At 39.8% G+C, this 61952-nt stretch overlaps 1 protein-coding gene across 5 annotated transcripts; it reads right to left on the minus strand.

Annotated features, from left to right (window-relative positions):
* Window positions 1-16637: 16637 nt before the first annotated feature.
* ZNF438 (zinc finger protein 438) lies at window positions 16638-55430 on the minus strand. 5 transcript variants are annotated; one of them, XM_042888735.1, is made up of 7 exons: window positions 55371-55430; window positions 53311-53392; window positions 52779-52832; window positions 33602-33658; window positions 26411-26515; window positions 19822-21664; window positions 16638-18278 (listed from the first exon to the last, which is right to left on the minus strand). In XM_042888735.1, the coding sequence occupies exons 4-7, from the start codon at window positions 33627-33629 to the stop codon at window positions 17666-17668; spliced, it is 2589 nt and encodes an 862-aa protein (XP_042744669.1). In that variant the 5' UTR covers window positions 33630-33658; window positions 52779-52832; window positions 53311-53392; window positions 55371-55430; the 3' UTR covers window positions 16638-17665. The 5 variants fall into 5 exon arrangements, with proteins under 5 accessions (XP_042744669.1, XP_042744667.1, XP_042744668.1 ...); XM_042888733.1 differs by lacking the exon at window positions 55371-55430 and adding an exon at window positions 55106-55175; XM_042888734.1 differs by lacking the exon at window positions 55371-55430 and adding an exon at window positions 54630-54774.
* Window positions 55431-61952: the final 6522 nt, after the last annotated feature.

Genomic DNA, 61952 nt, shown 5'->3' on the forward strand with positions numbered 1-61952 from the left:
TTCATATGCAAAGAAGATGGTTCTCAATAATTCAGCACGCCTGTTCTCATTCTATAGGATACATCTTCCAAGGGAGTGGGGAGAGAAGTGTGAATTCCTCTCATCTGTCACCCAGCCACAGAAATGAACCTGCAGCTGCCACTGTCGTGAAGCAGGGTGTTTTGTGTCCACCTTCCCTCACTTTGCGGTGCTGGAGCTCCCAGATCTTTATAGTTTTCCTATTAAAAAACACACTGTCAGAAATGTGTATGCGAAGGAACCCTTTTAAAGCCCTGCCAGCTCCTGTGGGATGTGGCTGCCCATCCTGTTGCAGGGTGGGCCAAGCCCTGCTGCCCCAATGCCTGCTGCTGGCCCAGGCTCTGCCCTGCCATGGCAGCATGGCAGCACCCCAGGGATGAGCCTTGTTCACCCCAGCCCATCTGGCTCAGGGACTGTGCCCTTTGCTTCCACAGCAAAACTGTTTAAACACGCCTGATGTCACAGAAATTTGTTTAATTAATTTCTAGTCCTTAATTTTAAGTCCCCAGACCCACCTGAAACATCCCCTCGCTGAGGCCGTCAGCAAGGCCTTTAATTTGCTTTCATTCAGCCCCGCATTCAGCTGGGAGCTGTGTGTGGTACAGACCGCTGCACGATCATTGTTTGGTAGATACAAACACTTCAGTGAAGCACCATCCCACTGGAGGAAGGTCTTTGTGCAGTCGTTGCGCTGTGCTGGGAGCATTTCCATCACACTGTGTCTACATTCATTGCTCCCCCCTGTCATTGGCTCACCGAGGGCCAGCAGTGCCCAGCATGAGGTGTTGTCACACAAATAGGGTGCAGCAGGCACGGGATGTGTCCTCTCAACATGTGTCTTCCTGATACGTTTCCTCCCAGGTGGCAGCAGCTTTGCTAGAGAGCACGCAGGTCAGAGCATCCCAGCCAGACACGCAGCACCAGCCCATCTCATGGACCTGTGCTGTACGTAGCTGCAGGTGTGTTTGTGAAGTCCCACCTCAGCAGGACAGGACTCACTGTCGGGGTGCACCCAGGCCGCAGCATTTCTCCCCTGTTGGTCTCTGACATCTGCCATACACTTGGTGCATGGCTGGAACATGAACAGAGCTTTTAATTCTGCTCTTTAAGTCTCACATTCCTGTTTTTAAGTGCTGTTTGTGTAATTTATGCCTTGCAAGACCACAGAAGTATGGTGGAAGTGAACTTCTTTATTTCAACTCCCTGACGTGCAATATTTCTTTTGACTTATTTTTTCTCCTTCTTCTGTGCTTATACATTATCATCTGACAAACTGGATGTATTCTTTTCCAGCAAGTTATTTGGACATGTACTCATAGCTGCTTTTAAGAGCAACGCAGCTTTCAGATAATTTCATTGTTATTTTATGTACCAGATGTAGTTTGTTTTCCACAGCTGGAGTATTAGGTAAATGTTGAGTAACATCCATCCATTCTTCCACAAACAGAAATTATATTCCACAGATAGAAGATAAGCAGGTCCCTGAGTTGCCTAGAGAACCCCGTGCTGCCTTATTCCATTTCTCTCTCCATGCTGAACTGAGTTCAGCCTTGTCACCTCCCTGCCAAAATGTGAGCTCACTGCTCATCTTCACCATCCCTGGGCATCCACAGCCACGCATGTTCTCTGCACTTAACTGTCTGCATTTGACTTAACACACCTACTGATCAGAATATGAAACACCAAAAGTCATCTTTGCTCCCACCAAAGCAAGCCGAATAAGCCTCTTGATCAAAGCTGCCATGTTGTACACGGGGTGCAGCCATCTCTGCTCCATCCCATGCATGCCCCACAGTGCCATAGCAGCAGCACTGTGATGATGCAAGCTGCCACCACAAAAGCCCAACCTGAGGGCCACCCTCTGTGCTGATCTCCTGGGAAGGCACACAAAGAAATATTCCTTAAGGAAAGCACTTCACAACAGAGATCCCCATGCAAAGCAATGGCTAACAGCTCCACAGAGCTGCCCAGGAGCCTGGAAATGCCCATCCCCTCCACACCTGGGTCTGTATTCCAGCGGAAGGACTCTCCTGGGAGAGCACATCTGGGGTGCACAGAGAGAGGTTGAGCTGCCGGCCTCTCGCTCCCATCAAAGGATGCAAAATGCAAACAAACACATTTAGTTCAATGGGAACCAAATGGGGAGCCAAAACATGCATCCAGCTGAGAGCTGCACGAGGTCTGGGTGACACCAACTTCCTTCAAAGAGAAGGACAGAAAAACAAATGAGTTTGATGAAACCCACAAGAGCTGCCACTGGAAATAAAAGCTAGAGAAAATGGAGATGTCAGCTGAGCAGAAAACTGGAGTCAGTCCTGAGCTCTAAAAGAACAGTCCTTTGTTTTCCTTCAGGAACCGCTTCTGTGCGTGTCTGTGTGTGTGCACCACTTCAAACATCTGTGACGTTGTATTTGTCACCGTTTGTCCTTCAGAAAGGAGTCAGCCTCACCAGGGTGTGCATGGACCAGAAGGGCCTCTGTGGCGCATGCTGAGGGGCTGAAACAGAACGATGCAATGTGTGAAACCAGGCAGTGTGTAAATCACTGACGTGCCCAATCTGCAGAAATCTACAAAGCAGCATCTCTGGAGCATTCCACTTTTTTTCACACTTTAATTAAATCCATCTTTTACGCGTTCATCCCATAAATGCTGTATGGTCATTGACTGTGCAGTTTTCTGAACTTCTGTGATAGGGAACACGTGGAAGGAGAGTTCTTCAGACACCAGGATTCAATATCCTCCTGTTTTATTTTCAATTTTATAGATAAAGCAGGTCAGGAACTCACAGACCAAGTATGAGGGCTTCAAAAGGTTTAAATGCAAGCTGTTTTGGCACGAAAAAAGGGCATGCACACACAGCATTTTCCCTTTTTGAAGTGTCATGCACACATTAATTAACAGATAGATCTTGCTGTAGCTAGGAAAGTTCTGGCAGTCATGGTTGTTCCCCTAATGCCAACAGAAAAGACCTTTATCGGAACTGCTGGAGTTGCACTGGGCACAGATTTTATCTTGACTAACGGGATGTGATGCAATAAAAAGCTTTAGAGATAATGAAACCATCTTTTAAAGTAGGCTGTAATCCGTGGCAGGACAGGGCGGCTCACCGTGCCTCTGCTCCCAGCAGGCAGGACCCAGGAGCTGCTCCCTCCTGACCCCACCGCACACCCACCAGCACACAGCAGTTTCTCTGCTGCCTGCTTAAGTGCTGCCAGAAGACATTTCATTCTTTGGGCACTCAGCCCTTGAAGGAACAGCTGCCATAGGTGTGTAGGGTGCGATCAGAAAGCCTGGCATGCTGCTTACTTCATTATTCCCAAGCCAACGTGTCATATAGGTAAATCTTAAATTCATTGGGGCTGAGAGCTTGTTTTTCCTAATTACCTCTGTTGGCTCAGCATCACTATAATTAAAAAGGTTCTGCTCTTTTCACAGCGTGAACTCGACACCACGTACAAATTGTTCAAGATGAGCCCATGTTCAGCACACGCCGGGAGGAGGACCTGACAGCTCTGCTGGCATGGAACCAACGCGGCTGGGCAATGCGAGCCACTCTGCTGATCACACCGTTCCTTAATAGAGATATCTCCAGGAGAAACATGCTAATGTCACTTGGACAGGATGCCTCTTCCCCTCATCACTCTAAAAGTCATGGTACGAAATCACGCTTTGAAACAGACTCCAAGAAACTCAACATCTGTGTGCCTAGATTTGGGTCCCTTCAGACTCTCAGGAGTGCTAAGTGGGGAGGGGACCGAAACACCGCCGCCCTCAGCATCCGCTAACGAACACTGCTTGGCTTTACAGCCCCTCGTGCAGATACCACGCTAACACAGCTCATGGCACTGTGCAAAGCACTTCTGAGGTCCAATTTGTTGCATTATTCAGAATCGTTTCATTAAGCTGCAGTCATGCTGGTCAACCTGTTTTCTGGCTTGATGTAACTTTGCAGTATCCCATGAAGTGACTCTTGCAAGAACTGCAGCTCACACCCACTGGTGGAGCACAAACAAACTGCCACTACTGCAATCTTCACAGATCAAAATCACTTGGAAAAAAATATTTTTAAGGAGCAGAGACAAAGTACAGGATTAAAAGAACAGATTAGTGTTATTGTTATTTCTAATAGCACCTTTGTCTGGTTAATTCTGCCCGATATTTTGTGATCAAGCACACAAACCTTGCATGTCCTATGTGACAAGCATTTATGTTAGAGAGAAGTTCCACTTGGGCAGGTAAGTACTACACTGACTTACAAAGTACCTCCCTGTTTCCTAGATAACATGAAATGAATAACGTAGGGAAAATAATCCCCTGGCTGCTGAGAAATGATGCATACAGCACAGGGACAAATGGGAGATATGTTCTGTGTACATATTTATACGTTCCCTAGCTGCCCCTGCTAACAGCTTGCCACATCAACTACATATCTGGTCAGGTATTCTTCTGACATGGAAAGCTCTTGGTCGAGCAGGAATTTTTATCTCAAAAGCAGCTGAAACCTTTGTTTACCATCTCGTAGGACATACTGTCAGACTCTCCTGCTGAAGATCGCTTTTAATGACATGCTCGATGGGTCTGAACAGTGTATGTACACCAGCTTTCACCTTCACTATTAATAACAGCACAGTTCCTATCTGAAATGTCTTCTATAATTGTGTAATTACACACCTCATTTATCCAATTGTTAAGCCAAGAGTCTGATTAAATATTAACAACTGCTTGGTTCTCCTGGTGTCATTAGTTGGAAAGCAACCCTGTAATCTCAGGTAACACATGATGGTAATTATCCTTCACAGTTGCACTTAGCTGAAAATCCAGCACCATCAGCGCAGATAAGGGTGCCCAGCAGAAAGCACACTGCCTCTCTATCCCCTGTTATCTTCACGGTGCCTGTACTTCTGCATGGGCTTTCCGCTACATAAAAGCAAACAGCCAGGAAGCTGTGCAGAGTAGGGCACCGGCTGGCTTTGCTCCTCTAATCCCATGCTGCATAACCAGAAATTGCAACCCGCATTCAAAAGCAAAGATGTGATTTTCATTTCATATCAAAGGGCCAGGCTGGTTTTGCATCAGCGAGCAACCTGCTCTGTGACCCTCACAACTTCACTGAAATACATAAACCAGGAGCGAGCTACATTTCCAAAATGCTTTGCTTGGAAGGATCTCCAGAATCTTAAAAATCAAATGGCGCACCAAGACGTTATAAACAACCTAAAGCAATGGCACACAGATGTTTGCTTTGCAGCAGTCTCTAGGCAGGAGCTGGGCACGGGGCTGCGTGTGCGGTGGGCATTGCTGACTCCCAGCCAGCACCCCCTAGCTGCTGCCGTGGCGTTAATAGGGACCGCTGAGAGCAGCGGGACTTTTCCCCCGTTAACATCTGATTACGATGAAAGGCAGCGTTTATACCTCCTGGAGTTATTGCTTCCAGCCCGTCTGTAAACACAGGTGAAACCAGATGTGGGCATCTGGATCAGGTTTCCAGGCTTCTCAGCGAGGACCCAATTCATGTGCAAGGAGCGTGGAGATGCTGGGGGTGGTGGGCATGGGGCTGCCATCCCCTATCCGCAGTGCGCCGCCATGGAGATGGCAGGCAGCACATCTGAAATAAGGCTTGTAAGATCAGGGTCAGAAATCAATGAACTCCATCAGCCGGGCCCTAGCAGCTGTCTGAAACAACGGGCTGCAGTGGCTGATGGATACATGAAGGTAGGAAAATGAATTAAAAATAAGGGCAAAATACAATCAGAAAGCATGCTCTCCAGCTGCCAGCCCTTCTGGAGAGAAAGACCCAGGAGGAATAACTACATTCAGGTATGTCCCTTAAAAAGCAGCCAGAGAAAGCTCTCTGTGAGAGGATAACACATTTAACTGGTGAGCAGGTTATGCTTGCAATTACCACTCTTTGAGTTCCAATTGCTCAGTTTTGCAGCTCATAAAACTGAATTATCAGTCATCGTGTTCTTCCTGAGATCCGCTTTGTATGACCCCCATCCACCCCTTCGCAGTAATATTCCCATGATATTTGCACCATTTGTATAAATAAAGGCTCTGGTGAGACACGACCATCACTTACAACTCAAATCCCCAACAGGGAATTTGGAGTTTCTGCCTCTCCATCGGTTTCCCCTCTCTGGCCAAAGCCAGAAAAGGGCCCCACGCCCGGAGTGGTGCACGTGGGCAGGAGGCAGGCGTGTCCTGTGAGACGGCGCTGCTCAGGAAGTGGGCACATGGACACCCCGTGTCATTTTCTGAGGGGAAAACCCATCCCAGGAGGAGTGTCAGATTGGATGTGCAAATGAAGACTTTGTGGTTGATGAGCATGACAGAGCACGTTGAACCTGACTGGTTATTGTTTCTGATGCCAGGAAGAGAAGAAATGCAGCCTGCCATTCTTCTTGGCGATGCAAACATTAGCATGGCTGTGCAAAATTCTGCATGTTTCCCCAGAAGATGTGGCCAGCAGTTCAGAAAGTCAAAGCAAAGCCAAGGAGGAGCACACACAGCCCAGTGGGATGGCTGCAGCTCCTGATCCTTTTTGGCGCTGGCTCCAGCAATTACAGTGAGAGGAGATGTGTGATCTCAGGGAGCCACCTGCAAAATCCCACACAAAACTGTTCCCCAGAAACCTTCCGGCCTCATAAACCTCTCACAGGCCCCCAGAGGCCATAAATTCTGCGGGGGCTCCATGGCTGTTTCACAATGCTTAATGTTTTCCTTCTGTGGTGTGGTTTCCCTGCCTGCCATGGGATCTCTGCACCCACCTGGTGCTGGGCCCAGCTGTGTGCAGAAACACCAGGGGATTCAGCTACACTGTCTTGGCTGACATCTGTAACAGGTAACGTTGATGCCACCTCCTTATGATTTGATTTTAAATTCAAAGCAAAGAAGTGATCAAGAAAGTGAGTATTCAAGTCAGGATTTCAATTTCTAATGGCAGACTTCAAGGAAGAAATTGAAGAGGTTAATGAAATCAACTGGACTGAGGAACTCAGTATGGGGCAGGCATGACACTTCTTTCAGGAAACAAAAATGCTATTCAAATGTCAGCATCCAAAAAGGATTTTCCTTCTAACGAAAATATCCTATCCTGCCATCGCAGGAAGGATGGAGAGAAGAAACACCAAATGACTTTTTGGGAACAAAACTGGCAAAGCAAAATTAACTGTTACAGGTAAGAAGGTACAGGGTGCAAACACTGCAAAATGAGAAACCCAGTAAAATCTTTCAAAGGAAATTGAACAGGAATGCAGGTGTAAAACTGAGAGTGCCCACATCCCACACAGACCAGATTTTGTGGCACAGAAACTGGGAATGATTGGCATATCTCCACTGCAAACATCTATCGAATGAAGAGCTCATCCATGCATGAGCCAGAACACATGACAGAGGGGAAAAGCAACGTCAGCACTTGCATCTTCAGTACTGAACTAACACTTGGAAACATTTCTGAAGTCAAAAGGTAATTAAAGACATGAAGTCCTGCACATAGTCCCAAGAGTTATCTACCCTCAATTTGATTTACTGTAATTATTTATCAGGAAAAACGACTTTTTGCACAGTGCAATGCATTAAGTATGAGCAACCTGTGCCTCTGTCAAGAAATGCTATGCAAAAAATGGTTATTTAATGAAGTGCATTCATTATCAGTGGGCAGAGGCTGGCTGAGAGAACGTCAGTGCATGGTTGGGAGGCACCAAGGAGAGATGGGCAACAGGCCTGTGGAGGGCCTGGCATTTGAAGACACTTCAGTGAATGTTTTTAATAACAACCGGTTAAAACATTAGGAGAATCCTAATGAAATCTGTGAAGAGTTAGCAGGTATTGTAAGCCTGAGGGGAACACTGGAAGAGTTTGTCAGTGACGCCTGCAGCCCTGGCCAGGCCAGGAAAGCCATGGGCTGCTCCTTCCCTTCTGCCTCCAGCTCTGGAGCTCCTCCCCTTTGTTCTGGGGTGGCCCAAGGGCTTTTGGCTCCCCCCTTTCTCAGCAGCTGAAGCAAAGCCTTTCAAGATTTAGGTATCAAAGTGCAGCAGAGAAGTACATTGATTATTTTAACATAAAAGTTGTATCAGATTTCCCCAGCAAAGCATTTTACATGGGATAAAAAGTACCCAATGACAAGTCACTTCTTTCTTGCTGGGACGCTGCTGGAGACTGCAAACAGCTGCCTTGGTTTGAACATTGTGCCCATGAACACAGCAGGGATAGGAAATGGGGAAATGGCTGGGCACGATCACACACCCTCCCCTGGCCCATGTCAATCAGCCTTGCTGCTCAGCCTCAGCTGGTTCGTCATTTTTCACTTCTGATTTGTTTTAATTGCTGTAGAGGATTGTTGCACCCAGACAGGAAGGGGATGTGAATGGAAAGGCAACAAAGAATGCTATTTGCACATAAGAAAATCAAGCTGCTGTTTAGTTTTTGAGGACATTTTTCCAAAGTATTTCAGTTTTTCTCTTTGAAATCCCTGAAAATACTTCCAGACCTGCTTAATTACTTTTCCCAGACCATCTATAAAATATCAACCAACCACCAACACTACAGAAGGAAACTGTATGAGGGAGAAAAATCTATAGCAAAGTGCCTTTACAGTTTGTGAGGAAGAAATGCTTTGGGGACCCGTGACCACTCCTTCCTAAATCAGTAACTCCTACTTGGACTGATGCACTGCTGCCCTTGGCAAAGACTAGCCAAGATTTGGTGCTGTAGAGGCTACAATAAAGAATGTTACAATACAGGAATGTTCTGCTTTCTGCCCACCCAAGCAGACACTGGGCTCGGACCCTGTGCTTTCTGCCTGTGCAGAGCTGCTGCTCCCATGGGATGCTCTCATGTGTGAAAGAGCGAACAGGAGGGCAGGGAAAGCTGCCCTGAGGATTTAACAGAGCAAGGAACCAAACAGTCTTTACATTTAATCCCTTGCAGTGACTTACTTTGCTGGATATAAAAACATTTGCATCCCTTTTCAGTTACCTTCATGTGCCTTCATCCTTCTAAAATAACCAGCTCTAAAGATAATTCTGAACTTTTTTCAACTCCTCTCCAGCATTTATTGACCTAATTTGGTGCTTTCTGCAAGCTGCAATTTGTTCAGTGAGTCCAGACCAATTTATTTCAGTTCGAATTGTTATTGTACACAGCAGCTGCCCTCTTTCTCAGTAAATAAATCTACTCCTTGATTCCCTTTTCTCAGCTTAGGCTTCTTGGTGGAACTTCACTCTTCTACCTGTGGCTGCAGGGTAACCCAACAGGAAGAACATTCACTGACTGAACTCCAAAGGCGGCTCTGGGATTTCTTGACCCGTTGTTGGGATCCCTGCAATCAGCACGAGGAATGGGACTTTTCCTGCTACACATGCAATTTTCTCATAGTTAATGAGATAAGACACACTTGCTCTGCAATTCAAACGAACTCTCGTTTCGCACCGCCTGCTGGCGTACGCTCACTAGAGGAGGAAGGTGGCTGCATTTACCACACTGCTTTAGCCCGGCATTTAGAAATAAAGTAATCGCTTCAATTTGACAGCGAGCTAAGCACTATTTGCTGTGTTGTCTGAAAGCCTTTAGAAGGATTTGGATGCGTTTAGAGGTTTATTAGAACACTGACATGGTTTGCCTGCAGACTGTGAGACTTCAGGATGGCTGTGCCGAACTGATACTGACGTGAATTACATCTAACACCAATATAATGAGGGGCAGGAAACCTGAAAGGTGAAAAGGTGAACAGCAAGAGGCTTTGTTATAATGGCTTGGTTTTTTTAAGGCTTCTGATAGTGTAAACTCACTGTCTCAAAAACTCACTTGCTTCATAGGCTTAAAGGAGATGGAAGTTGTAGCATCTCTGCTCCACGTGAAAGATCACACTCGTATGATGTCAGAGAGGAACACTGAAAACAAATACTGCATATAGAATTGAGCAGCAATTCTAAGTGATAAACTTTGCACTATGCCTCTACATCAGCAGGAATGTCTCTTCCAAGTCCTCCAAAGCTAAAAGATTGTTCTCCTTCAGTTCTAAAGGACTTAATTATATTTCAGTGTCATCAGAGCTGTTGAGCAGGAACTCCAATCTATCAGGAATTTTATCTGGAAATGTTCACACTTGGACTGCCAGTGTTTGTCAGAGATTTCCTCCCCGTATTTTTCTAGATGCTTTGTCACGCTGAATTTGCAACTCTATTTTCCCTTTTTTTTAATTTTCAAAACCCCTGCCTCATTGTAGGCACACCCAGAAGAGGAACTAAGGGCAAAACCTATTTTTCCTTTTAAGTAAGGATGAATCCTCATAATTACATGAGGTAGGAAGCCATAGACATCCAAACAATTCCCCATATTACAGCAGATGTGTCTACTAGAACAAAACCTTACTCAGCACTGAGTAATCACTACTGCACTTTCTCCTTTTAACTCCAACTTGCGGATTCATCATCGTGCTTTCCTAAGACACGGCTGCACAAGGGGCACTATGTCTCATGGCTGACAGTGGGAACGTGGTGCCCAGGAGCAGACAGCCCAGACACCTGACAGGCTGCTCAAGCTGTGCCTGAAAAATGGGATTCATCTAAGTGCTGAGCCTAATTGGTCCTGGCTGTAAAAGTCCGATCTCAGTTTTCTCCAGAGATGTGCATTGCAGGAAACACTGCTAGTGAGCCTGGATCCTTTTTAGAGCTGATTATACCTGCCTCTTTAAAACACTTTATAAATATGACGCTGTGAGGAATTTATATATAGAATTTGACAGTAAAAGCCATCAAATGTTTGTTGTTAAATGACACCAAAATAATTATTTGGGAGAAACATCTTGTATATTAGCAATAAAGAAAAGGAGAGGTCTCACGTACAATAAAGACTCAGAATAATTTGTTGAGAACTAATTCAAAACCAGATCCTACCCATTACGCACACAACAAAAACACGAGACTGAAGCTCAAAGCTTACAGGAAGTTGACAACAACAAAGCCATGGGGACGATTTGTTCTCAAGTGACAAAATGAGTTTGGTTTTGAAACATCCTCCTGTGCTGCAACTACACTGGGAGCTCCAGGTGAACACTTCAACAGTGGGTGGAACTAGGTGATCTGAAAAGCCCCTTCCAACCCAAACCATTCTATGATTCTATGATGCCATCAGCAGCTCTCCTCAAGCCACATCCCCATGTTGCTGGCTGAGACGGAGCAGCCCCTGACGGCCCCAGCAGGCCCCAGGTGGGCCCCGCAGCTGCCAGCACAGCCCAGCACAGCCCAGCAAGGCCAGCAGCCTCAGCCCCGTGCCCGCAGGGCTCCCCAGGGGCTCTGCACCGCTTACTTTTCCAATCTTTCACCTTATATAAGCACTTCATTTATCAGAGAGAAAAGGGAAATATCCATTCGGTGCTGAAACAGACTGCCACCTGCACTGCTTCCTAATGTAAGCAAATCCCAGTGGATGGATTCAGCACCAGGCTTTTCCGCTCTACCAATAAATCACTCTCAGAAATATTGTTTAAACTCTATGTGGACTGCTAACCAGCAAGAGCAGCACGTTTTTTTATATGAAATTCAAACAATTCAATAATTAATCCAATTTCCTGGAAGAACCCAGATGGCCATGCTGTATTTCAGGAATCAGATCCGCCATAAATATATCGGTGGTATAATAATCATACTGCTAGTGCACTCAATAAAAAATAACTGGAGTACAGAGTGTACAGCAAGGCTCTACCAAGCCCCCCAGAAATGTTCCACAGACCCAATCCTTTATAAGTTTGTGTTTGGTGGCGCATGCGTGCGTGTAAAGAGATTGGAAAATCTGCTCCTGGAAAACCGCAGACCATGAACCATGCAGACATCATCGTTGTCTCCTGCAGTGCTGGCATCCCATCCATTTATCAGGCCAGCTGTCTCACCAGGTAAAAATAAAACAGTGCTTTGCGTTCACAGGGATGGAATCAGCTCAGAGCCGGGGCTCACTGCATTCAGGAGTCTGAAAGTGGGCAGGGAGAGCATCACAAACAGCAGCAGAGCAAAAATCAGTTCTGGTCTGGAAAACTCCTCCAGCAACAGAGAATAAAAATAAGTGAGCGTTGAAACAAACTGTACCACTTCTCTCTTTCATAGTTCACTGCTATTAATTTTAATTAACTTACTTAATTGAAATGGCCAGAATTCTGTCCCCTTCAAAAAATGTCTTCTCACAGACTTTGATTAGCTTCACAGAAATACGGCAGATGACTTTAAACGGCATGAAGGTGGATTTATTGGCAGCAGTGTCAGATTTGCACTTAGCAAGGAATTGGCAGATAGCAGAATATGGCTGGAGAGGATTCAAGCTCCAAGGACTCCAAGCTGTAAAAGGATTGATTTGAAAAGCAAAGCATAACGTATTTACTTCAGATAAAATTAATAAAAGCTTTTAAGTAAAAACATGAAGAAATTAAACTTCCACTGAAAAGCAATTGCATTGCTTCAAAGGTATGGTCAAAGGGATATTTACTGCTTTCCTCCCTTGTTGTGTCATTTATTGCTTCTAGCTGTAGAAAGGTATATTGATCTCCTTGATCGGGTATATGTTCAGAAGTCAGATTAAACCCGAAGCTGCACAAAATTACTTAGCATACAGGAAATAAAATGCTTTATTTTCATCCTGAATCAACTGTAGAAAAAAGCAGTGTATTCACTGTGAATGAAAGGCAGAGAGTCCGAAGCCCCAGAAAGCGCAGAGCGCTCCGAGTAGGAGCCCTTTGTGCAGGTATACAAAGGCCTTGGCCAGGCTCTACAACAACAGAAAGGATGCGGTTTCGTGCCAAAACATGTTCTCACTACTGAAACATCACCAGCTGAAACCATCACTTTATTTGGTCTTGGGGGGATTTTTATCCCAAGTTCGGTTCTTTCTTTACAAATGTCACAAAATTGCTTGTAGCGGTGCTTAAAATACCAGCTCCCACACTGACACCTCATTAACGCTGGCAGCCCTACCGTTGGGGACAGGCCAGCGGTGCCGCTGACAGAACTCTTTGCCAAGACACCAAGCAGGCCAGGGTTGCTGCAATGGGGCTGCCGGGCCTTGCTGCAGCTGCCTCAGCCCCACACATCCCCAGCCTGCCAAGCCATGCGCAGCTGCTGCGGCCACAGCACAGACATCAGATATGGCACCATTTGACTTTGTTGAGTCATTTCAAAACTGCGTTCAGCCAGAATGGTTCACAGAGGATGCAGAAAAGGCAAGACTGCTTTAAAAAGAGAAAAGGAAAAGAAGGAAGAGAGAGAGAGGAAAGGAAAAAGGGGCAAAAAGATCAGCATCTCAGCTTTGCTGCTTTACGCTACCACACCTGTATGAGACACTTCTATGTTACCGATGGGACATTCTGTCTTTTTCCAATGGCACTTAAAACCCTCAAATGACATTCAACTATTTCTGTTTCTTACAGCTACAGTTAGCTTTTTTTTCCTACTGCTACTCGTCAGTGATGTATCTGCAGGAAACTGAGCAAGTCATGTTCCTGCTTTGCAGGACATAGCTTTAGATTTCACTTTCTTGGAAAAAAGCTGAGAGATGCTTTCCATGGTAAACTGGCAGGTGATGGGACTGGTCTAGCAGCCTGGATGGAGCTCACCTAACTCCAAGTCTGTAACTGAGGCCCCCAAAGGAGGGGCAAATACAGTCAGCACTGCTGTTTGGATGAGCTTGTGTCCCAGGAAGCCAGGGATGCTACAGGCTCATATACCTCAAGCGACATGATTACAGGCATCAAAGGGAGAAGTTCAGAGGAAGGCTACAGCAGAAACTTCTATGCACGCAGGTCACCAAGGGCCAGTAACACATCCTGCATTCAATGGGTTGTGTTGCTCTCCATCATCACTCTCTGCTCTGCACATTGCTTCTCCTTTCTTCCACTGAACTACACTAAATGCTTCAAGTGCCTTACAAAATGCCTCAACATCATGCCTTGGTCCATGATGTGTACTGGCACAGCAGCAATACTGAATAAAATTCAAGTCAGAACAGCAAGGGATTTTTTAATTCTCACTTCCCTTGGCCACTCTTAGTAATTCTGGATAAGAGGAAATGATTGACATTCACTAGTAGGTCTGTCATCCACAGATTTCATCCATTACAGTGTGCAGAGAAACCCACACATGGACAGTTCGCTTACGTATCTTTTTTGAAAGAATTTTCTTTTCACTGACTTAATCTGTTATTCTAGATGAAATTGCAAATTTCTGCCAAATAACTTAAGAATAATGTATATGTTTTTGTCAGCAGCAGAAGTCGTAGTTCAACCCATCGTTTCTAATGCTTACATGAAAGTCAATAAAATGTAAAGAAAGCAGAGAAAGCTCCCTTTGTACTTGACAGCCCCAGACCTATCAAGTTTTAAAATGCTGCTGGTACCGCCGCATAAATAAAATTGCCAAATAAACCACAAATATAGAGGTATGTTACTGTCACTCTTAGAATTTAAGGGTTTGACAGTAAGGAATTAGAAATTCATTCATGTCTGAAAAGTAAGCTATTTTTTCCACTTAAATTCACAATTTTTACTTTGGAACTGCAGAAAGGTCAGCCACAAAGTCACACGCTGAAGCCAAATCTTCACGTTGCCCTGCACCGTGCCTGCACAGCAAGGTCACCCAGACAATTCGATCCACAGATGTGTCTGCCTGCAAGGGGAGAGGAAATCAAAACATCTTCACGAAACTCACTTGCCTGCCTGGGTCCTCCTTAGTCTCAATAACAAAGAAAAATTAGGGCACTTTAAGGAAAAGTGGAGATCAGCTATAAAACCACCCAGTGAAATGAGGACAAACTTTGCCATTCTTTTTAAGCTATGAGTATTTTCTCCACGAGAACAGATCTTTTCTGTGTCAGACTCAGCATGAAGAGATTTTCATTTTTAGAGCCATAAGGAACTTGACAAGTCAACCTACTATAGTCAATAGTGTGTTAATCTTTATGCATAATAATCGCAAACCTACATTGTACAGGTTTGGTAATCATAACTGACATGAGCTGAATCTGAAGTATACATTTCTTTCAAAAATAGATGCGTATGTAGGTAGATGTGTTGTAGAAATATAATATACTACATGGCTGAGCCTAGATAAGCTGGCGATTCTCAAACGTCAGCATCAGCTGCACAAAGTTAGGGTTGAAATCTAGTCTCCTAAATACCTGTTCATCCTTCTTATGACACTGACTCTAAGGAGCTCAGTGAATAGTAGATAAAATAAGTATCTAATGAGGTATGACAGAAACTCTGATGGAGCAAAACAGCAGACATCTAAATTCTAATAAATAAATGAAGTAAAAATTTACTGCCAGCAACCATGCTGGCAGCGTAGTTGTTAGCCATAGGTTAGCCATATGTTAGCCATAGGAAACTGCAGCTCTGCAGCTGGAGAAGGGCAATACTCAGCAAGCCAGAGAAGCAGAGGAACTCATCCAGCTTTGATTATTTATGGTGTGATGATGAAGGAACAATTTTCCATACGAGACACTGCTTTCAAGTTTAAGAGCGAAGCTGAAACAGAGATTTAATAAAAAATCAGAGGGGAAAAAAACTACAAAAACAATAACATTCATTTTAACAACTTAAAACTATAATTCCTGTGCAAAGCCAGATGTTACCTTGTCCGACTTGAAGGTAAACAGCAAACGGCACTCATGACGACCATTCTGTTGAACAGCACTATCTAATGGTACTGTAAATACGGCTCATTTCGTTCTTCCAAATGCTATCAAACTGAACTCAAATTCAAAACAAACGTGTTTTTAAAACACAGAACAGATCTGCATTAAATACAGATGTATTTTCAAAAACCCCAAGCTTTCATGATCTACCATAATCCTAATAGCCTGAAATGTAAGAATGCTTTCAGGCTCAGAAAAAAAAGGTTTCTAATTTTAAACATTTATGAGAACACCGAGAAGCAGCTTAGAACTATGCTTTAAAACATATTTTCAGGCTTTAAATTGCTGAAATCTGGGCTGTGTTTACCCGCTTGGCCTGGACTACAGAAGGAAAAAGAAGTTCAGGAACATAATGAAAGTGAAGATTGTACATGAGAGTTTCCACTTAAATAAAAATAAAAAAAAAAACAACTGGCTCCTGAGTTCCAAACCTCCTCCAGCAGCACAGCAAGCCCCTCTTCTAAGGAAATGAGAGAGTGACTCTTCTTGGTAAAAAAAAAATAAGTAAAATAGCACCAAATCACTCATCTACATCACTGGCTCTGATGCATCATCTTAAAACACACTTTTGGGAAGTATTTTAGAAGGACTACCCAGCCATCATTTGTGCTGTTCCTGCAGAGGGGGAACTCGGTGTCAGCGCTGCTCTCATTTCAGTGCATTTTCAACTATACTCAGTATATTGTATGCATTAAAACATGTTTTTCACACAAGCATAAGAACTTGTTCCTACAGCAGTTCAGCGCACAAAGTATTATCCTAAAACAGTGAACAAACCAGTTGTGTATTCAATGGAACTGATAGTAAAAACCCACAGGGACTCTTCCACCTCACCGAGCAGCCCTGCACTTCTATGAGACCTTTCCTTTTTCATTTTTTCTCAGCTTCAGTCTCGTAGTCCAACACAGGCACAGCACCATACAAGAAACAACATTCAAAACCACTGGCTCAGAAAGCTGCCTTTACTGTTTAAAAACAAAAAACACACAAAATATTCCAACAGCTTCTGGAATTCCCCTTGAAATCCCCAACATTTTTTAGATCTCTTCATAAAATTTTTTTGCAAAACAGTGAGAGGCCATGCAAGGCATTTTAGGAATGATTCTTTCATCACTCCAATCCCTCAATTACAGTTTGACCACAAGAAGAAATGAATGGAGCAGTAGTTTAGAAATAGTACTGGTGTATTTTTCATCAGTCTGCCTTCTGATATGCTGATTTCTGTTGAACAGTGATACAGTGACTTCTCAGCTCACAAAGAACGGCTGGAAAAGGCCTCTGGATCCATCTGTACAGTAGATGTGGAAATACAAGCAAAAAAACCTTATTACCTGCATCATAGACTCAGAGGAACAATTTCTCATTGCAGCTATGTCTGGGCCAACTACACAAAAATAAAAGAGATATATCAAGAGTGTTAAAGGCAGAGTGCTGCTAAAGGTGTTCTTAGCATGTTCTTTTCATTTTCATACAGCAGTCAAGCTTTGAGAGTTCCATCTCCTGAGTAACTCCTGTTTTCAAAGGGCTTGGGCAAAAAAAAAAAAAAAAAAAAAGAACTGTAGATTTTTCACATTGAAGTCCAAAAATCCCTGCTATTACAAGGACTGAACGTAACACCTAAGAAACTTAGTGTCCAAAAAGACTGAAATTCAGAAAACAAAATGTAAAGGGGTTTTAAAGATAACTATGCTCTGGAATGCAGGTTGTGTGTATGTACCTTCAAAATTTTCTACTGAACTGCAGTAACAGAGTTTTAGCATAAAATCTAGAAGCACAGTCGGGATTGAAATCACACTTTCAATCTGGTTTGCCATTTTGTTCAAGATTGGGATTACTTCATATAAACTGATTTATTTCTGTGTATAAAGTGTAATGGAACTTAAGCATCTTATTCATTTTAACCATTATCATTGAGTATTTGCTGCTGCAAATTCCTCACACGTTCATCAACGCAGCACTGTAGAACTGAGCCTCAATATTCACCAATGCTAGAAAGTTCAAAAATTCCCTGTTTTGAGAACAAACTAAAAATTGTCCATAAAATAGAAGAGTCTTCACAGTTATGACGACTTTGCCAATGATTACAAAGATCCTCCTTTCTTCCAAATAACTGCTTGCATAAAATGCAGTTATATCCAGCTTTAGACCAAAATTCAATCTTTTTGCTTGGCGCCCCACAACCTACATTTTGCATCCCCTTGTCTGCTTCACTGCTTCCTGACTGAGTCATTTCACTTCTAGTTAATGCATCAACATTACTTTGATGGTGAAGGTATATCTGTCTTTTCAGTTTTGGAAAAGTATACAACTCCTCCTCGTTGTCACTGCATTTTGCCAAGAGTCTTCTTTCACTGCGCTGTTTCCAGAAGTGAGCTGCATGTTTGATAAGTTCTCCCCTAGTTCCTCTATTTCCTTGCAGAGCTCCTTCCTTTACTCTTCCCTGGATCTCTTCTCCATGCGAGCATAACAAGTGAAACTTCATCTCACCAAAAGACTGTGCAATGAACTGACACTGACCGCATCTGATCTGTAATTTAACTTCTCCTGGATTATGGAATAGATCTTCAAAATCGCATCTACTTCCCCTGTTAAAAAAAGGAAATAGAAACTATTTCAGAACCAGCCATGCACTAAAGAGATGATCCACGCAAGTTTCAAGATGACATCTATGAAACAATCTTTTAATTAAAAACAGGCACTGTTACAGCATCCAATTTATTAGGCGCAGCTAAAGAACCCAATAAAATAACAGTAAGGCTAATTCCTTCATAATAGCAAAGTAATCTCAGTAAAAATAATCTTTTAATGCCATTAACCTTTTAATAAAAGGCGAATAACATTTTTTTAAGTTCTTAATTTGGTGGTGTCATTTCAAACTGTTCTAGCTCTGTGCTAGAAAAGTGCAAACAAGCATTTCCAGTAGCTGACTACTAACAGAAACTATCATGTTTGCACCTGACTGACATGAAGCCAAAAGCACAGGTCCCACCTCTCACTCTGAACTGGAACCAGGAAAACTTCAAATCTCAGTCTTTTTCTAAAAGCTTGTAAGAGCATTAAAAAAGTTTTAAAAGGTAATTTACGACTGGACAGCCCCTTTCACTAATTTAGAACTGCTCTGTAGTAGAAAGGAAACAGATGTATGTATGAGTTAATATGCTCCTGGCTTAAGTTAAGCCAATCAAAAGAAACTCAACAGAACCCCCCTCTTGCAACATCTCGGAAAAGGACCACACTGTCATTTATTTGTATGCATTTATCAATACACTTTGGACAGATTACCTAACAAAATGGATATACTAAATGATTCACTGTATGACAACTAGTGACAGCTGAAAGAAAAGTACCGGTACTTCTTAAGCCTCAGTACCTTAAAAATTCTCTATGTGATGCCCCAGAAGTAGAATTATGCAAAGCAGACACACACAGTGCAGTGTGGAGGCATCAGGTGAAAGCAGTGGGCTTAATGAAGCACACTTAAAGGTAAATACACAATGGAGTTAACAAAAACGCTAACCATTTTACTGTGCCAAGAACATTCTCCTCAAACTCATAGAGTAGAATTAAAATAATGTTCTATCCATCTTAATATGGTGCATACTAACTTTTTGACCTGGCAAAGCAAAAGCAAAAGCAAAAGCAGAAGTAATCAGCACACAAGACAGATTAGCTCACAGCACTCCAGAGAAGGAAATGGAATAATGATATTTAATAGTGTAAACAAACTACAAACTAATGCCGAAATATGAATTGCCTTTCACTTATTGCAGTTGGTTCACTTATCTTCTGGGAAAAAACACAAAGTGGATACGATACAGTCAGAAGCTATCAACTGATCAAAATTGTTCCACTGCCAGTTGGGTATTCCTAGAATACACGCAGAACTACTTTGGAAATTCCAGTGTCAGTAATAATTTATATTCCACAGATCATCTACAATACACTAGATAGTTTAATACATTGACTAGATTCCACTAGAAAAAATATTTAACTTATAATCAATCTTACTTGAGATAAAATATATACCTATAAAAATCAACAATTGTCATAATGGTGATGTTTATGAATTTCTTTGAAATTAATATGAAATTCTATTTTCCTTAGCTTTTGATCACTGAAAACACTCACCTTTCTGTTGCTTCTTCTGCCTCTTTTATATTCGTGTCCCTGTTCCTCAACGCATCTTGCATCTGTTGCTCACTACCAGAGGGCTCTGTGCTAATAACAACCCTGTGCACTTCCCTTAGGTGACCAAAGTATACTTTTGCATGGCCAAAAATCTTAGCACAGAATTCACAACACACAAACTTTTTGGGCTTGCCTTCGTTGTGATGAAGTTTCATATGCGTGCTCAGGCTTCCAGAATGAATGTAAGCCTTCCGGCAAATTCGACACGTGTAGGGTCGTTTGTTTGTGTGTGCATTCATATGGTCCTGAAGATGGTGTTTGAACTGGAACTTATGGTTACATACATGACACCTATGCCATGGCTTGGGTACAGCTGAGCACGCATTTCTACCCAAATCAATTGACATAGCTGATGTGGTATCGTTATATTTATAACTTGAATATTTACTGGCAAGTGAACTGTTTAAAAAAACACCTTTGTCTGAATGGTCAGGAGACCTTTCCTCCACCAGTGCCGTAGAAGGCAGCGGTGCAATTGCCTGCACAACTACCATTGGTTTGGGTCTAATATTACGGTATTTTTTCACTGCCTCTGCTTTTTTGTCTTCAGGTGGCTGAAGATCAGCTTTCACCCTCTCTCTTACTTCTCTGAATTTATTAACGATGCATTTCCTTCGCTTGGCCTGAAAAGCCAATAAATCATCTTGGACTCTTCTCTTCCTGCCTATCCTTTTAGAGGGTGCACCATTCAACTTTTTAAGGCTGTCAACATCCACTTCATTGGATGGAGAGAAAGTATTTTCTGGAACGGTTTGTTTGGGGGCTTGAGTCAAAGATGCAGCCAATTGTTTATCAGATGCTTCAGCGGGGGCGTGAAAGGTTTTCACCAAAGCTGGCGTCTTTTCACATTCAGGTCTCGGTGAAATACCGGATATATCCTTTACGTTAGTACTTTGTGATTTACAAAACGCTGAATTTTTCATTCTTGAGTAAGGCAAAATAGGAAGTTTTCCTGTTGGTGCTGGTGGAGTCATCTGTACTGTACTGCCAAAAACTGCTGGTGACAGGTCAGAAACAGAATTTGCAGAATTTGTGGGTGCTTCCTTTAGTTTCTCTGACTCTTTCGTGGTTGCAGATGCTGTCTTCACAGAGTCAAGGCTAAATTTCACACCTGAATTTTCTGGCTTGCTTAAAGACTCCTTAACTATACATGGTCCAGAAACATTACTGATAGCAGTTTTTGTTTTGCTCGCTGAAGGAGATCCAGATTCCACACAAGTGTTCTTTCTTTGTAACGTAGAAGCCATCATTTCAGATGAATTATGGTCTGTTAGATTCACTGGCTCAGTTGAATCCGAGCTAGAATGAGTTTTTGGACAGTCTTCAGCTAAGGTAGTCACGGGGGAAGTCTGCAATGAGATCTGTCTTTTGGTAGATACCTTGCTCTGTGCATTCAAAACAGAGGCTTGGCTTGTTTTATTGTCACAAAGCAATTTGTTTCTCACAGACTGGTAGCGAGGGATAGGCAACTTTTGGTTTTCAGAACGGGCCACGTTTGTTGGCTGGCTTGGCTGTATCACGGCAGGGGTAATGTATGGCAAGGCCAAAAGAGAAAAACTACCCTCATGCCCAGCAACCTGCATGATGGCATAGTTTTGAGCTGGTACCACCAGTGGTTTAGAACCTGCTGCTGAAATCGCTGTACGTTGTTCAGGCAAAGATGACTGAAGACAAGAAACCATTCCAGATGTTAAAACTTTTGGCACCATTTTTGGAGCAATGGTCCTAAACTGACTTTTCTTCTGAACAGTTTGTATTATGTCCACAGGGGATTTGTGTTTATCTGTAATAATAAAATAACACAGACAATAGTAAACTGTATAGTATTTCTTTTTTTTATATTGCTGCAGCAGAAATAAAACTGCTTACAAAGGATACTATTAAACACAAGCCTATTAAAAATATTAGTTATTTAAATGAGCACTAAGTGAAGTTTAGAACTGCAAAAGTCTCAGACAAAGCTACTCTCTGAAACAATGCAAATATTCACATGCAAAACAAAAACAAACAAAAAAGAAAATAATCATTTTTTATTCTAATTTTAAATGTATGTTTCATTCTAGATTACAAGCTACATGACACTTCAGGACGTATGTGTGCATAAGGCTATTCTACTTGCAAGCTATGCTAGCATGGCTTCAGTATTGATTTGGAAGAACAGGACATGGGTTGTATTAAAACTTTTCACAGTATAGAAGCTTACTGAGCACATGCTTGATCATGCTTTTTATTTGGCATCATGCTATCTTTCAAAATTCTCGCACCACTTAGAATTTGTGGGTTTTGTTAGATACAGGCTACAGCTTACCCAATGAAGCTGTCAAAAAACCAACTGCAATAAAACATGCAAATGTGTAAAAATAAATAAATCGATGAGGACTTAGGAGAAGATGAACCATTGCTAAAAACCCAATCACACACATCGTTCATCCATTTTTACAGCACAACAGAACTGTATGTTGATGTAAGTTATTCAATTATTTTCTTAAATAAGCAATTTGCCTTAGTTATACTCCAGTTCTTTGCTGTTCCTGCTTGTGTTGGTAAATGTCATAAATGTTTTTAAGGGAGAATAGGATAATTAAGGAAAATGAAAAAAAGGAGAAAAAAAAAAAAGGAAAACCTACGGTGTATAAAATAAAAGCTACATTCAGCTGCAGAGATGTATATTGACCTTTCACATGCTCTATAAAAAACAGGCTTAATATAAAGCTAAATTGCACTGCTACCATTTCATACAACAGCCTCATTACCCACTCTCAAGTAAATTCAATTAACGATGCTTCCAGTTCACAGAAACTGGAATAGGTTTTTTTAAACAACAAAGGAAACAATAATCCAGCAATCTCAATCACTGACAATTCAATCACAAAGATACTAGGATACCAGATATGAAAACCATTTTGGAAAAACAACGATGGATGTAAGAAAAAATAAATTTAAGAAAAGATAACATATTAATAATATATGTAAAAATAAATGCTGGAATTCCAAAATATTGCAATGGCAATGAGGTAATTCCATAGAGAAGTATCTATTCCTTTTTAAACCCTGTATTATGAATGTGTTTATACATTGTTACAGACTGTTACAGACTTAAAGAGGTAACTGTGAGTGACTACCAACACTGGAAACTCCAGCAAGTTTGTTTTAATACTGGATGTTCTTTCCAGACTTTACACACTTTGCAACAGGCACTGGAAGTTACAGAGCTATCACATTTCATGACCAAGACTCCTGGACAGATGCACGTGCACACACATGGTAAGCACATGTGCAATAAATCCACTGCCTTCAGGACACATTAGACTCACTGCTCAATTGCACAGAAACCGTACAGATGACACACGGTAGGGCTGATGCTTCTTCAAAGCCTTCGACCTACAGCATGTTTATAGAGCAGCTATACAGAGCATAGTCCTTTGATCCTTTATTGCCATCTAAAGCATCAAAATCCAAGTCTATCATACATCTCCTTGTACATCCTCCCCCCAGTTCAGTGAATCTACTGGACACCAACTGTACTTTTCTTTTTTGCTTGATGCTTGTAGAATTATTCACAACTCCTAGATATTCTGTGAAGACTGCACTACAGCATATATGCAAATCCTGCACAAATACCAAGAGATTCCTACACACAGCAATAAAGCCAGGCCTAAGAAGTTTGTGCAACATGGATGAAGCAGAAATGTAAAAATTATTTCCTTATGCTCCAAAAGCTAGAAGCATGCACTGTTTTTCACTAAGCACCTCTATTTTGCCCACCTCCAATCACTATACATAGATAAATCCTGATCTTTTCAACTGCTGGATTGCTAAGAGCACTGAGAACTGTTTGTGCCCTCCATGGTATCTTCCTGTTGCTGATTTTAAGGCAATATTTTTAAGAGCTTCTGAGAAGTATTTTAAATATTAACCAAACTAGACTCTGAACTTCAAAGCCAGTTACAGGTCAAACTGTACAATCTGAATGCATCAGATTATTGAACAAGGGTATTTTTCTTTTAGGGGATGGAGTGTGAGCTTACTCCCCAGATTATGCCTGCCATTTAAGGATAATAAATTTCCAAACCAGTAGCTATTCAGTGTGCCACAGTAAGCAAGATGAAGCAGTTTCCATTTGCTCTTCATGTCTGCCTTGTGTCTCTCCCTTCTTCATTTTTCAAAATTTCACTCACTGATCTACACAAAATTTCTAGGAACACCAAATTTCTAGAGGACTGAGCTGCTTCATGCTGCAAGTTAGGAGGTTACCTTCTCTCCAACTAAAAGAAGCAAATGCTCAGGAAACAGATTTTGCAGTGGACATGCCACTATAAGGATGCTGAGATGGCAGCTGAAGCATCAAGAGTGTTTAATTCACGGTTAGAAGCAAATGCTTGCAGTAATAACACATTGTACTGGGTATAAAAATAAGCACAGTCTTCTCAAATATGTTGATTTGCCTATTGCAATTCAAGATGTAAAATCACTTTTACTTACAGAAGGACCATCTACATTATTTTCACAGTATTGTAGAAGAAAGTACCATTCAAGAGGCCAAGACTCTCACAAAAATTAACCACAAAATGGTGTTTGAAACAAGGTCCATTTAGATCAACATTCTTCTTTCTCCTCCAGCTACCCTAATGCTAAAGTACTGATACGACTGTCTCAGAAGGGATCTTTATACAAATGCTCCTTTTCCATTTAATGTAATTTTATCATGAATACTTTTTCCAGGCTAACCATGTTTGGTAGCAGCCTGGAGTACAAGTTGTATTTGTTTTGTTTTGCCAAGTTTACATTAGACCTTTTAGTGCAGAAATATTCATTGCCATGCCTCTAGAATGCAAAAGATACTCAGCTCTATATTTCCTCCTCATCCCACACAGCTGCTGCAGTTAAGCAGCTTAGCCAGTGCCTAAATATAGAGATGGGCTAGATGCAGAGCAGCTCTCTGATGATCTTTCAGACTCAGTTAAGATTATGATGTGGACTAGGAACACTAATTTGAAGACAATTTAGCATCTTGGATCAGCAAAAAGGACCCAGTCAGTCCACAATTTGGAGGTTCTACTGAGCCCTCCCAGAGCACCCAAGTATTATCAATGATCAAAACTCTCTCTTTAATTTATACTTTGCTAGAAGTTTCAACAATAACCTTTAGACATACACATACTTTCAACATCCTTTGGACACTGGTGATGTTATTCACGTCTTTGCCACCATGACACTGAAAAAGTCAAATGACTTAAATATGCTCTGGCTGCCACCATTCCAGAAGGCTACCTGGATAATTAATACGCATCTTTCAGGGCCATTCCACTTCTATTCCACTCTATCTTCCAAAGTACTTCCATTAGTCAGAAGGACTCTTTTCTGACAAGGACTAGCCAGCTGTGAGCTGAGCAAATGAAGTCTGGGATCTGAGAAGGGGAACTGGCAGTTATGAGAGGCACTGTGACGGCACTTTTAAGGATGGCCCTTGTTTTAGAACACATTCCTTTTACAAGTCACAGTCTACAGGTCTGTCATTGCAGAGCAGCAGCTTTTATACTTTCTTAGAAATAAAGGAAACAAACGAACACATTGAATGCAGTATCTGAATGCTGTGCATCTCATTTTTAACTGATATGTATTCAGTCTTCCACTTTTGCATCCAGTTGGAGCAATAGGTAGACACTTTTAAATAATTAAGTACAAGGTTAAGTCAAATGCAATTCAATCCATTTGCTTTAAAAGTCTCTGTTGAAAGATTAATGGTTACCACACTCATACACATGAGTATCAAATTACTCTGATACTTGCAGGATGTCATAAGCTTTCCATACTTCCACATTACCTTAAAATTGTATAGGACTGGCCAATGATATACCAATAAAAATCAATGATGCATCAAACTTCTGACAAAGTCATGCTGAGGAGAGTCCTCTGGAAGAATGGACACCTTCCACTGGGCTGCCACTCATTCATGGCTCTCTTTTCTTCACAAGTCATTCAAATTTAGTTTATTCCAATCTTTTTTGCCTTCTTTTTGTATGTCTTTCTGTTTGTTCTCACTATACATATAGCATGCAACATTGGAGAACTCAGGCATCACTGAAAACACCAGAAAAAATTACATTTCCAACCTCACCTGCTTAAAAATTACAAAAAAAAAATTAAAAAACAAAAACAAAAAAACAACTCAGAATTCCTTCAGTCTCTGGGTATTAATGCCTTTTTTCTTTTTTAAACAACTCTTGTAAGCCTTCCTTACTTGGTCAGGCATATACTTAATTTGTGTATGACTGGACTTTGGCAGAACGTAACACAGAAGGACCACTCAGTTGTGAAAGAAAAGGCAAAATACAGATAAAAAAAACATTAACAATATTTTAATGCACATTTTACTCTGCAGTCCTTTGCAAACTTCAAAAAGGTGACTATTGAGTTCTTTGGGAAACAAAATGCGTAACTACTTTCTAACACACAACACTACACTTATTTCAGTCAATGCTATATGAAATATCACTGATTATACCAGATCTCCATACACACTAAATACCTGTGGATACTGTCTTTCCAGCACAACTTTCTTGTTTTTGCTGACCCAGCATACTGTGTTGAACACTTTGTTTCTCTGCAGGATTAGCATGCAAAAAAACACCACCTGCAAAAGTGCTTCAGTCAGTTTCAATTAATCAATCCCAGCACCAGAAAGTATATAAAACATTATCTTTCAGTTAATGCATTAAGAAAGATATTGCTTCTTGGTCTTTGCCATTTTCCCATCTTCACAAATGTTTTAAAATCCAATATATTACATACCAAACACAAGGCAACAGTTTAAAAAAGAAATAAAGCTGTTTGAAGTGGTAAACAGATGTGATACTTTAACTTGAGCATCATGGTAGAGAGATGACAGTACCAAAACCAGCTCAGAAAAATGAAGTTTCCATAACTTTCTGGAGTTTTTTTACATACCGAAGGTTAAGTTCTATGCCAATTGACACTTCCCATAATCTTACATAAATTAACAGAATGGCAGCATTCTAGAAAACAGAATCTGGCCTTTATGTTCAAAGCTACTTTTGCTGCACACCTGTAAGATGTGAAGCTGGTAATAAAGTGCACAAGACAGGAGTGTCCAACACCACATACACCATATAAGAAACAATGTTCGGTCATTTCTCTTTGCCAAATATAAATGGTTTGAGAGGAACACTCCATTCTAGCTACTTGCCTCGGATAATTTAAAAAAACTCACAGAAAATGAATGTCAGCCATCCCCAGGTGTGTGCATTTCTATTTTTTAATAAAAATCTAATACATTACTAGAGGAAGACCTTGACATGTGACACAATAATTTCCTGTCTTCCTGAAAAGCTGCCCCAACTTGGCCCAAGCTGTAGGCTCTTGGCATATGTTTAAGAGATACTTTAAGAAACTAGCTTTTCCCAATGATTGCGTTCTGCTAAACGTGCTCGTGCTTCAGGCTGAGGCAGATTTTTCCAAAAAGTACAGTTTTAGTTTCAAATATCAGTGTTGGAAACAAGAAAACTCTCCTTAGCTCTTAACTGTTGGGCTCACACAGCATGAAAGAGAAGCTAGGATATACAGAGGGCAAGCAGAAAAATGACAAGATAGTTAGAAATGAGATTTGGAAAGTGTCTAGGACAAAATCAGAAGGGGGATAAAGAATTATGAGTATACTTCAGATGAGAAAGGAACATTACTATGACGTGTAATTTGGAATGGAGAGGCATTTAAACTGCAAGGATAATCTCATGTCTTGCACTCCTTACCTTTTAATGCTTGATAACATAATTACGTTTACATAGGAATTCTTTTGTGCAATTTAAAATAGATTGGAAAATCAAACATTACAACAAAGTACTCTACTGCAAGATTGGAAAACCACAGAACATTTGCACAAAGTCTAAGATACATAACGTACAAACACTAGAAAACGTGTTCTGACATACCACTGGAGGAACAAGATCAAAACAGCTTGTTAAATTACTAAGAAGGGAAATTACATCTCTTTAGAGCTATATTTAATTAATAGTGATTTTAGCATCAATATAATTTGACAGTTGTTCACAAGGCATTCTACCGTTTAGAGACCTCCTCTGCTTTAAACTCCGTGCATGTTTACTATTTTATGGGATCAAGATTAAAGCCCATTTCTAGAAAAACACTGAACAGCAGGACACTTCCTGTATTCCTTAAATAGTTTCCAAAAGACTCTTCTTAGCTTCTTACAGCTGTGTTTGAGAAGTTTAAAAAAGCTTTTTTTTTTTTTCCTTTTGAAGGCACTATCTTTCAAATTATGAACTACTCATTTCCTATTAAGGTTAATATGATAGGCTTTAAACAGATCAAAATGTTTTCATATCAAGAAACAAGAACTGCCACAGAAAAGCATCTATAATTATTAGTAATATTATTAAGAGCTGAAGAAATCACACACATTTTTCTCTCTAACACAGTAAGAGAACTTAGGAATAATGTTCATGCAAACAGATCTAAGGTTGCCTGGCCTCTGAAACCACTTTTTATCTTAATGAAGATGAGAACGCTGGTTCTTCTCTGTTTAAGAACAGAACACTTCTGAGAGATGCAGTTACATGCATATGTGATAAAAGAGCGCATTCCAGCTTCTATACATCTCCGTGCTAGATTCCACCATCAACCACATCAAAACTAAAGTGTGCACTTTCTAGAAACCATGCTGCTCAGGTCAGTTGATGAAAAAAGAAACGATTTAGATAGCACTGCAGTTCCACTATTTTATCTCTGTTCTTTTTGCCCAGTCATTCCACTCAAGAGAGGATTCCATCCCTAGAGATTTGCAAAGCAAGGCTTCAGTGCTGCAACCACCAGGAGGAAATAATTGTTCATAACAGATAAAAGGAGGTGATGTAAGCACTGTTTTATAAATTCATAAAACTTGTGAATATGAATTAGGTACTCTAGGAGGTGGGAACAAACATCAGTTTCAAAAGAAAAAAAAAAGTGGATTTTCAAAAGTTCTTTTTTGGAAGACCTGCCAGTTTAAATTTCTTTAAGTGAATTTCAAGAATCTTTAAGTGAATTTCAAGAATCAAACAGACCAAACACTAATTCATTCATTGTAAAGTTGATGTCAGTGTAAAATCCTTTTTAATAGGACAATCAAGATCACATCAACCTGGACAAAATCCTGAGACACCTAACGTAAGTGGTAATTAATAGACTCTTCTTTTGTTAAGTGCAGGAGACAATAATGATGGAATCTGCTACAAAAATGAAGGCAGAATTCTTCAGAAACTGAGCAGCACAAAAGGTCAAGTAGAACTATTTTATGAATAAGTCATGAAATATTTTCCAACTACATTCTTGCTCACCTTTCAAATAAGCTGAGAACAGAATCAATCTTCATCTCACTGGGAATTTAACTTTCCTTCCATCCCTCTCTGGGATGGAAAACTACTACTGTTGCACTAAGGGAAATAAGACTGTAACACCTCAATTTTTATTTTTTTTTTCCCACAAATGCAAACAAAGCACTAAAAAAGAGTCAGACTGTTAATCATTTTATAGGGTACCCATTTTATGCTAAAGTCAGAGCACTTCTGTCTGAACTGAGACCTGTGTAAGAGAGGACAAATGATTAGTTCTCTGCTCTGTCTTACGGATTCTCCGTAGAGCAAATCTGTATTTGGAATGCTTTTTATACTATTCCCCCACCCTTTTTTATCACAAGAAAGTTTGCTTCAGAAGACATATTACATGGCTTTATCTAAGATATGCAAAACATTGCTACCTGTAATCAGTTCCAGTAAGAATTAAAACAAAAATGAAGATCATAGGATCTCCACAACACTCCAAATAGATTGAATATTTTTGAAAGGAAACACAGCCCCCATAGAGCAAATGAAAGTGAACATCTTCAGAAAGAGCCTGGCTAAAATATTTGTTTTCAGAACAGAAAGTTATCACTTGCTGCTACGCCTGAACATAGCTAGGCCATTCCAGCAGCAGGATGTAGCAGAAGATTTAAATTAGAGTATCTGAATGCTGTCCCCCACCCCAAGCATAATTCCCATTATCTTCAGTGCTTTATGACATTATTACACTTGCTCATGTTAGATGCTGTGTTACCTAAGGCAGCACTGATTTTCAGAAGATTGTACTGGATGTACTGTAAAGAAATTGATCGAATATGCTGATGATAAGTGATAATGCATTAGCCAATGCTTGTAAAGGAGTACCAACATACAATGGAATTAAAATAGATACACAATTAGCAAAAATGTAGGCCAGGGATGACACACAATTAGCAAGAATGTAGGCCAGAGACGACATCCTTCATTTGCCACGCACAAAAGTATCATTAAATTTAACATTAAATTTCTGTTTATCTGGAGCACTCGCTGAGTCGAGTGGCAACTTGCAACAAAGCAAGTCCTGGTCATTCAAGTCCAGCAGAGGGAGTCAGGTGTAGCACAAAGCCCCATCCATCCACCCCAGTAGGGCTCCTCAGGCCTAAGCACTGAGGTCTAAGCCATTGTTTTGCTTTTTACTTATTCAGTGCCAACTCAGCTTAGATATGCGAACTTGTGCCAATTAATCGACAGTAATTTTCAAAAAATGTAAAGGCTAGCCTACAAATCTGATTTTTCTTGTAACAGTAAATACAGCTTCTGCTGAAAAATCTTAAATGACACAAAAACTTAACACACAGTCTTTACATGCTTCCCAAGTTTACTTTAGTATTGCAAAATATTCTACCTAGTGCAAACATTTCACTCAACTCAGTATTTTAAATAAACTTGAAAACATGAAAAACTTGAAGCAAAGCTGTTGAGCCTTCCTGTTAAAGCAATTAAATGAGTCTTTATCTGTTGAGCTTCCCCATTAAACTATTATCTTCTCTAACTGCAGTACAATTTTTCACAAAATTGATTTAAAAAGTAGTTTAGAGAATTCTTAACTGTCAATATTTCAAATACGTCTGCGTTACTAAAAACCATACTAAATCAGATACTAAAATCAGTAACTATAACAGATTTTTTTTTAATAGACATCTGAAAATTAAGTTCTGTTGCCAAGATATTTTCCCATCCTAAGCAATGCCCTGAAATCTTTGTCAAACTTTCCTGCTTTCATCATTTCTCAGCTCATCACACAAACTATCTGCATAAATAAAGATGTAAGCATCTGCCGTATGGCAAATGGTCTCAGGGGCAGATGTTTTTATCCTTGCATTCATGTCACTGGCTTGGATACATTATTTGAACAGATGTACACAATCTGAAAGTGTCGTGTCCCACAGTGAAATGTCTCCAACTGCTTTCTATCAAAGTGCATAAATGCTATTTGCACCTGCATTTATGTTAATGATATAAAGGCAGCAGGGGTTCCAGCAAAGTGAGGGCTGATGCTAAGGAACACATTTACATGGTTAATTGAAGTCTGAGATCTCCTAGCACCAAACAACTACACTAACATTGACATTAAACTGTTATATTAAACTATACAATTTTTTTTTTAAGTTATATGATTTTTATTAAAACAAACATACAAGGAGCAAAATTCTACCAGCCTACGAGCATATTTTTCTAATTAATATCTCAAAAAGACAAGAGAGTATTAAACAAGTTCCTAGAAAAAAAAGCAATTTATGAATCTGAAAGTACCACTCATCCAAGGGGATTTCAACTCTCTAAGGTTCAAAGTTATTTTGTGTCATTATAGAGCGCTATAAAAAAAACACAGCATTTGTTCAAACACAGAAATGTCTATCCATGTAGATATTTATTATGATTTTATAATTTTCATTGGAACTTTGAAATCTCAGAAGTTAACTATCTCTCATTACTCAGAGAAGCCACCGCTTTTAAATGTATGCCGCTGTTCACTGTATATGTAAAAAAATCACCTTTCTTATATAATATTTTAATATGAAGAAAATACGTGCAGAAGAAGCATGTTTCACATTACAGAACTCATGCTTCTATATGACAAATGGTAACATTCTGGTTACGTTGTCACTCGAAGCACTTGCAATCACAGTTACTTCCATACTCAGCTGAAAAATAACGAGCCTGTTGACAGTACAGAGAGGCTGACAAAAGTACCATACCGAGTGTAGCTGATGGATATGTTCTACTTCCAACGCCATTCATTTTCAAACCTTTTATCTGTAGGAGACGTAACTGATGTGACAGTTGCACATAAATCATAGTAAATTGCTAATAACTTTGATATTTTCAAAGGGCCATAACATTTGAAGAATCAAAGGTTGCTCATGGTATTAAGGACAAAGAAGAGTGATAGCCACAGAACACCAAACATATACCGAGCCAAGTGCATTTGTAGAGCACCACGATTTCACACTGATACAGCTCTTGGGCAGGATGTGGTTATGAGCTCCATCGTGAGCAACAATTCCAGAAGTTAGACCATGGCCCTTATAATTCACTCTGCATGAAAGCTCTTAATGGGATACACACTGAAAAGAATTTTCCTTAAGGAAACAAAAAAAAAAGCCCACCAACTTATTTTTGAGTTTGCAAATAGCTTCACAGTCTGCATTCTTCAGTTGCCCAGAAATAACTTTGTTAAAGAGAACAGAGTTTAACTACATGATGGTCAAATACCCTTAATTCACCTTCTTTAAATTATGGGAATTTCAGGTATGTCACTCCCAAGCATACGGATGTGGAGCACACTGCACAGTGGATGTCTTTATACAATGCTACGTACTACCTGCATTGAAAGAACAGTCCTGTTAGACAGAACTACATCAACAAAGATCAATTCACGTGATGCCCTCTTGGAATAGCTTCCTCAGAATTATCATAGACTTGACAGAAGAGGTAAAGTATAAACTTATATGACAGCAAAAGCTGAGTGCTTCCAGGCAAGTAATATAGAGTGCTGTTCTTAATTAATATAAGTACTAACAATGGAAACTTAACAGACAGCCTAAAATGACTCAGCAGGGTCCATTAGGCTTTATGTCATATCCATCAACATTCACGTTTAAGAGCTACCACTAAAAATAGTGTATGCTAAAAATTATACTTAAATACCAGTGTCACAACACAGAACAACAAGGAAAGGAAATAAAAGTTATGGCTGAACACTTAGAGACTTCGGAATACACAGCTGTGGTGTAAATACACTCACTAATAATGAAGACAAAAATTCAAGACACTCCACTGAAAAACTACATCAAAACATGACTTTTGAAGAGACAAAACAGCAGAAATGCAGTTGAACACAGTAAACATTAATAAGGATAGAAATGCTGGAGAAAAGGCGAAGTTTGCATTTAGAAAATACGCACTTTCTTTTTTGTGTTAGACTTACAGAGTAACTTGCACATAGATCAGAGCCCCAACTACACAGGAATCAAACATAGCAGTGATTTTCAAATATATAAGGATAAAAACTGTAACAAACCCTGAATATTTAGCTGCTAATTCAAACAAGCAGAGTTATATATACGTTAAAGTCTTAGTAACATTAATTACCCATGTCCTAAAAAGAAAACAATCTTAGCTTCTACAATCACTTAAATGTGATAGGTGTTATTATTTATAAAAATAACAAATAGTAATTACAGATAAACAGTGATGAAAAATTAGGGCATGAGTTACACCTACCATTTAAGCTTTTCTTAACAAGGATACTCTTTAGTCCACATTCTGAATCACAAATGTCTAATTTCTCAAAGAAAAAACGTATAGAAATCATACTGTACCTGCAGAAAAAGTTAAAGGATTCTGCATTATGCCCACTAATAGATAGGACAACGTTCCTGGAAAGAAGAAATACAGATGCTTAGAAGTTCTGATACTTTTTTTTAAAAAAACTAAAGGAAGTTACTAGTAGTGTATAGTTAAATGAACAGACTCGCGATAATATTCCCACATCTTGCTGGGAAGATTTTTTAGTTCAAGTGTGAATTTAGAGGGAGCCATAACATGTAAAGAGGTTTCTTATCTTTCTATACATTCATTTCTTAAGATTTTATTTAACATGCTTTGCCATATATTTTTAAAAGTAAAATTAAAGAAAACCGTGTGTTCACTCTGAGTTCTCAAACTATTTTAAAGCAATGTACAAAAAAGTAAACAAGCCAGCACTAAGCAAAACTTTTTATGAAAAGTAACAACTATTTTTGTATGCTATCATACTTTTTCTTTACTTTTCTTTTCTTTAGTCCTCACAGAACGAGTAACTCTGAGATGCAGTGTACAATCTGGGATCAGTACAAAACCAAAAGTCTCCTTGTATATCCTAGCAAAGATGTTTTGAACTCGAAGGCCAATCTTTGCAGTGATAATTTAGTTCACTGAATCACTGACTCATCCATTGAAATGCTTGACATCACACCAGTGTTGTACTACATGCAAGCCTTACATAGCACAATGAAAGAAAACAGTGAGCAAAAACACAAATCAACTGCATAACTGAAAAGTAATTTGATGATGTTAACTCAGCATACATGTTTTCTGTGACTGTTCTTTTTTCCACTTGAAGATCCCTTGACAAATTTTTATTTACTGTTAGTATCCTGTAAAATGCAAATGTTTTCACATGTTATTTCAAACACTACTGTGCTACATGTTCACCTTGCAGACTCAACACTGAAACTTTAGTCAAATCGTAGTAATTTCTGGGTATTGGCAGCTTTTGCTGAAGTACAGAGGTCACAAACAATGCCCATCTTTTCCACACTAATCTTTTAATTTATCTAAGTGAACAAAAGTAAACTTAGAACCAGCGTATTCAGCAGTTCTGTATCTATTCAGCCTTCAATTTTATTTTCAAAGCACATTTCAGTCAATACATGAACTGAGACTCCATTCACATGCCCATTAATACTCTTTTTCCCAACAGTTCTTCACTCTCAAAAACTAAATAGGTCACTACTGCTACACACCAACACTGACAACACATTTTCAAATTTTAACCTGCTGGTTCATTCAAAAAACACCATATTAAAAGCAAAACTAAAAAGGTCCCTGAAAAAGTAAGTATTTTTTTTCACCTGTTGAAAAAAGACCAGGTTTAGTAACAAAACAAAAATGGCAACATTTTTCCAAAATTATTTCTGTATAGAACCCAGTATGCTTGTACCTCGTGCAAACCATACCTGAGTTTTAAACCAAGTGTTTCACTGAATTGCTTATATGCATTCATATTTCAGTTCTGTCTACAACTTTGGTTTCTTGTAATTCAAAGTCCCTGTTAAACTCAAAGAAAGAAAATATATCATGATTTCCAATGGGACAGTGTATTCTGAAGACACAGACAATGTAGGCTTAAGCATCTGTTTCCTTTCAAATAGCTGACTGCATGGATCCTCTATAGCTGACTGATAAGCAGAATCTTCCATGGATGTTACAATGAGGAATGCTAGCACACACTTGTGAAGCCAACATTACACTGCCATCTCTCCTGAGCTTGACATTGGTTCTTACCACTCTACTGCACAGCGTTTGACATAAATCACTAAGTGGCTACTTGGCCACCGGCTGTTTCTTTCCAGTGTGATTTAACAGTAAAGTATGAAAGACATTATACAATTACAACATCAAATTATGCTGTTATCTACTTTGGTTTCCTTTGACCTGGTCCAGCAACTGGATTGGCTGCATCATAGTTTGGTTTGGCTGAGCGGCACGTTAAAGAGCAAGGCAGGAGTCACACAGGGTATCAAAATTCTTGTCCTCCCGATACTCATTTTGGAGGCTTTGGAAAGGAACCATCTGCCGACTGACACGGCTCCAACAGCAGCAGACGGCCGGCCGCCCGGGCCCTGTCCGTGGTGCTTAAGCAACGGCCCGGCCGGCAGCGCTCACACTGCTCCGCGCTCCCGGGGCACTGCTCAGCACAGCGGCAACGGGCCCCAAAGCGTCCCTGGGCCGCCGCGACGGAAGGGCCGGGCCGCAGCCTGGCAACACGAAACTTGCAGGGACCGGAGGGGATTTTGCACTTTTACTATATCCACGTTTTCCATCAACAGTAATGCTGCCTTTTGATCGCTGCCTGCTGCTGCTCTGGGAACTGGCCCTGCTGGCATTTTTGTATGAACACAATGATTAATGGCCCTTGCTCACTGAAAATTCGTGACATTTTTCAGCCACTCTGATACGTGCTTAACAGCTACTCAATAGCTACTCATATTTGATGGGTGTCCTAACACATATGCTGCTGTCAGTTCAAAAAGTTCTGAAATTCTGAATGAATGCACAGGATTCAAGGATAGAACATCTACACGGCTACCTGTAACTCACCCTCACCACATTTTTTTCTTTCTTTCTTTTTTTCATTTGCTGGCAAGTCTAAATCTTTGTGTTACTTCCTCCTCAAAACACCATCACATTCAAAAAGATCCAATCTTAGAAACAAAATTACTAGCTGCAGTTTGTACATATTTCACACTCCTACGTCCAGAACAGATGTTATGTTGGCCACCACTTCAAGATGTCCTACTGATTTTAACTTTTAATGACTGCTGAAGTGGAAATCATTCTAGGAGACTTTCTTATTATTAATGGACTTCATAGCACTCCTACTCTTCCAATACCACTTCTTTCCAAATACAAAAGATGACATTGAGTATGGACCAATATAAACAATTTTACATCTTTCAACCAAATGACAAAACTTATACATTTCCATAGAACCTTAAAATCTATTTCGTTCAGTTTGTAACACTAAGATAAGATAGTTAAAAAAGACATTCAAAATGCAGTAGTCCAGAACATAGAATTGTCCCTTGAAATCTGCTGTTAATGGATCTAAGAATTTCAAATAAGTGGAGTTCAAGTTGGATAGAATTAAGAAGTCAAATTCATCTTAATGCCACAAAAAATCTCTATCATGTTTACAGTCCTCCTTACGTTACCAAAGAATGAAAGGATAAATACAGAAGAAAAAAAAAAAAAATCAAATAAAATGAAAAAAAGTCTCAAAACTACATTGTAAATTGTCTTCAACAGTCAAAGGCAGCAGAGCATACACTTGTATTTATTCAAAACTAATCTTCATGGAAAGACACTCGTAGGTCTTTACAGGAAATTGGTGTCCTGACAGACATATGGGCTCTGAATATCAGGTGAACTCAATTAACCTAATTTGATGCTTGTCCATACTAGGATGTTTATTTTAGATGTTAGACAAAATCCTTCACGATACTACACAGAAAATGATAAATAGGCTGTAAAGGTTATGACATTAATTTTACTGTTATTCTCATGCTTTAAGCAGACATCAAAACTAAAAACCTCACGCTCTGGGAAGGGAGAACTATGTGAAAGTAATTACACTACTTAATATCTTAATAGTATTAAACTAAACCACTGTGACCTTAACTGAATTTAGTTTTGGTACATTTGTTAGAAGAACAAAGCTTCTCAGTGATGACTATACCATCTAATGCAGTGAACACTGGTTCAGATACTGGAAGAAAGCATTAAATCAAATTTTATAATTTCATATTAAGCTTAATTACAAATTCTAATTTAAAACAAGGCATGTAACAAAGCATCAGTTAAATAGTATTATGTAATTTCATTTCAGAAGGAAAATATTTCACCAAAAAGAAAAAAATGAAGTACTTAGCACACTTAAGAAAATACATCCTCCTAACAGAAGCCCATGAAATGTCAATTAATGTTTAAAAAGCCATTTCATTTACTTCATTTTTCACATCTGTTCTTTTACATACTGTGTCATCTTTTAAATGATGGTTCCACGCCATCACTATTTCCCAACATTCAGAAACTTTTTAGAAACCAAGCTCCCCAAAAAGTACAGATTAGCAATAGCTTCCAGGAAAGTTAGCAAAATCTAACTATTTACAGGCTGAGTTAGACTTGAAACAAAGGATTAGAACATTGAAGCGATGCAGTATGACAAAGCTCCTGAGGAAATGACAATGACATACATAAAGACTGGCTAGTGGAATACACGAAAGCATTTGTTCAAGTAACAGCATTTGCCAAAATTCTGCAATGCTTTCACTATCCAAATCTTCAGTCAGAAGCTTTATTTATTATTACTGAAAATTTTCTATTTCAACCCTATTTTCACACCAGTATTTCACCCTACACCAGTAGCTCCTTATCCTACAACTACGTATCCAAAGAGATACACAGTCTAAAACACCAGCTTTCTTACAAAACAGATTACATACTGTTACTGTTAATATTCCCATACCTAGGTAATTAATCAGGGAGAAATGCGTGCCTGTAGCAGAATTCTTTTGGCTGAGACCACTAGGTGACTTCAGCAGACAGCCAAAAAGAAGCAGAAGCCTCACTACAATTGGTCTTCCCCCTCCACACCCCCAGTAAAAACCCACCAGAATTTATAACCTAGACTATTTTTACATGTTTGGTCATCCTGTGTGATGGACCAGCCAGAGTACATTTCCTGAACTTCAAGCTCACTTGAACGTCTCAGTGGCAATCCTGGACAAAAATTCCTTGCTTCACACCCTGCTAGGTGATCTATATAATGGTTCTCTGGCATGGCTACATTATGCCCATCTGTCAGAGTGGAACTGTGCCTACATAACAGGTTCTATGCTACTTCCAGTAATATCTTGTTGATAATGAAAGCTTACTTAGGAAACGGCACAGTGCAAGTTCAGCTTCTGACTGCATCTTTTGGCTTAAAAGAAAAAGCAATTGAAGGCGATTGCTTTTCTTCAGGAGATTTCTCTCTTGAAACCAATTTCTTCAATTGCACAAATAAAGACTTCACATACACAACCAGAAATGAGAATATCCCAAAAATTTTCTACTGATGAAGACGGCTTAAGAAGTCACAGTAATTCTATATTTCAGAATTGTAACCAACACCAAGAGAGTAAGCTCAAGATCTTGTGAAGAATTGTATACAAGTTTCTCAAAAGTATGCACGGGAGCAATATTAACTGAATGAAGGAGAAATACCAGCTCATCATTTTATGAAATGTATGCACACAAAATAAATTGTAGCTGAGCAGTTTCTTTTGTGTCTGTAAATTTATCTATTTCCCATTTGTAAAAACAACACCATTTTAAAAACTAAAAAGAGCAAAGAACACAAAAACTGTTATTATGACTATCATTAGACAATTAGAAAACCAAAAATATTTTTCCCACGTTTCTACAGATTCACAGAATTATGGAATTGTAGGCATCGGAAGGAACTTCCAGAGATCATCGAGTCCAATCCCATGCAAAGCAGGCTCCCTACAGCAGGCCGCACAGGTAGGCATCCAGGCAGGTCTTGAACATCTCCATAGAAGGAGAATCAACAACCTCCCTGGGCAGCCTGTTCCAGTGCTCCAACACTGACTGTGGAGAAGTTCCTTTGCATATTGGTGTGGATCTTCCTGTGCTCCAGCTGATGGCCATTTCCCTTTGTCCTGTTCTCGCAGAGCTCTGATTTTTAAAAATCATGAAACAGAGACATCTAGTACTTTTACTTGGCAGTGAGTACTTCTGAACTCATTTTTAAATTCAAACTGTGCAATTCCTTCTTGTTCTGCTTTCTTCTGTGCTATCCCAGCCCCAGACTAAGGACTAATTTACTGTTTTGGTCCAAGTCACTAATATGTTCTGCTGCAGTTCTCAGTCCATGACTGAGGACTGCAGGTCCATGAGACGGAACCTACAGATCTTAATGTTCTGTTAGCAATATGAAACATCATTCATGGTGGAACTGCAGCACATCATTAAGCTTTTCAGCTATAATGTAGTTTGTAATGACTGACTAAACTGAGACTTTTTTTTTTTTTAAACTTTATTGATGTTCATAATTAATAACTGCTTTGACCAAACAAGCACGGAATATATAATGTAGTTTTGCTATATATTAGCTTTCCTTTCAGATAAAGAATATCACAAATACTAGACAGTGGCTGCACTGCACTTACAGCACACCTTACTCAACATTAGAGAAATGGCCATAATTTCTTACGCCAGTACCCACACTGCCAATAAGGCCTGCAGGGATCCCCGCAGGTCCCAATTTCCCTGCTCAAGGCAGAGTCAACCTGCCTTGCATTTAAAGCTTTATCCAGATGAGTTTTGAAAACTTCCAATTCAACAAATGCTTTTCAAAAATGAAACTACGTTTACTACTTGGCAAACGGAAAATCTGAAGATTACTGTAACACTGAGCCTGTGTTTGTAGGACCGATTTCTCCAGTAATTCCTTTTCCAGTGTTTTCACCACACTTCAGAAATAGCTGTACAGGTATTCCCGTTTTCATGCTACACCAGTAGCCAGTCAAGAAATCAAATTCTTTGTGACTGGCAATGAGAAAAGATACTTTCTAACAGAGTGCCACACACTCTATTTTTTTTCCAATTTATTCTTACGCTAAAGATAAACAGGTTATTTCGAAGAGTAGAAGAAGACTTACATGCTCGACAAAGTTACTAACAGAAATAATTAAAGATTACTAAAGGAAAGATCAAGAAAACAGTACTTGCATTTTAGTTCCTTTTCTCCATTTTCAACTTGAACAGCTGAGGAATGAGCTATTACTGGTAGTATAGTGACATTTTTCTGGCAAAAATTCACTTTTAGGATCTTATTATCAGCTTAGACCGCAGAAATAATCAACCAGGACTGCAATGCTGTCGGAAGATCAGGTGTTCTGTTTTCTTAATATGGAGGCCTTAATGTATTTTAGATATACTCAATATTTGAGAACTTAAACATAGTCAAAATGTATTTGAATATCTCAGATAACAGAGCCATTTCCATTAAAAGTTTAATGTTAAGTCAAGAATATAACAAATTCACCTATAAAGCTAACCAACTGAAGCCTGAGATGTGGCACAGAAGTCTTACAGAATCATAGCTGGCCTTGAAATTACATGAAAACTAAATGAGAAACAATCAATCCCTAATCGCTACTTCTATTTGTATTACAATATTTCAGGTTACTTGGACACTGATTCCCTCAGGGAAGACTAAAAAAAGACACAACTTCTTGTGCCATTCAGGAAGGATTTTGTACAGGCTTTTTCTTATTTTAATGAAGTCTGGAGATGTTGTTAACACTCACATTAGAAGACAGATAACCAACAGCTGATAAAAATTCAGCAATCAAAAAACCACTCCAAATTTGTAAGGTGAATTATCTTTGTAAATCTGACTCAAATAACGGTACTGTTTTGCCTTCACAGCTCCAAAGTTGAATAGTACTAAATTTTGCCACATGACAAAGTGAGCATCATTTACAGTTGTTTCTGTAAGAATTTCTGCTAAAAAGTTTCTTAGAATGTCAACTAGATAACTACAGAAAGATACAACCTCTACCCAATAAAAACATCTATGTTTGTGCAGCTATATCCATCACACAGAAAATATTGTACATTTTAAAAAAGTAACTTCAAAGAGTCTTATTTGCAGACTTAAACAAAATAAGCACTCAAGAGCTGGAAAGAAAAAAAATAAAAGGAGCATACCAGCACACAGCAAAAACGAGAAAGTGAGATGGCCAACTTGGAACTGGCTGATCAAGAAGGCCAATGCGATACACAGTCCCAGTATGTTAAAATTGTGACTGCATACCAACTGATCACTTTTAAGATGTTTGGTTGTGCAAGATTCCGAAAAAGGACTGACCTCTACCACACACTTTTATGCCTATGATCAAAGCACAACAGATCCTAAGGCCCAGCTTTCCTTCGGCAAAAACTAAACCGTATCACACGCTGTATTAAGGACTGCTCTGACTGCTTTTGTGCTACGCTGATCTTGTCCCCAAACCCAGTCTGTCAGTGTTTCATTACTAAGGACCTTTTTTTCAGGATAGCCGAGAGCCTACTTCACTCCAAGAACACATACTTACCCTAAATGCTAATGAACAATCATTTTTTTCTCATTTAGGCAAAAAGAATTCTAAACATACAACCAATGTATTCAAAATTCTCTTGCAAAATGAAATACAGTTCAGCTTGCAGAGCTGAATAATTGGACTTCAGCCACAGAGCCCTTACGAAGGCTGCACCAAGAGAAGCAATTGCCCAGCTGTGTGCTGAGAACATGCAGAGGCAGCAGCATCCTCCCTCCCTGCTGCTGTATAACCAAATTGTTATATTCACTCCTAAGAGTCCTCTGAACAGAGATGTTCAGCTGCTCAGTCTGCATTCTTTGCTCTTACAGTCATATTCATCTCTTCTTTCAGGAAAGGACACATCACTTTGAGTTCTCCTGCATGGAATGCCCTGATTCCCGGATTGGGAGCTCCCAGCAGTCTGATGCAAAAACAGACTGACACATTATTTCTTTTAAGAACAAGATCATCATGAAACAGTATTATTTTTCTTTAGTCAACCTGGCATAAATACATTTCCTAATACCAATCATAAAATTTAGACAGACACAAATATTCCACAGGTTTGTCTACATCTGGAGATATTGCTTGATTGATCAGCAGCCAGAAGCAACACAAAATAACGTCTACTGCTCAGAATGGAGAGCCGTTTGCCATGCAGCATACAGGACAAGATCTGCAGACAAAATGAATATCCAAATTCTGTGATTTACTTAGATTATATTTTTTGTACGATTTGTTACTGTATACCCGCACAATGTTACCAATAAAACATACCTTATTACAGAAAATCTTTATGCAGATAAACATGTAAAGAATTAACTGAATTCTAACCTGTCCTACTTCAGTGCCTTCATTCACTTCTACTGTGTTCTTTTTATTGTGCAGATAATCCTTGCTAATATTATTTTTCCATTTTCGTATCCACTACCCTGTTAGCTCTTTGAAAAAAGAAAAGTTTAAAAACACAGAGCTTCAAAGACTATTAGACGTGCTTAATGAAGTGTCCCCTAAATATGTTCATGGAGAAAAATATGTGAAATAAACAAGTCAAAATTATTCCTGGCTAATGTCCAACAAGCAGCTGTGGTGCTCTGAATATGCTAACCCTGGGAACATTCTTCCTTCACTCCGGGCCTCCAGCTTTGCCTTCTGCTCCTAAGGATATCTGTATTCCTAATTTATTAGTTTTATCTCAATCTAAGCAAAACCAAACTGAATTAGTACTTCAAGAGAAAAAAACAATTAAGAATGACCAAGATTTTAAAGCAACCAGGCTTTTGTGCTGGAGCATTCTCCTACAAAGAAAAGCATAGGGAGCTGGACTTGTTCAACCTGAAGAAGGCTCCAGGGAGACCTTACAGCAGCCTTTCATTATTTAAAAGCTGTTTATAAACAAGGCAGAGACTGACTTTTTATATGGTCTGGTAGCAACAGGACAATGGTGAATGGCTTAAAGCTAAGAGAGGGGAGGCTGTGACTAGGTGTGAGAAGGAAATCTTTCACTCAGAGCATAGTGAGGTACTGAAATAAGTTGCCCAGAGCAGTTGTGATGTTCCATCCCTGGACAGGTTCAAGGCCAGGCTGATCTGCTGGGTGACAACTCTGCCCACAGCAGGGTGGTAGAACTGATAACCTTTAAAGGTCCCTTCCAACCCAGGCCACTCTATGAAATACCTTGTTTTGTTTTTTGAAGAGCTCTAGAAGGGGTAGGAATATAAAAAATTATGGTACTAACTGTGAAAGTGAATGGTTGAACTGTGAAAGACATTTTCTACTTTTCTTCTACAAGCCTTTTGATACATCAATTTACTTACTGCATCCTTTATTGCATGCAGGCCTCATGATCCATAGCGTGTAAATGTCAGCGATTTGCCATGAGTCTGGACTTACATAACTTCAAAAAAAAGAAACATGCAATAGCACTGAAAGAGTTCCACTAAAAACCACATTCCTTTGATTAATCTAAAAAATACACATTAACATTGGCTACAGATGAATAGGTAACTCATTTATTCAGTATTTCAGGCTTCATAAATATATAATTTGTAAGTATTTGCACAACTGTTCCCTGCAGTAGCTGAAACATTTGCTTGATGTAAAAATGATGAAAATCCACAGAATGGGAACCAAATTCATTTTATACAGATGGAAGAATGAGCTTTACGTTCCCGAAATGCAAAACTTAAGACAGGATTTTTTGAAAGCCACCAATAAGTAACAAATCTAGAGAATAGATATACTTCTGATAGGTAACACAGAAAGCATAAAACTACTTAAAGCATAGACCACATGACAAAAACAGAAGTCCTTCTACACAGAAGATATCATGGATTTCTGTTTCCTAATCCCTTTCAAATTGTAAGACATTTTTATTTTCAAAGCTGTACATCTAAAAGCATACAATTAGAAAGTCTTAAAAATACAGATAGCACTTCTGTGGTTATTTCATCCCAAATGTTAAAAACGTTATGACTCTTCATTCTCCCTTGGCACAAAACAAAATACCTGCAGGTCTATCCCTACGCTTAAACCACTTTTCTTCTTCAGCTAAGAAAGCAGTGTCTAAATATGGTCAGCTGTGCAGTAATACTTAGCACTGACTGAGCCTATCAGGCATTCTTATTCCTATATTTATCTAACAGGAAGAGAAAATATTTTCACTAGTCAATAATAGCTGCAAATAAACTATCAATGAATGTGTGTGCTTCCTTTACGTGATCAGAAATAACAGCTACCTGGAATCTTGTTAGTTACAGTACTGCAAACATGAATAAATTGCAGACAGGTTTATTTTGCCTCCAAAAGTCACTGCCTCCACTTCTGTTTAGCAAAAGTCCATGAGAACACAAGCTGAGTGCATGTTTTGTGAACTTTGAAGAGAGAGACTTCCAAAAATAACTGTCCAGAAATAAGAAATGGAGCAGTTAAATATTAGAGGTGGGAAGTGTATCACCAATACCCATGTCTGTTCATGTCCGTCTCAAAAGAAAACGACACTCAGGATTTACTCCACTTACAACAGTAGGAAAGATTCTCATCTGACTGAAAAAAATCACTATTTTCAGTGCCAGCTCTTTAAAGCACAGTTGGTTCTGTCAGTATATCATCTCATTTTAAAGAGTCAATAGAGAAAAAGTACCCATTCCACTTTTTAAGTGAAAGATGGCAGCTGGTGGTTGGGGCTTTTTTTGCTTGTTTTGTTGTCGTTTATTTCTGTTGTTTTTCCTCTCCTTGAAATCAGCACTCACACCATGATGTTCCAGCTGGGTAGTGTAACTGCAGAGTTTTTTGTCTCAAGAACTAACGGCAGTCTGACAAGCTGGTCTGTTCCTCTCTTCTTCCTTGCATATATTCTGACAAACTCAAATTTGTTTCAAGCTTTTCAGGTCAAATATTTTCACTTTGAGGTAACACAGAAGAGTACTTACTTTCCCTTAACTTCGATTCATAAAGCTTTTTTTTTTTTTTTTTTACCAGTAAGAGATGCAGGGCAAGACATACCACAATGAACTTTACCCGCACTGCCCAATTTTACAACATTCCAACCTACATTACATTGCCAATATTTAATAATAAATATTACATAACAAGGCCTGAGTGTTTAGAGACAAAATATAGGGATTATTTCAGTATGCATACATTAAAATAAAGAATAGCAAGACTACCTGCAGCATGTCAGGAGGCATTACTAAGCAAAAGTAGCAAGCAGCTAGGTGGAATTAAAATGTGGGATGTAAATAATCCATTACGGGAGAGCTCTGCAAAAAGACTTTGTGCATGCTTGTATTCAAGAACAACTACAGTCAAGTCACATAAGAATACTTGTGTTAATATATTTACACATAAATATGTACATGTGTGCAAATACAAAGAACCAAGAAAGCACAGAATGCAACTTGAAAAGCACATCATCTATTCTGCAGTCCATGATGTCAAACTCAAGTAGGTAGCCCAGCAAAAATATTATCTATAAAAGAGACCTTGAAAGACAATTTTGTTCTGATTTTATTCCATCACAAGCAGCATGCATCCTGAGATTTTTGCATTGGTGGATAGACAGCTGCTTCTGAACTAGGGCAAATACAAGAAAATTGGAAAAGACTATCATTTGTTTTATGCAGCAGTGGTAACTCTATCAGAATGCTAATTAATATTTTAGCAGTACTTGAAGTATACACGATGAAGTATTAAGTCACTCAAGCAACAAAAAAAAACTGCCCTCAAAGATCTGGTCAAGCAGCACTGCAACTGAACCTCAGTTTGTGAGCTTGGAAAGTGAGAAACCACTGCACCTAAAAACAAAATGTCTGCAGTTCTATAAAAACGGCTGCCACTGCACCTGATGTGTGTTACATTTGTTTACACATTACTTTTTATAGCCTGCTTCAAACTGAGCCACTTAATTGTGCCTTAGATAAGTTAAATGAATTAATTACTATCAAATCCTAGGAATATTTATGCACTTTGTCATAACAGTAATTTACATGTCTTCTCAAGGAGAGAACTTGTAGAACTAAATATAAAAATACAGTTGAGTTCATTGTCTGAAAGCTTAAGAAACTCATCTCATTCTGATTATTCCCTAATTTCACGTTAGCTTGCTAAAACCAATCACCCTTTTTTCTCTGTACTGAATACAATAATTTTAGGCCCAGTTCTTCCCTGCATCACAGCTACAAACATCACCTAGCCTCTAGCACATTAAAGGCAACTAAATCAAAGAGCTCTATTTAAGTTAAACCACAAGAACACGAGCACACACACATACAGAAGATGGCACAAGATCAGCAGCACTAGCTTATGTCCTTTAACCTGCCTTTGACACAGAAAGCAGAACACACTGCACAGGACTCTGAAGCCATACTTTTTAAAGAACAAAACTCACCACCTCTGAGGGAATTTGTTAGCACAAAGGTGAAGTTCATAGTGGAAAGTTGTGTTTGTTTTATTCTAAGCTCCTCATAAAGCAAATTTAAGACAGATTACCTTTAATTATAATATAACACACAATTTCTCACTGTATTCATCCGAACGGGAGTGGAACAAGACAGGAAGAGAAAGAAGGTCTTTATCTGCTACTGGATGGCAAGCAGACTTCGGTACAGTTGTACGTATTTTCAACTAACTCTGAATTCAGTGTTTTCCTAATCCAAAGTCAAAAGCAAGCTGTTTTGAAAGGGCTTTAACCAAAAGCACTGCCCAGCCGTGCTTGCTGCACAGGAAGCCCAGAATGCAACACCAACCAGACACATTAGGTGAGCCCTGTGTGAAGATGGAGTTCCTACGAAATCTCAGCACCTGGAAATCACGTAAAGGTAATGATAAACAACTAAATGCTTTATTTCAAGATACCAGCAGCACCTCCTGCCTGTTCAGCCATATTCATCTAGTGCTTCTTGGTTAGTTTTCTTGTTCTTGTGGGCTTTCCCTCCCACCTTCACTTCCTTTGCTAGTGTGTTCACACTTTATTCCAGGCTCTGTTTCCTGCGCGTTTGAGTAACATGCTGGTAAGAACCTCCAAATTCAACAACAAATACACACACGTGACGTGTGTGACAGCCACGTTACCAACTACAGGACAAAGGATCCAGTTAAGAACAGGGCAGAACACCTACTGCATCACAGTTATAACTAAGCCATCAACTTCAACATCTCCTGATAAAAAGACGTTTTCATTAAAATACACTCATCCTATCCTTCATTAGCAAATCAGCACAGTTAACAGGATCACCACCTGGTCTAACTTCTATTTATACAGTCACAGCATAGGCTTTGCAATGTACGAGAACTAAGCAAAGAAAAGTCCCTATTTATTACCTTTATTTATTTGTGCCCCACTGAGCTGACACACTGTTATGCGTTCACAAGAGTTCAGACAGTCACTGTTACCATCACCACCCCACATCTTTCTGGACTCTGTGAGAAAGTGGCACAAAGGTTGCAGAAAGCAGATCTCACTGGCATTCACAGGTGGTTCCCCCTGAAGAACAGCTTATATGAAGCACACAGAAGCTTGCAATGCCTTTGCAGAACAGAACACTGCAGTTCCCACACCTCTGAAGCCAATGTTTTTCAGCTCTATGCAGCTACTTACATTAAAAAGGAAAACAATACTTTGTTTAATGCTTATATGTCACAAATTAAAAATGAGAAGAAATACAAGATAACAACTATATGTCGAGGAGAGAATCCATCTCATTTTTTTGCAAGATAAACAGCTTCAGCAAAGAATTTAAAAGAAAAGAAAGATCCTGGAAGCTCAACTAAGTAGTTCTCCATTTAAACAACCTTAAAACCATTGGGCAATTATACGGCCAGACGTGAGACACTGCAGTCAAGATCTTTTTTATATCACAACCTATTTTCCAAATGAATTAAGAGAAGAATCTTTAATGTGAACTAGAAATCATTCAACCAAGATTCAGCAAGTTCTAAACCCACCCACTTTGTCTGTCACAAATTTAGCTGCTAAATCTGACTCTGAAAGGCTGATGTGTTACCCTATTATTAAAAAAAAAAAAAAAAAAAAAAAAAAAAAAAAAAAAAGATTTATCCTGGGTTTGCACAGCAAAGGAATGAGTTTGTGGCCTACCCTACACAGGAAGCAGAGATTTTTATCCTTAAAAACAGGAGGTTCGCCCACACGATCACCTGGGACAAACTTGGCCAGTGCAAGCAGGCTAGAAGGTTATAGGAGCCTGGGAATGTTTAACATCAAGAAAGTAATTACAGCCCAGCAAGATCAGAAGGAATTACACAGGAAACGTGAACAGTAACCCTTTCATGCCAAAAAAAAAAATCATGAAAAACTGAACTCTCTGCTGCCAAACTACGAGGCTCTACAAACCAATTGTAAAACACAGGAATGGAAAAAACACTACATATTACTAGGCTATAAATTCCCAACGATGTGATAAAGCTATACTTCCAAGAACAGAAGAAAACCTCTGGCCTTTCTTGTTGCCATTCACATACCGTATAATTAAAGCTCAGAAGAAAAATGAAAACATTTCAAACACTATGTAAAAATGGGCAATTGCCTCCTCTAAATTTTTCCTTTTAATTTGATGCTGACCAAACAGCCTCCTCCCTGGAAGGTGGTCACACATCTTGTTCTTATTTAGTCATAGGAAACTTCCTTCCAAAACAAACAGTGCATTATCCAAGCAAGAATACTCACTCCCTCAGTTATCTACTTTCCCAAAACCTGAAATAAATCCCACAGCTCAACGGGATGGCTTCAAGCTATCCTATGCATTTAATGATAAAGAGGTTTTTATTCTCTAGAGATACACATAGAATTTGAGCAGTCTGGCTGTAGCTCAACCCAGTTACAAAGCCTCCAAGTGCCATGCTGGAAAGTGAATATGATCACACACAAATGCTCTTCAAAGACTCCACATTAAGAGATTTTATTTTTTTTAAGTTCACACTACAGAAAACTGTACTACCTTACATCTATTGATAGATAATACTGTAAAGTACTAGCAAATAACCCTAACAAGAGATGCAATAAAGCAATCAATTATCAGTGCTTTTATGAATTTGTTGATTAAAAACTACAATAGATGTATCCTCATTACATTATACAAAAATAAGATCCCGTATAGGGGGAACACTTGTACACTCATAGGAGTAAACTCTTCAAGTAATCTCCCCAAAAAATGGAATTTAAAAAGTACTTTTCTGATTAAAAATAGACAGTAAACCACTTAAATGCCATGCTTCCTTAGTTATCGTTGAAGTTGCAAATCAGAACAGCGCTACCACTGTCACCACACCTTGTGTATGACAACTCATCTGTCATTCAGTCTTTCTTTCCTCAATTATTCTGTATGATTCTTATTTTGTTTCCTTTTCCTTGCTTTCACTTCTAATGAAAAGTGACAGTGGATATGTCATCACTAGCTGTGCATGCAGAGTGAACTCCTGCAAGACCAATGCTTGTCTGCAGTCACTCATTCACTAGAACCACGAAGGAAATAAAGTTATGGAATATACAACATACAAAAGCAAAATACAAAAGCAACACATGAAAATGTCTCAGGATGGGTGTGCGAATGGGGCAGATGCAGTGCAGTAAAGAACTAAATGAAGGCCAAAAACTCACTGGTGAAGTCAAAGTTTCTTCTTCAGTTCATAACTGCCATTTTGTTGGAAACAAAAGAAAATGGTTGTTTTGTATTTCAGTTTTTATTATCCACGTTTTCCCTTGTCTATTTACCTGCAGTGCAAAGGTGCTGAATTGTTTTCCAACACACAAGTCATCTGCACTGGACAGAAACCAGACTGCTCTAAACTCAGTGGGAATTCCACAACACACTCTGGGAGACACCCAAGAGATGAAACACTTTGCAGGTGGAGAATTAGGGCAACTTTCTCTGCAGAGCTCTGACATCGAACTGCAGCTCTGGTCTTGGCACAGCACCATAACAAATCAGAGTACCTAGCCTCCATTCAAATGCTGCAGCTAAAAAGGAAGCTGGTTTGCCCCGTTTTCTTACAGCAGTATGTCTACGTTGCTCGTCAGCAGAAAACATGGCAGGACTTGTTCCTAAATCTGAACAGCCCACTCCAGTCATGATCTTGTAAGACCTGAGAGAACAGAGCAAGTATCCCACATATCTTGCAGATACGACGCTTCTGGCATCTCATTCTGCTATAATAACTGCTTTTAAAAAAAGTCCAGCCCTCTTCTGTATTTTGTGATTAAGTGTGCGATAACTAGGATACACTTCTCTACTTCAAATCCCACCTCCCCTGCAAATGATAAGGGCTGCTACAGTCACTATTAGACCACAATCACCCGGAGCAGGAGGCAGCACGGTTTTATAAAACACAAGATAAAGGAGCACCATCTCAAGAAAAATCAGGAGATTTACTGCTATCCTCCTCTGCAGATTACGGTGCAAATAAATAGCACTTTTTCACTACAGGAGAACAAATCCCTCAGGCTCCACTAAGCATTAAGTACATCATTATACACGTACATCAAGAGAGAGTTGGCACAACTCTCAAACATAGCAACCTGTGATCAAAATCACTGCAAATTAGACCGTATTTGCGTTCTTATCATCTCTAAACCGCACAGTGGCAATGGGTGTTCTTGAAGTGCAGGCAGACAATGAGTGGGAAAAAAAAATTATAAGTGAGATAAACAAGCAACCATTCCACCAGGTAACAAATGAGCGTGAAATACATTCAGAACCGGCCTCCTTCCCAAGGCTGAGGTACAAAACTCCCAGTCTTTTGAAAGAAGAAAAAAACACAGCAACTTCGGAAGCATTCCGCTCGTTACCAAAGTGAAATAGAGAAACCAATGCAACCACCTTCCCCAGGATCCCACACACATCTGGCACACCCTGGTTTATGGAAAGGCTGGCACCACACACTGCTGGCTTCTGAACGCGTATTTTGAAAAAGCAATGATCCTCACGAAGTAAAGCAAAGCTCACCATTTAGATGTTCCAACCATAAATAACATTTAAAGTTGACCATTATTTTAGGCTTATCATCCCCATCACAGTACCTCTTAATTACTGAAGTTTTTCTGTCTTGATGGGGGAATTTCCTGTTTAAGACTCATACAGAGAAAATGCTGCAGTATAAATCTTGACTATTCTAAGCCAGGAAAATGTCCTACAGGCCACTAAGCCTCCTCTTTAAGGCAAGTTCTCCATAATTACAGTATCAATTATAATTTCAGAGGTATATTTTGCTTTATAAATAAACTCTCCACTATTTGAGCTGTGGGAAAGCATGCCCATGTCAACACATCAACCTTTGCAGCACAGTAAGTTTTGAACTGAACACCAACTCTAAATGTTACAATATGAATTCCAGCATGGAAGAAATAGGAGGAAGATTTCCCTGTCACCTCCCCCCAAATTCTCACATACTTTCTGAACACTTCTATTCCTGCCGCAGCACCTCCCTGACATTTGTTCTTTGCTGTTCCAGAGCCAAATGCAAGAAGTTTCAGATAGTCTGTTGCTAACTACACCAAAAAGTAAAAACTGCAACCTCCATTAAATGGAATGAAAAGAACAGTTCAGTGGGAATGAGCAGGAGCCAATTCTGTAGTCTTTTCCTGCTGAACACTGCTTTTGATACTTTTGTATATTTAGGATTAAATTTGACAGAAACCAAAAGCAAATGTAGCTTCTTAGACTTGTCAGTCTTCTCTCTTGATGTGGCTCAAATTGACAAGGACTCTGTGTTACTGCCTAAAAGTTCTCAGTGTCCCCACTGATGAGAAGATCAAAGCAGTAAGTGGGCAGTCCCGGGAGAACAAGTCATTTACCTAAAGGGGATTCCACTGAGATGTGACCTGGTGCAGAGACAGACACACAGAACAGTGAGATGCAACCACTTGTAATCAAGCTAGAGAAAAGCTAAATTCCTTTACTCACATCATCAATATACGTGTTCCAGATGTTTGGATGTTCTCAAATAAGAATTATCAAAGGAATGCAGAGCTCACTTTGTTTGGTTTCCGTTTTTTTTTTCAGTTATCAATAATGTCTGACTTCATATGGGACACTGAGCACAGCAATGTTTCTCTGCCAAATTCAACCAATCAGGTAAAACTCTCCATGAACTCTGAAGCTACCTAGTAACCCAAATCAAGTCCATTGCTAAGGGCAGGTAAAACTGTCAGATATGGTGCTTTTTCTTCCCACATCTGTTGCATCTACTTGAATCAAACACTGTCTGAGCTCACTGTCCAGCTCCACAAACTGAAAACATTTCCTAAAGTGTTTAATTATGCTATAAATACCCTGGAAAACAGTCCTTTAAAACAGATTTTTGAACACCTCCCCCACTCAGTTAATTAGCTTATTAAGGACAAACCAATACCTGCAAGCACTGCACTATGGTAAGTCAAAGATGCATTCAAATGAGCAAACACCAAAAAAAAAAACACAGAATCATAGAATGGCCTGGGTTGAATGGGACCACAATGATTATCTAGTTTCAACCCCCCCCTCACAGTACACCATTAATTTGTACTTAAATACTGAATCAATCATTTGAATATTCTGCAAGGATACTTACTGCATTCTTTCAGAGTACCTACCTTGCACATCCTGATCCTCCTATGGCCAATAAAGTATTTAATTCATCTAAATTCCTGTTTTAAAGAAAAAACAGAGAAGTCCCAATCTCTCACAAAATGTATTTCACAAAGGTCAGGACATCATATTAAATTAGAAACAAAGGTATACGTTTAAGAAAGCAGTAAATGAACAAGACTCCTCCTAAAATGTGTTTGTTCTCAGTTGGGGCAAATACAACACCATGTTCTTCGAGGCTCAGCATACATTTCCCATCATTTAGGTTACAAGACACAGTAATAAATGCTTGAATCGATATTGCTGAAATAACTGTAAGTAAGCACATTCCTGATTTGACCATTTACTTTTAGAAGTGTAAGTTTCTGTAACGGTAATAACGTTGTCAGCAAGTTTCCTTTCCAAGTTACGCTTTCACTATTTGACCATTTTCTTTTGACCCAACAATACCTATCTCATCAGGTTCAAACACATACACAAAACTATCATCATTTTCATACAAACACTTAAACATTAAGCCACATCCATAAACGTTACCTCTTCACATAAAACTCCTCAAAACACATCAAGTCACTGATGAAGAAAGTCCTGTTGGTCTAACGCAGCATGATCACTGAACCTGCACATTAAAAACATATACATATGACGTTTGCTAACCATATCCAAAGTCATACATGGCAATGACAAAAATCTCATCATATGCTGTCACTGCCATTGCTAGCTCCAATATTTCCAGAAATTAGACTCAGAAGATAAATAGGAAATTAGTATTTCCCTTGTGAATGTTTGGGTAAACACTAGCTACAGAATTTCTGGTCACCTTAAAATCTATTACTCAAGCAGACTGTGCAAACGCTGAAAACCTTTGACTCATGTTGTTTTTATTTTGACCCTCCAGCTATCATTATGCAAGAACTCATTTTTTTTTTTTTCACTGAACCAACACATTACACCAGATCACTAGAGAAAAATACTTTAAACTGGCATCATAACTGTTATAAGGTTTTTCCTTTCTTCCCTTTCTGATCTTTCTGGAACTTGGACAAAACCCAATTCCTTCAACAGCCGAAGCAGAACAAGATATGCCCTCGTGCTGATACGTACATTTTGCTTTGCACAAAAATAGCTTCTAAAAAATAAAAATAAATAAAATAAACAAAAAGAGCTAACTTCACCAGAACTGCTACTAAAAATAAGTAGCTATGATAAGATTAGATGGGAAAAAAAAAAAAAGCAACTGAGTATCTTGGCTGCTGTGCAGCCCTGGAAAAAAATAAAAAAAAAAAAATAGCAAAAAAAAAAGAACGAGCAAAAAACCAAGCAGCACTCAGCTAATCCTGTGATCCAGGGGAGTTGTGCATTTACCTTATTTTAGCCATCTCTCTGTGATTTTATTGCATAGTAATTATTCCATTGCTCATATCACATTACAAATGCATCAGTGTAAGCAAATCCATGACAGTAACTTCTACTCTAAGCCAGGTGAACTGCACCACAGATATGGGACCGCTGAGTGAGCCTCGGGCTCCTTACACAGCTCCCAGGAAAGCAGTGAGTAAACAACTGCTACTTGCTGCTTGGCTCCTGACTTGAAGGGGATAAGACTGCCGATAGTATGTAAGGCGCATCCCACAGATCCAGCTCAGGCACAGAACTGGGCAGTCTTCCAGCAATCGTGACCGTGGGACAAGATAAAGTGCAGCAAGACTCTCTCGTGCTTTCTTTCTCATCTGCCTCACTGAGGGCATGCTCACAGCCCTCCCACAACGCTTCTAGGAAGCCTTCTCACACTTCCTTCTTTGCTTTTCCAACACCAGCCACACAGGACCGCTCAGTGCTTGGGATACGGTCGTTACCTCGTTAACACGAAGCCCCGAGGAGCTGTGGAGGTGACAGGCCTCAGCCCCGGCCGGGCAGGAGCCCTCCGCCCCGATCGCATCTACTTCCACAGAGCCGAGGCCGGGCGCCCTCAGGCTCCTTCCGGACCTCGGCAGCGTTACGGGACGGCAGCGCTGCCCGGAGGAGGCGGCGAGGTCTGCTGACGGCACTCGGGCCCGGATCCGGGCACGGCGCTGACGGGATCTCACCCGGCGCGGCGCTTCCGCGTCTCAGCTCAGCTCGGCCCGGCCCCGCCGCAACCCTCCGAAGCGCGGGAAGAGCCTCGCCGGACGGCCCCGGCCCCTCCTCCTGCCCAGCCCCGAGCGGCCGCCAGACCGCCCGGCCCCGCCGCCGGCTTCCTGAAGCCGGGGCGGCGTGAGCAGAGACCGGGAGCGGTCCCGCCCGCCCCCACCCCGTCCCGCGGCTCCCTCCGCCGCAGGGGAAGGGAACTTACACACGCGCCCCTCCGCGTGGCCGCGTCACGTCACGCCGCCGCGGCGTCACGGAGACGGTGTGGCGTCACGGCCCGCGGGGAAACCGCCGCCCCGGCGCGGCGCAGGCGTGGTGCCGGCGTTGGCGGGCGAGTGGGGCCGCCGAGGGGCGGCTGAGGCCTGTGGTGGGTGGCTCCTGGGCGCGGGGTTACGTTTGCCTGCCCGTGCGCCGCCCTGCTGTTGCCTGCGCTTTGTAGCGGGTGGCTGCGCTCGCTCTGAGCCACCCACCTCGCCTGGTCCTTCTGGCCCTTCGTTTCCTTCGTCCTCACAGACGCGCGGACATCTTGGGCCGGAAGGGACCTTAAAGGTCACGGGTCCTATCCCTGTGCCGTGGGCAGGGCTGCCCCCAGCAGCTCGGGCTGCCCAGGGCCCCACCCGACCCGGCCTTGAGTGCCTCCAGGGATGGGGCCTAGCTCAGCTTCTGTTCCCTTCTGTCATACGGCTGCACCTCTCAGCTTGGTGTCTTCTGCTGTCTCCATCACCACAAACTCTTTGGAGCTCTGCCAGGACCCCTGAACCCATTTACCACAGCTATTCTGTCGGGTCACAGCCGTTTGCTGAAAAAGAGGAGGATAGGATCACCCCAGCCACTGCTGGAGCGATGGATCTGTAAAGTTGCATTAGCACATCTCTGGGAAGTGGAAGTTGTGAAGGGGAAGCATTTAATTCTGCTATCTGTTGTCATGTGCTTGGAAAAAAAAGCACAAGAAATTGCAAAAATAGAGGTCAAGACAGGAGAAGATGCAAGAATGATGTACTCCTTTCCAAACCTCTGTATTGCTCCACATATACCTCAGGCTGAAAAACAAACTTTGTTAGTTAACAGTACGTTAACATATTTTAAGTCTGTAAATATATATGCAGATTTCTTCATCGTGGCATGTGAAATATCTGGTGATAGGACAGACAAATTGACTTAGAATCACTTGAGAATTGAAGTACATTTATAATAAGATACTTTCTTTAGTTAGGTGTTCTGCTTGGAATGTAGGTATCTGAACTGCTTCATGTAAAAGTCATTTACAATTTCAGCAGGAACTGAAGTTTAAAAATAAACAAATTTATTCCTCACCTTTTTGTGCCTACTAAATCCAAAGTGTTTGGCAATTACAGAGCCTATAAAATACAATGAATTTGAAAGAGAACCCTCAAATTGTCCTAAACAGTTGTAATTCCTTTTGAAGCCATTTGTGTCTAACTTACTTGAGCAAAAATGTTGCTATACTCAGTATATGCACTGACTTCTTGAACCATAAATGAGACATAATTACCATACAATGGTTGTTGATATATTTACCTGCTATCTGAAGAGACACAAAATATTCATTGTGATGTGCAAATGTGCCTGTGCCTTTACCAGCTATTAGTTTTCATTTAAAAACATCATAAAATTCTACAGTGGGTTTATCTGTTGCTGGTGAAAGAAAAGAAGATAACTGATGAGAATAGTGAGACAATATAAACTTTCATTGTAGACTGTTCATTATTCACAGAAAAGATCAGTTCCTTCTAATAGAGTATATTAATTTTCCTAAGACCACACTTCACGATAAGCTTTAGAAACTTTGAAGCAGTGGTAATAAATTTTAATCTGGGACCTCACGTTTTAAAACAGAATACTGGGAAAAAGACTTCCTTGCAACTCTAATTTACTCTTAGCAGTGAAATTACATAGAACTTAAGAACTTGCTAACAATGATAGCAGAAGAAAATTGCAGTATGGTACCTGGTGAAAATATTTCTTTCTCTTCTTACAATCTTACAATGGACAGAGATAATAACCATTTTAAAGATTGCATTGGCAATTCTTTAGAATAAATATTAGGTAGAAAAGTTTTTACTCAATCCTTTATACAAATGATAAGAAAGGTAGTGGGCAGTCACGTAGAATAAAATGAAAAGTATATGTACATATTTAAGAATTCTGATCATATGAGAAGGTAACAAACTTGCACTACTTAGAAGAGCATTAGTAGTTGAGAATTAAACAGATTAAAAATAGATGTACAAAATCTCACATTCTTTTCTTAGCACTGGAGTATATTTTTAGACTAAAATCAAGAAGTATGCTTGCGTAGTAATACTTCTGCCATATATCAACACAACTAGAAAGGCCAATTCATTGGGCTGCAGTTTCTCTCCTGAAGACTCCTGAGTGGTCATCAGTGGTGCCCTGTAAGTTTCTGTTTCTCTGTCTATAGGAGGGGCCTAAGGTTACTAGCTGAAATTGACAAATTCCACCTCTTCAGCGGTCAGATACCTCCAGTGTAATGGGATGGCTGAATGGGGGTTTTCAGCTGGTCATTTTGATCTAACCTTAAAACTGACTGCATGGCGAGACTGCGACTGAACAAAGATCCAGACGTTAAGCAGAGGATGGACTTCAGGCTGCTGAAGTGGAATAAGATGCACTTGCAGGAGCAGATAGAAGGAGGAAATGTCAGATTTAGGGATAATATGCGCTGCAGTCTTGCACACAGTCCCAGCAATAAGAAGAATGTAAGCACATGGCAGTTACTGACTCAGTGAAACTTTTTTTTTTTTTTTAATGTTTGGAACATAACTGAGAATTGTATCATAATGCATAATTGTCAAAATAATACTAGGTGACATTTCCTAACATCTCAAGATGTGATTTCTCAACCTCTAATATTCTTTCAAACTAGTTTTTGTTTTGTAATATGAGGAAGGCCAGAATTTATATCCATTGTTATTGGTTCATAGAAGAAAGTACGAACATATTTTAAGTACTTCTTATTATTCTTTTGAGGAGACACTTTCAAGAGCTTCTAAGAAATCATAAATTCATAAAGAAAAATCTGTCTTTGAACTGATTTTGTACCAGCTTAGAATGACGGATTTTTCAAAGACAGCAATAGATTTCAGCAACATGAAGGGTTTGACTGATGATGCCAAATAAAAATTGTTTAAAAAAATCCACAAACTGCTTGCTCTAAAGTGCTCGTTTTATGCCCAACAAGTTGATCTCTATCCTTCAAGGTAATAAAATACTGTGACAAGCCAAGAACACATAGTTCTTGTCTCTTTTCTTGTTTTTCTTGATGAGAAGCCAAGAAAACCTGAGAGGAAACGTGCAAGCTTGCAAGCAGGAAGAAGTAACCTCACTTCTCTCAGCATCACTTTTTTGTTTTTAAGTTTGTTTATTTTTGGTTTGTTTTGATTTTTGTTTTTGTTTTTGTTTTGCTACAGCTGCAGGATAAAAAGGCTCTGCATGAAACTGTCAGCAATGGGAAGGAATAAAAAACCAGAATTTTTTGGAAATGGAAAACTAAGAGTCATATATATGTACATGGAGTCAATAAAAACAGCAAAAATGGTAGAACAGAAAAAATGAAATAATACATCCATGAGGAAAGTAGGCTTAGCAAGCAGATTGAAGAGGAGAGAAATGGAAACTCCAAATAGATACAAGATAAATGGAGAGGATAGAAACGAATGACTCAGCAGTAGCAATGTTTTATGTTCATTTGGAAAACAACTTCCATAAGGGTTGAACAAATTACAATTAACAAAAGGCTTATAAAACTTGTTGTTCCTAAAAAGCAGTTAAAAGAACACTTGAAAAATGTGTAAGCCGGTCAGCCAGCCCAGCTGCTGTGCATCCGAGGGGACAAGCAGTATTTTGTAAAAAATTTCTCATAGCACTTGTTAACGAAGCCTGAAAAGAGGGACAAAAACTGGAAGGCTAAAAACATCCCTCAACTATGGCCTTTTTTTTTTTTCCCCAAAGAAAATGGCCTTGTAATTGCAATCTGGAAAATAATACTCCATACATCTTTTTCCATAAATGCAGTATACCAATAGATAATACTGTAATTAGAGAAGTGTTAAATTACATTATTTTTGCTTAGAATTCTGTGTTAGTTCATAAAACCATCACATTGATGATGAAGAGAAACCTCATAAAGTCATAAAAATTAACTACTTGGAATGAAGAACACAGCTCAGGAAGAGAAGCAGTGGCCAGAGCAGGGTTCTTGCATAGAGGATTTGTTTTCATTTTAACATCAAGAAACTTGAAATACCTCTTAAATTTAATAGCTCTTAAGGTAGGTAGTTCTTACATATAATTTCTTTGATTAAAAACAAAATCATTCAAGTGCTTTCTCTATATAGAACCCACCGAGCAAGAAGACTATTCTCCTTTTCTGGTTAGGCTCTGAGCCAGAGTCAAAACTGCAGTCCATGGCACAGGTGAATTTCCCATCAAAGAAGATGTTCAAGACGGAGCCCTCAGCAGGTAAAGTGATGTGCTCTGTTTTTTTGAGATAGGAAAGGGGTGATCCTTCTGGAATCCCTGGAACACAGACAAACCATCAACACTGACAGCTACATTGCAACACTGACTAAGCTGAAGGCTCAAACTTGCAGAGTCAGGCCAGAGAGGAAAACAACCTTTCTCTGGCGACACAGTCATGCCAGGCCCTATAGCAGCTCAAAGACCGTGGGTGTTCCACAGTCCAATCTTGGCTGGACTGTTCTACTACAGCCATCATATAGTACAGATTTGGCACCTTCTGACTGCCGTCTCTTTGGCTCAAAGAAAGCTGGGCTACATGGACAACATTTTCCTGGCAGTGATGCTGTTGTAACAGCTGTGAAACAGTGGTCACCTCCACTGGTGCAGATATTTACCATTAGGGCATGCAGGCTCTTGTTCATTGCTGGTAGAAATGCACAGCAATGGTGGTGACTTTGAAAAATAGTGCTTTATAGCTGAGAATTTGCTCTATCAAACAGTGTTACTGTACTCCTTGTATCTGTTGTGGTTTACATGGAGATAAACACAAGGCATTACAAGGAAAAAATCTGACTTGAATATTCATGGGAAAATAATTTTAGGCTTTTAATTTAATACAAATCAAAATAATTGGGCCCTGCAAGTCATACAGTTAAAATGCAGAAATCCCATTTTTATTTGAATAGTGAGCTCTTTTGTGGGCAGGTATGTGTTTAACAGTTAGTGATTCACAGAGCTCCTGCCATTTTGCCCTTAATGTGAAAAAAAAATCAATCCCCTTTTTTATACAGCAGATTTCAGATAAAACACACAGAGACCTGGTGGTTATGAAAAGATTCTTTTTTTCCCAAGATTTTGGTAAGAAGAAGTTAAACGGAATCGTAACCCTTTTTGTGAGTACATTTGAACTGACTGAGGAGCTGATTTTCATCTACATCAAGGCTTGTGCATCAAGCTTAAATAACCTTAAATGGGTACAAGCTGTAATTAGAAGCTAGTCCCTTGTCTCTCCTAGCTTAAGGTATGTAATGACTCCAAATCTTTAATGTCTATACATGCAGCTCCAGGGGAGAACCTCTGATGTCCACAGATTCAGCTCTAGGGAATAATGACAACCTGGCAGCAGCCCAAAAATACAATTAAACAGAAGTCTGTCTTCTGAACCCTCCTAAAATCTGTAGTTTGAAAGCATTCAACATTTATTTTATTCTTTATAGTAGCTCTTTTCAAGGTTAATGTCACACATACGTGTGAAACCAGTTGTTTTAGTTTTTAATCAATGGTGAAGCCTAATAATTTTCATAGTTCATTATCTGAACGTTTTACATAGTTAACACGTTTACTATTATTTTCTTTTTCATATGTATTGTATATATAAACATAGGTATATTAAAAATGGATTGAGTAAGGTCCATCAAGAAAAAAATGGAGCTGTACTTAATTAAGCAAATGTTTACATATTTAATTTATTAATTAGTCCAATGCTACATTTCAGAAGACAAAATAATCTAATACTCACATAGTAGATTGTGATCTCAAATATAGAAGCTATGCAAATAAAACACCTGATTCTAGTTTTAAAACCAACAATGGTGTGTTCTTAAAAGGATACCATAAGGCAAGAAAAGAGGTCCCAGCAGGAGCAGAATCCATGGACCTTGATTTCCTGTGCATTTTCCCACCTCCATTGCACTCAAGACCGTGCTGGCATTCCCGGTTTGCAGGGAATGCCAGTGCCAGGGCTAGGATGGTAAGGTGCTGGGCTAGCCTGCCTGAGCTTGCTGCCACCTAAAATGTGTAATCATTTATGTCCAGTAATCTTCCATGATGGTATTAGACCACATATTATCTCTTCTTTCTTCCCCTATCTGTTTATTACCATAGTAAGAATGTGATTTTCTTTGAGGTTCTGCCTTTCTCAGATGTTTCTTGGTGGATTTCTGTGTTACTATCAGTGCACTGACAGACAGGAGAAAAAAAAAAGTCATAATAAAAATAAAAAAAAAAAACAATTAAAAAAATAAAAATAAAAGTGCTGTGGTAAATGTCTCATTTCCTTGTGCAGCCAGGTTAAGGAAAGAAGCCAACCGGGCCTGTGACTGTCCAGCTCTTGACCACGAGTAGTGTAGCAATGAGAGGAAGGAAAAGACAGCAATTCTGAACTGGGATTCTTCATTGAGAATCCTGTGCCAAGACATCTGTGTCCTGAAAGGAAAGAAATGAGACCACTGTGGTAATTTGTCTCCTGGGTTAAGGGCAAAATATGTGACCAGAAGGATGCAGGATATCCTAGGGAATTCCTACCAGTTACAATCTGCATGGTAACAAGAACACAAATGAGGGGAGATATAGTATTCTGACTGAATTACTTAGCAGACATAAGAGGGAAGGAAGGAGATGCTGGCCCTGGGAAAACTTGTGGCATCTCCAGTACAAAGAGCAGCAGAGGAGTGGAGCAGACCCTGGATGCTATGCAGGAGGTGCACAATGGAAAGCAGCCTTCCCAGCAGCATTACACGGGCTGCCAGTTTGTTCGGTTGGTTACGCTT

This window comes from Lagopus leucura, unplaced genomic scaffold (assembly GCF_019238085.1).
Source record: "Lagopus leucura isolate 7727_CA_CO unplaced genomic scaffold, USGS_WTPT01 Super-Scaffold_100157, whole genome shotgun sequence".
In the NCBI taxonomy this organism is placed as follows: domain Eukaryota; kingdom Metazoa; phylum Chordata; class Aves; order Galliformes; family Phasianidae; genus Lagopus; species Lagopus leucura.

Coding starts and splice junctions, on each gene's coding strand:
- ZNF438 (XM_042888735.1), bottom strand. CDS start 33,629: ATGCAGAATCCTTTAACTTTTTCTGCAG. Junction 26,516..33,601: donor TCCTTTAACTTTTTCTGCAG/GTACAGTATGAT, acceptor GCACTTTTGCAG/GTGGTGTTTTTTTGCATGCT. Junction 21,665..26,410: donor TGGAAAGACAGTATCCACAG/GTATTTAGTGTG, acceptor TTATTATTACAG/ATAAACACAAATCCCCTGTG.